Raw genomic sequence first — 66,813 nt, forward strand, 5'->3', positions numbered from 1 at the left:
ATGTATGATAATTCTAGGTTTTTAATAATAAATGGCAGAGTCTTATGAAGGATAGAAATTTGTGCCGGTCATTCAAATCTCTATTATTCCCTCTGTGACCCTTTTTTTTTTTTTTTTTTGCCTGCTGGCGGCTAGGGGGAAGCAGATGATCTTGAGTTCATTCAAAAAAAAAGAAAAGAAAAAAAAAAGGAAATGGGACTTAATAGGCAGCTCCTCTGCAAACACTGGGAGTCATTATGAATGGGAGGCAATCACACAGATCAAATATACAGCAGGGAATTCAGAGGTAAAAAAGGAGGGGAAACAAATTGAGAGAGGCTGGTAAATATAATAATGTGTGCCTCATGTAATCATCCCTTTAAATGCAGATACCGAAGAGGGGTGTTGAGGGACGGGGACAGAGGAGACGTGAGGAGCCACGAGGAGCTGGACGGGAAGTGGTCTAAAGTTACTGCTCCTCTTCCACGGAGCTTTTAGGAGTCGCCACCGTTTCTATTCTGATTTAGTTTCGACGAAGATGCGTGTCTGAGCAGCACCAATGTTCTGGCAATGTGACTGATTGATCCAGTAGATGAACAGTAAAGATTAAGAGGATGACAAATAAGCATGCTGCTTACACAGCGCTTGGGGCTAATCCTGCCCCTCCACCCCCCTGGGCTCCCTTTTGAGGACCTGCTGCCGAGGAGAACCCACAGACAGTGACAGACTCTGACAACCGGAGGGAGGACACACAACCTGTTGACGTGCAACAAGTGTCAGCTCGAGAGCCCATGGCAGGACCCCAGCCCATCTGCATCCCCACAGCAGAAGCTGGAACACAGTAGAAGCCCGATCAGCCATCTGTCAGACCACCGGAGGCCCCGCGGCTACACCACTCAACTTTATAGTGCAACAAACACATAAGGAACTTTTTTTGAGTGTTCAAGGGGACGAACACCCGGCTACGAAGTTTCGTCAGTCAATCAAGGAGGCGTTTTCAGTGAAAAATGATGGAGGATCACCTGACGAAGATGCCCATGCTGCCGTCCTCTTCCCCCACCGAATCATCCGGCAGCGTTGGGACAGACGACAGCAGAGGAGGTAAGATCTCTTCTAGCCAAGTCCAAGTCCGCCAACTGCAGCAGGAGGCCAGGAGACCTAAAAGATCTGTCACAGATATGACATTCATTTGAGATGGAACAAGATAAAATGTAATAGAGGAATTAGGTTTAAGACATTTTCTAATATTTAACCTGTTTAAGAATTAGAGCCTGGCCTCTCAACACACAAGTGTGAAGTATAACCAACTTAAAATACATTTTTATTCATGCAAAAGAATAATAATAATAATAAAAAAAACACAGCTTCAAGCTCGCAAAGTTGCATTTCTTAAACACAATCAGAGAAAGTCACGATAAACATTTATAATTTAACTGTAGGGAATTCCTTTCATAATCACTGGGTTTATTCGGATTAATTTCAGCATCCTTGCATCATTTGTTTTAATTGTTAATCTGCCTCCAGCCATTTTTCTTTTTTGTTCTAATTTCATAATCGTAAAATACGATAAAATGAGATTTTCGGACCTAAACGGCTGTTACAATATTGACTGTTGAGCTAAACGCAGGCCGAGCTGACGGTGCAGATGGCAGGCACACGTATGAAACAATACCAGGCACTAACAGACCTGCCCCGTGTGTGTGTGTGACTTGTCTACTCTATTTGACTCGCAGCCAAGAGTCCGGCCCCGGGTAAAGCGCTGAGCCCAGCTCTGGTCTGCAAAGTGTGCGGAGACACCAGCAGCGGGAAACACTACGGCATCTACGCCTGCAACGGCTGCAGCGGCTTCTTCAAACGCAGCGTGAGGAGGAGGCTCATTTACAGGCAAGTGGGAGCTCACTTGCCCCCGTCTCACCGAACCCAGTTAGTAAAAGAGGTGCATTCTGGGAAAGGAAAGGCAAATTCAAGAGCATTTTAGCCACGTTTTAGTCTAGAAAACGAATTCATGATCCAAAAGTCGACAAAAGTGTAGTGCCATGACCAAAATTTAAAAGCTCTCAAATTGTCTAACAAATCTAAGCATACACAGACATACATTTTTCTGTTTCTAATAAGATTTTAGCATTATTATAAGCATAATTTAACCTATTTTTTTTCTTTACATATCCAAATTCTAAAAAGATATAAAAATCTTCAAAAAATTCTAGTTGGCTCTTAATTTTTTTTTCCAATTTAATGATGTAAGATGTAAATATTAGGTTATTCAGTTAATTATAAGTGAAACTAGACTCGTTTCTCTCTAGCATTAACATGAATATTGTTTGAAACAAGTCTTTTAAAGCTACTAGAGTTTAACTGAGGTATATTCATAATGTGCCAAGTTATATTTTGTATTTTAAAGGTTTGACTTGTTGGTTAACAGGTGCCAGGCTGGTACAGGCATGTGTCCGGTCGACAAAGCCCACCGCAACCAGTGCCAGGCATGTCGGCTGAAGAAGTGCCTGCAGGCGGGCATGAATAAAGATGGTTAGTGCATTTCCAAATAATCAGACAGTTCATGCACGCGTCAGAGATTCAAATGTGAAACTGTGTGTGAGGTTAAAATCTAAAACAAGTCTTTTGTCTTCTCGTCACTGCAGCCGTGCAGAACGAGCGGCAGCCCCGCAGCACAGCTCAGGTCCGTCTGGACTCCATCGACGTGGACCCTGAGAAGGAGCACCTGGCCACCACACGGGAGCCTACCTCCTCCTCCTCCTCTTCCTCCTCCTCATCCTCTTCCGCTTCTTCGGGCGGCTCTGTCATCACGTGGCCCCACATCACCTCCTCCATGTCCATCACCTCCTCTGTCGCCCCCCAGCGCTGCATCAGTCCCCAGAACAACCACCGATTCATGGCCAGCCTCATGACGGCCGAGACCTGCGCCAAGCTGGAGCCTGAGGATGGTGAGGGGAAAGAAGTTAAAATTAACAAGCAGCTTAGTCTTGTGTCTTTCTCCTCTGATTTATTATCCAAACAGAACCACCGTCCTCCTACGTAATTTGAAACAACTGTGGCTTGTTGTGATTCTAACCTCAAACCTTTTCTGTTTCAGTTGATGAAAACATCGACGTGACCAGCAATGAGCCTGAGAGAGCGTCCTCGGAGTACCACATGGCTCTGTACCCGTCCAGTTCAGAAAACGTGTACGAGACCTCGGCTCGGCTGCTCTTCATGTCGGTGAAGTGGGCAAAGAACCTGCCGGTGTTTTCCAACCTGCCCTTCAGAGACCAGGTGAGAACTAGCAGCCTTGTCAGCGGTGGTAGAGATTTATTACACTGTGACTGTGGTAGAATAGAATGTCTTTCCCATCGTACATGCACGACAAAATAGAAAATGCAGACCTTGACGGTTTAAAACTACAAATATTAAAATCAGATGAAGAGGACTCTAAAATGAAAGTTTAAAACCAAGAGTTCTTAAGAGTTCAAGGTCTGTCTGTTTCGTTTCTACCCGGTGGCAGCAGTTCAAACTAAGATTTATTAAAATTTAATAATTGCACCTTTGGCAGAAAAGGTGCAACATTACAGCAGAACCTTCTTTAAGTGAATCACAAGGTTGTAAAATAATTGTGTTGTTGTCATTTGTGGAGCTGATACTCCATGGATGGAAATAACTTCAAAGTTATAAGTAAAGCAAAAATAGTTTCATTATATAGACTTATACTATATTCAGAAAAGTATGGATTTAAAGGTGAAGTCTTGATGTTTCCGAATTATGACTAAATTTACATATTTTTTGTCTAGATTCCATCCTTCTTATTGACCCCATTTAATAATTTGCCCCTGGAATAAGCAGATAATAATATATTAGAATTTAAATAAATTGTCCAGGTAAACAGTGACATTAAAATAAAAGAATGAATATAAATAATTCTAACATAATAATTCTTCTTGTCAGGTGATCCTGCTGGAGGAGGCGTGGAGCGAGCTCTTCCTGCTCTGTGCCATCCAGTGGTCTCTGCCTCTGGACAGCTGCCCCCTGCTCTCCCTGCCGGACCTCTGTCCCGGCATGCAGGGCAAAACCAGCTACACCAGCCTGGACCTGCGCCTCCTGCAGGAGGTGTTCAGCCGCTTCAAGGCGCTCGCTGTGGATCCCACGGAGTTCGCCTGCCTCAAAGCCATCGTGCTCTTCAAACCAGGTGAAGAAACAACACTCGATTAACTTGAACTCCATCCATGATTTTCCCCTAGATCCACCTTTGAAACATAATGTAAACTTAATTAATAATGTTTTAATTTAAAATTTGACTTGAACAAAGGTGCTCTTAAAATTATTATTTTTCTGCACATTACTGTGTGAAGAAATGAAAACTAGCAATCCATGTTTTATGAATGATGTGATAAATTCATTATACTAAAACCAAGTGAAACATTTATTTAAAACACGCCAATGTGGTTTTATTTGTGTGACTCACACAGCAGTTCTCCATCTTCTCCACAGAGACACGCGGTTTGAAAGACCCGGAGCAAGTGGAGAACCTTCAGGATCAGTCTCAAGTCATGCTGGGACAACACATCCGCTCACACTACCCCAGTCAACCGGCCAGGTGAGAAACAAAGACCACGCCTTAATTAATGCACAGGGAGCTTATTTGTAGATATGACATGAGGGAAACAGATGAAAGGATGAAAGGATTAGAAGGGTGAGAGGTAGCGCGATGGACACTCTAGGTGCCCTGAAGAAAAGAAAGGAGAGGGTTAAGACACACCTTCATACGTAAGTGTAGGAAACAGTGTGACAAGGGTTGTGGTTCTCTTCCCAAAAAAACAGCTGTTAATGAGCTCAGATTGTTCAATCTAATAAACGGTGTGTTCTCCTTGTCCTCACAGTTAATTTGTGATTGAAAATGAACTCAGCAATGCTTAAAGAAGAGCCACGTTTTTATTAAATTTCAAGTGTCTTAGCTGCTAAAGGCCAGCAGAGGGCACCAGCAACATATTTAACAGTGAACCAAGTATTTGGTCTCAGCTTTAAATGCTCATTTAGTGCTTGTTTATTACAATGATTTCCCTTCTATTGTAGCTGATTTTTATTTATTTATTTTTGGAGATGTGTGATTTTTTGGAGATGTGTGATTTAATTTTAATTAATAATAAAATTCTAATTTAATAATTGTATTTCAGGTTTGGAAAGCTGCTTCTTCTCCTCCCCTCCCTGCGTTTCGTGAATTCGGAGCGGATAGAGCTGCTGTTCTTCCACAGGACCATCGGAAACACACCCATGGAGAAACTCCTGTGCGACATGTTCAAAAACTAAAACCGTGTACTCGCCGGCCATTGCATTTATATTCCTGTATACATATCAAGAGATTCTGCGTGCTGTTATTTTTTAAGGCCACTTTATTTTCTGTTTGTTGTTTCCACATCAGGTCATTCTGTAAAAAAACAAAACAAAACAAAAAAAAAATGAAAATGCAGTTCATGTTATCATGCTTGCTCTCTGTATCATATCATCATAGATTTGTTTCAGAAGTGACTCGCACTTTGTCCTCTAGTATGTTTATGTGTTTGTGATAGATGGACTGTTCGTCCCTGCCGTCATTAATGTGACTCTTGTATTCATACTGTCATGCCTTGATGAAGTAAAAATGAGAGTACCAACCATGTGTCACACTGCATTTGTCATATAGATTTAAAAGGATGTCACGAAAACCTGAACACACAAAAGCCTGCACACACGAACATTTGCGGACATCTTTGTGAGGACATTCATTGACATGAAACCCAAAGCCCTTTACATCTAAACATCCATAGCTCTAACCCAAACTGTAACCCTAAAATAAAGTTTTAACCCTCGTACAGCCTATAAAGAACTCCAAAATGTCTTCGATGGTATAAAAGTTTGGACAAAAACCCCTTTGTCCTAAAGCTATCGGAAATAACAACAACCTAATACTAACCTTTTCCCTAAATTCAAGTCTTAGCACGTTTCAAACGCACAAAAAGGTGTACGGCCTGGACAAATGACAAAAATGTTAGTATTCTGTGACAGTTTGGGACCCACAACAAGGAAAAAACACACACAGACATGTCTCCATGACTTAATCAACTTGCTACTTGACTATTTGCTATTTGCCTAAATCCTAACCCTAAAACCTGTCTTCACTGTCCCACTGCGTTTTTTGTCCCCATCATGTGACTGTTTGGTCAGATTTAGGTCCCCACAACATAACAAAAACTAATACACACAGAGATACACACATGCACACAAACCTCTCAAAACAAAGTCTTGACTGCAAAACGTAGATGGTCCCTTTAATGTCAGTCTGGATAAGACTGAAGCTTATTTATATAATTGTTCCAATTACTGTTTGAAACGGACATTTCAAGTTAAGAGGCTGTAAAAGACATTTCTTGGCCACAATAAATGTGGTCATAGACGGACTGTTTGCATCTTGTTAATAGATGGATATGTACAGTGGAGGCTTTAAATAAGAAACAGTCCTGATGTTGTGGTTTGTTCCTCATTATGAAACTCATTACTGTATCCTTGTCCTCATTGGTTTACATGTACGTGAACCACATAGCCCACCGTTGGTGCCTAATTTTAATTAAAACCTACTTACTGAAGAGACACGTGAGATTTCCTTTCTGTGCACTCGTTCTTTAAGATGATCAGCCAGTCAGAGTGAGTGCCAATGGTGCAGGATAGACCACTAAAAAACTGGAGCCACAGCCATTCACCAACATTGGCAAATGGCCAGCCATGGTGGTGTCTTGGGGTGTCACAACCTTTAATCAAAATGGATTAAAATAAATAAATAAATAAATTTACCAACAATGCTTATTGTAATTGGGAAAAAATGAAAGTTTAACAATTCTTAGTTTCTGATTTTCCCTGATCTACATTAGCTTTAAATTAGCTTACTTTTTAGCACCTAATCACATAGATGTACATTTCGGAAAAAAACATTTAGCAGAGGACCACATGCAGATCCAAGCTGTAGATGGCATGAGTAAATAAATAATGTAGACAATGGCATGTAGAGTTTATACATCATTAAAAACTGAATGCGAATGAAATCAACTCCTCTGATTCTTAATTTTCTCGTAAGTCTTATTTAACTTAGGTGAAATAGTGTAACTTGGGTCCGTCAAAAACTGTTCTTCTAACTCTTCATAGTCTTTTTTTTTTTTATCATACATGTTCCAGAAATTACGTTTGACAAGATTCACACCTCAGTACCTCATTCTTCAAGTGTCCAGTGCAACTTTTACGCTCCTACTCCTCTTTACAAGGACACCTATACAGTGATGTTATTGTTGCGTTATTCAAATAAAGTGTTTTTCAACTATGAAGTAAGACGCAAAACCTAATTTTTGAAGTGTGTTGATGTATTTCAACCAAATGTCAGCTTGATAAGGGACATCACTCAGCATTACTTTACCTTTTGATTCAAACACACCGAAGTCATCAAACGGACACAACAGAGGAGCAAAACTGCAGACTTGTTTCATTTAACTGAGGCATCAAAAGCTGCTTCAGTAAAAGATGATTTTAATAAAGCAAACACGTAAAACTGAGCATTTTAATTGTGAAGATGAAATTAGCAGGCATTGTGTGAGCGTTGTGGGTCCCGTGCCAGGTTCACAAACGCTCAGTCAGAAATTCCAGGGATCAGACCTCTACAGACTCATATCATATGAGTGAGCTCACCGATCCAGATTACGAAACGTTGAAGGAGATTCATCAGAAGATGTATTGCCTTTAATTCAGTCTTATTTTATTCACTAATCACAAAATTAAACTGGAGATAAATTTTAAACTCTGGTTTGGTAATGCTGAAAGGCGGCAGTCTGTGTTTATCCTCAGATCAATAACTTTACACCTAATTCTCTTGATTCCCCAAAACACAGTTTTGTCCTGTCTTATTTTTATTTTATGAAAAGTGATCCTTAACCCAAAGTGTTATTACCTCACGTGTCAACATTCTCTTTTTTGACCATTCCTCAGTTGCTTCACACAAAGCTTGCCTCTGTTCAAACGATTTTCATCTTATTATGAGATTAGTCGCTTAAGCAACAGGCGGAGGGAGGCCACGTTGCAGCGCCGAAATCACGTTACCTAATCTCAACGAGAAATCACACAGAGTGGTGCACTGATTCACCTAAAATGACATTGGTGCATTAGACGTTGTTACTGTGATGGTACGACGAAAAGCTAGGACATAAGGCAGTGTGGGAGTAAATATTAACAGATGATCTGTGTCTAAATTCGAGTTGAATAATTGCCGACTTGTCTTGCATCAGAATACCCATCAGTCCTGTAGCTGAACCATTGTCAAAGTCAAGTCTCACCACACTGGAGCAGGTTTTCTTCAGGGACCTATTGTTCATTATACATGCAACTCTATTTAGTCTCTATGTCTTTGCTGTGATGAAAAGAACTTCCATAGTATGATGCTGCCTCCACCATGCATCTCAGTGTGAACATTGCCTTGTCTTTGCAAATGTAATCCTTTTGACTTCTGCTCAAACTGTTCTGTTTTGGAGTCATAAGATTAAAGTTTTAAATGCTATTTGCATAAATAAATTAACGGCTGAACCTTCAACAGTAACTTCAGGCTTTATGGGTCTTAGTGCCCCCAAAAATAACAAGATGTTATTCTTATACATATATGAAGGCATATGAAGAATCTTTTTAATACGTATAAAGGTTTCAGACAATTCTATATCCACTTATTTTGTGTATTTTTGGCCCTCTCTGTTTCCTCTCCCTCCCCTCTGTGCAGCTGTTAATCTCCTGCATTGAGCTCTGAGTTGGACTGGAATGTGTTTGGTCCAAAGCCGTCGTTGGACACGGTGCAGCACCAGTAGATTTCTCAGCGAGGTTACCTGACCAGAGGAGGACCTGAAGGAGCCCTCTGGATCTTAATTTGACCTTCTTCACCTGTTTGACTGGACTGAACAGCTGCCATGAATAACAGCAAGGTTGAATATGAGCCATTTGAATATTCTTACTATGATTATTCAGACTGGTACTCGAACAATGCAGAGCCCACCCAACCACCCAAAGAGTGAGTACTAAATAAAAGTGTCAAATTGTGCTTTTAAAGCATTAATTCTCTTACACAGTTACTTGAGAAAATTGCATTTGTTATGTATAATTGTAATTTAGTGTTTGTGGATTAGATTTTTTTTTTCATCAGACAGAGTTGTTCTGAACGTGAATATCAAATGTAATTTCTTTTTGTCAGAGTTATTTTACCATGTGACCCGACAGCAGACGACAAGCTGTTCCACATATGCATACTGTCAATATCTGTAAGTATACTCAAGCAAGTTGAAAGAAAAAAAATCATTCAGCTGTTGAATAAGAAAACTGAAGTAAATCAGGAAATGCCCCAAAAATTATATATTCATATCTAAAGTGACAAAGCCTTGAGTCATCTAATAGGCCCCGGTGACGAAGGGAACAAAAGTGTAAACCACGACAATAAAACATCACCTCAGTCTAAATATTGTAAAACCATTGCAACTGCACTGTAAATCCCCTTCAGAACTAAATATACTTTTTAAATTTTCTGCTTGCATTTGCTCCACCAGTAGTAACACAGAAAGTTAAAGTTATAGAGAGTATGCACGTGACGGCACAACTAGTGACGTCTCCGTGGTTACAGCCACTGAGTGACAGTTGAGCCTGGAGATTAGCAGCATTAGTTTGAATCACAGACTTTAATAGCATCTAAATTGAAAAATTAATTAAAAAAGAAAACAAGAAAAAAAACTGTACCAACAGATTTGAAAATCAATCAGAGATATATTTTTACAGATATCTCCGACTGACAATGAAATTTAATGTCAGGTAATATTAATTTATGTTGTATTTTTTGATGAAGTCGTACCTTAAGTTACTGCTTAAGTTACGTTCTGGAGGGCTGTCAGATAAGTTTGTCGATGTTGTTGTTTTGACGTAGTTACGGCCGACAGTAACTATTTTAATTATAACAATAAATAACAATAAAATAATAAACTTAATATGTGTGATCACTTCTCATCATCCTTTTAACGTCCGGTAGCATGCTATAGTATTGAATGGCTAACGTTACTTCTCTGTAAAGCTCTTAGCATTAGCATCTTTTATTTAGCTACATTTATCATAACTGCAATTAACCAAAACTAACTGAAACTGAGGCTAATCCACTTTTCCAAATCCATAGTAGTTTGTATGGATCATTGTAAAGTCCTATCGTCCTTAATTTGATCTGATAATCCACATTTTTTCCGGTCTTTACTGATACATTTCACTGTGTTTTTGCCACTCAGGGGGGCGCTGCCCCATGTGGCAGTGACGTCAATGAATACTCTTTATCGAACAAAAGCACCTTATGCCATTCTGCTGGTCATGTGTCAAATAAGATGGACAAACTTTTTGGCTCAAAGGCCACTCTGGATTTTAAAATTTGACAAATGGGCAGGACCACTAGCCGACTGGCAGGGGTGTGTGTGAAATAATATAAGTAGAGATGATAGACTCGGATGTTGGTGTTCAAAGTTTGGCATTTAGTGGAATCAACTCAGACAAATGTTACTGCAGGAACGAGGTGAAATTTCTGCAGCCTTTAGGACAATTTTATAAAAGCTCAATGGCCCATATGTGGCTGTTCTACATAGCACAGAGAAAGGCTCTGAGACTATTCATGTCAAATCATACCCAGATTCACTGCGTCTGAGATGTGAGTCATGGTTTTATTTCTGGTCTGAACTCCCACCTGTTTCACAATAAAAAAAAAAAAAAGTGAAGATGAATTTGTGTAGTGACCCCTCAGATTTAGGTTGCAGCTGCTTGGGGACACACAAACCATATGTTGGAAACCCTTTTATTAACCTACAAACAAGACACTGCAGAAACTGCAAGAAACATTAGTGAATGAATCAACCAGTGTGAATCAACAGACAGTACACTTTTTCATAAAATAAATGTTATATTTCTGACATTTTGCTAAAGTACAATAGTGCTTTGTACATGTTTCCATTGAAAGGTGTTTTGCGAATAAGCTGTAACTCTCGTAAAATCTCGTCTCGCGATTTCCCATAATTCTCTTAAATTCTCATCACCCAAGATTTTACTATGAGGAAGATGGACTTGAAATGAACTGGTCACATGACCCCCTGCGTTATCTCTGGTGACGCTGGTGGCCAGGAAATGTAATAAAAAGTGTTTCCATTGCACTTTTGCGATACACCTGAAAAACCACCTCATGAGAGCGTAAAAATGTTTTAGCGATATCTGAGACATTTTTCGAAAATGTAGGCGTTTCCATTTTTAATGCGATATTTATTGCGAAACAATGTGTTTAAATGAAGATAGGTAAGGCCCAAATAAAGAATAAATGCACAAAAAGGACTAAATCAAATGTCAAAAGTTAACTAAGTCACTAAGAAAACTAATCATCAACCCCAAGAACAAAGAGACACAAGGAAAACTAAGGAACCGTCAGGAAAAGTGAACTAAGTGAACTGATGAACTGGCAAGAGAAAAGATAGCACTATGTATACACCCCACAGGCTAATGAGAAGCAAGTGAAACTAATTAGGGATGAGCAAGCAAACTACAGACGAGGAAGGAAAGTTGACAAGACACAGGTGAGGATAATGAGTGTGGAGCCAAACTTGAAAACCATGGGAGAAGTAAAAGCAACAGAAAGACGTGAATCTTTTCAAAGTAAAACAGGACAAACATCCCCCTGGCATAATAACCAAAAAGTTCAAGCTGAAAAGACAAACAAAGGAAGAGCAAAAAAAATCAGTATCACGACAGTATGGTATCAGTACAGTATCTTGCCTCGTATATACTAGCAATGCAGCCAGAGACTGGAGTTGCTTTAAATGGAACAAATCTGTTCTAATCCCCAATTTTAGGCAGTTGTCATCATTATGACTTCATCCAATTACAAGTGAAGGTTGCTTTAACTCAGTAAAATCTTGATACTGTACACAGAGTGGACGTGGCCCAGTTTCCTTATTCACTGCAGCCGGTCAGATATAATGAGATACTGCAGTCTGCAGTAAAAGCCTCTTTATACTGTATGACTCACAGTTCACTTTGAGTTTTATCGTCTGTATTTGCAAAGTTTTGATGAACATCCTTACCAGCAAAACACTATGAATGTCATAACTTGATAAATTAAATTGACAAGAACGTTTCAGTCATGTTCTGTGGCAAACAACAATGCAGACGAATTAAGACAAATGTTGTAAATGGGGCAAAAAAAAAGAGTTTTACTTTGAGAAAAACAACATTTAATTTACTTGCCTACTTATTCTACATATTCTTATTGCCTACATTGCTCTTTGTTCTGAACACTGGTACACTTGGAGAAGAAGCTACTGTAATGAAAAGTAATTTCCCCTTGGGATTAGTATATAAAATATATTAGGTCATTCTGATGAACTTCTCATCTTTCCCTGAAGCTGGCCGTCATGTTGATCCTGGCAGTTCTCAGCAGGAAAAACAAACTATGCCAAGGGTTCACAAGAGGATCCTCCAGCATCTTTAGGTGAGTGGACGTTATAATTTTGAGGACTTGTTAAATAATCGGGATATTTATTTTGCTAAATTTAACCTCAGATTATCTAATTATGTCTGATTTCTGATGCCGCAGTCCAGCCAACTTCCTGGACCAGACTCAGAAAAAAGGCCTGGTCATGGCTGTTTTTGGGCTGGTGTTCAGCAAGCTGGCGATGCTGGTGATCACCCCAGACCCTCTGCCTTTCTCCAAAGACACTCCACAAGAAATTAAAGGTGGACATTTGTGTGTTTATTTATCCTCTGTGTGATGGCAGATAGAGCTGCTCCTACAGCTCACAAAGAAATATATGCCTTGAAATCTTTTGACTGATCTCACAGAGATCTTTCTTTATCTTCTGCTTCCAGAGTACATGAAGATAATTGCCATTTTCTACTATCCAGTCCTGTTTTATCCTCTGTTGGTCTGTGGCACTCTGCAGCACAAAGCTGGCTATGTGTTCGGGACGCTCCTCTCCTTCAGTCACTTTGGAGTCCTGGTGTGGCAGAAGTTTGACTGTCCAAAGACTCCAGAGGTGAGACCCCAGTCACACATTAATGCAGCATACTATACTAAAACATGTGGAATGAATTTTTGACAGTTCTGAGGAGATTAGCTTGCGTTTTGTAAAGTAGAAAATTATGAGCAATGCAAATACTGAATAAGTGGCACTCTATATGTTTTTAGCTAACACCTTGAATTTACATACCTGAAAAAATATGAGCTTTATTAAAAGAAAAAAGAAAAAAAAAAAACTTGTTCAAAATCCAGCAGTTCCTGTATCTGATATGCACCATCATCCACAATGGCCTAAAACCCATCTCTATTAAATCTGTAAATTAAAGCTGTACTTACAGGTTTCCTGTCCACTAGGGAGCAGCACAGCAAGCAAGACACAACACTAACATAATCATGAATTTGCCACAACCGTCCTAGATGCTTATAAAGTTGCTGTAATGTAAATTTGTTAGGTGTCATTCTGTTGTGTACATTTGAAGCAGTTTTTTTCTTAACAAAAAAATAAAATCTTACAAACCAAAGCATGACAGTTACTACAGGGTCTAGGGATGATTCTCTGTGGTTTTACCTTTTTTCCAGTAAAACCTTTTACTTACGGCTGATAATTTAACCACTTGATTTGTTTGATCTCTGTCAAAATATGATAAAATCTATTGATTATCAGGATATCATCTGTTGAGCTCATGCTGCTGTTGAGTTTTTTGTTGCAATAACTGTGCAGTGATGTTTCAGTGCATATCTCAGCAAACATATTTCCCATGTATTGATTAAAATATTACATTTCCCCCATTCTCACAGATTTATAAGTTCTATGCTCTACTTGGGAGCCTGCCTCAGCTGGCCTGTCTGGCTTATCTGTGTGTTCAGTTTCCTGTGCTGTTTGTCAAAGGACCGAAGACTGACGAGGTGAGAATAGTCAGAATACACACGTTAACATGTTAAAAAAAATCAGTGTCTCTGGTGGAGATGAAGTAAGAAATATGAATTCCAACTATGTGAAACAGAACTGTGATTACAGTAAGCAGCTTGTGCAGAACAGAATGGGTTTAATTTAGCCACCTTGAGCTGATTATGACGAGAGAGCTGGTAATTCTTTGCCCCTTTTGAATATATCAACGTAACAGAGACTTTGTTTCAACAGCGGGTTTATTCAGAAAACAGTTTTTCTTCCTGTGGTCAGAATAAATAAGGAAACTAATCCGAGGTGCAGTTTTATTTTCCTGTTCTTTTTGGTATATCAAAGAGACATTTTTACTTTTTCAGTCACATCTTCCAATGTTTTTGCTCACAGGACCTTGACAGCAGCTACTACACCAACTATGTGAAGTTACTTCTCAAGAAAAGGTCCTCAGCTGTGAGGTGGGTGAGCAAAAACACTGCTTGCATGACCAATGGGGACTCAAATGGAACCCATGGTTACCGCAGGGGAAGACATGTACACACCTGACAATATACTACGCAACTCTTTTTAATTTTTATTTAACAGTAACAAAAAACTGGTACAGTTAGGTCTGTCAGGAAAGCCATTTAGCACCCACTGAGGCTAACAGTTAGCATTTTAGCATAATGTAGGAAATGTAACAGCATAATAAAGGAATAAAAAAAAACAGACAAAAAAAAGATTTTATGGAGTTAATTAAAAAAAAGCATATGGAAACTAGATGTGATGAAGAAATTAGAGGTTTGTAGCTCACTGTGGTATCTCCTGCTGTCGCCATTTTGTAACTCCTGACTAATTCAAAAATGGTTAAAAAGGTAGAGCATTTCTAGGGCATCAGAAGTGGACGTGTGACACCAAGACAGGAACCTAGAAACTTGTAAGGATGTGTGGTACATTCTCCTTTCACTCAAAGCAGCCCTTAATTATGCATAGCATTACGGCTGGCTATAATTTAAACAACAACAACAACAAAAAAAAAATTCCCAGTACAGTTGAATGGATAACTTAGCTAGAGACCAGAACCAAGAACTGCTTACCTGGAGGCAAAGATGTTTTTTTTCTGCTGTAAATGACATTTTCACATGATGGTTTTGAGGGATTGACTTGTTCTTTGGAATCAGCCTCAAGTGGTCATTAGAGGAACTGCAGTTTTTGTCTCTTTTGCATTGGCTTCAATTCTTTCGTTTAAATGATGATTCACTATCATGTAGGCGAGTTCAATCATGTCTGTGAATTTAGGAGGATGAAAAGATGAAAAGGAACTTACAAATCACTGAAATTCACTGAAATTACATTGTTTTAAGACAGAAAACGGTGGATACTTAACTAAGAAGGCTTTAATACTCTTCACCTCAGAAGTTACAGAAAATACAACAAAAGAGTTAAGTCGGGTTTCTTTTCCTAGCCATTTCTTCAATTCTCAGGTGATTCCAGTTATTTTTGGGGGATACTTTTAAACTCATGTAAATCGCACTAATTCAAATATCCACATATCCTGAAATGTGATCCTTCAGTTTGAAATTATAAGAAGAGCATTCACTGTGTTTGTGGCTCACACTAAACGTTGTCGGTTTATGTGTTAAAGCTCTTCAGACACAGACAAGCCAACGCTGGCAAAGAGAATACTGGAGGTGCCTAAGAGTTACATTTACATACCTGAAAAAGGTGAGTTTATCAAGGTTTAAAGTGACGCTGTAATGGTAAATTATTTTGTAAGAGACTATTATTGATTTTGTCTCTTCCAGTGTTCCGTTATCCATTAAAGCTGGCTGTGTCAGCCTTTGTCTCCTGTGTGGCGATGTATCACGTAAGACCTCTTAAATCAGTTACAGTTGTTTGTCTTTTAGGCATATGAATTTATATATAGATAAAGTATTTTTTATTTTGTTCAGACTGCTCTGCTGTTGGTCACCCTGGTGGTGCCCACTCTCCACATTGTTCGCGCTGGTATTGATGAGAACATTGCCTTCCTGTTGCTCGGGTTTGGCATCATCCTCTCAGACGACAGGATGGAGGTCGTCCAAATTGTGACTTTCTACACTTGGTTGCTGGAAGGTGGGTGAAGTCACCTCCTTAGGTAATACCACAAAGCCTGATAAGACAAGATGATCATTTTGTTTGTTCCTTTTTCCATTAGTGTGCTATCTCTGTGCGATGACGCTGTCTTGTTTGGTCAGCATTGCAATGCTCATGAAGTCCATGGTTCTCCACAGGTATGTGTAGAAAATACACCTGGTGAACAACTTTTCAGTTTTTGATAGTTTTGTGTGTATTTATTTAAGCCTCATTGTTTTTTTTGTTTTTTTTTTTTGTATTATCATACATATAATGTTGCAGATTTTTACCATCAATGTTAGGGCCAAATAATTCTCCAATCACTTTGGAAAATGAACATTAAATGCTACTGTTAACTACCTCTGACTGTGTTTACAACTTCGATCAGAGAATCCAACTTGAATAAAATGATCTTATCAGATATATACAGTATGTTTGCACATATATCAATCACACAACACGTAAAATGACAGACTACCTTTGGTACAATGTCAAATATTATACTCAACAACGTGGTTCTGCCTACTATGGAGCATCACATGTAAAGGAAGCAAAACAGAAGTGGAAGATTTCCCCCCCCCCATTTTATTGACAGCACTGTATTAATTCAGTAGAAGAAGATGAACAAGACATTTCCATGTCTTCAACATTGCTGTCCACGTTGTTTAGATCAAGTGTTTCCATGGTTATTAGGAGATGATAGTTTCCTATTGAACAGATTATCAAAGGATATTTACAAGATTCCCTCTCCATCTTATTGAAAACTAATGATCCAGTCAGTTTATTCTGACTGAGGCATTTTTATTCTGATTATTAGTGGAATACCACTGTTCATGTAAATGTAGCAATTGCTAGATTTCCAGGCCTTTCTGTCTGAACTTGTTTAATTCTGTTGCAGGTCAAACTTGAAAGGACTATATAAGGGAGACATTTACAGCCTTTATAACAGCCAGAAGACCATCCGTCCATCTAAACCTGGTGTTGTCTGTTGGATGGGTTTAACGGGATACCAGGCCGCAATCATCTGTCTCGGTAAAACTGAAATAAACTACAAAACATGGCAAACAAAGGTGACCAAGAGTGCTCTGGTCATCTTCTTCTTTGTTGTTCTTTTTAATGTATCTCTCCTACACCATATATTATATTATATTATATTATTGACAACCACACATGGATTTTACTTCTATTTTTTTTAATAGATATTATATTTGGAGTGAAAAGTGAAATCGCAGGACTAATTATTCAGACTGATTAATCTCTGCTGGAAAATAGGTTTAAATTTAACTAACTCAGTTTCTGTTCTGCCCTTGCAGGCATGGCCATCCAGACCGTCGTGTTTTTCATTTGCTTCTTGTTCCTGGTGTTTTTGATCATCATCCCTGTTTTTTATGGCCGTAACATTATTATGTTTGAAATTGCAGGAATGGCATGGTGAGTCACTGACGGCCCATGCAGCTCTTTTAATGAATTTATCAAATTAGGGGTAATATATATTTATTTTTATTCCTGTGATGTCTCAGGCCGGTCTGGCTCACGCTGGTTCTGGTGACGCTGCTTCAACATGTGACTGCTAAGTTTGTTTTCATTAAGAAGGAAGCTGGTACGAGAGACTTGAAAAACAGGTACGTTGTGAATTTATTTTAAATAAAGTTGTATACAAATCAATAGAATATGCAAGCGGGACATAAACAGAGAAACCACAGTCTTAGTGTGATTTTATATTTAATGCAACAGACTGTGGACGAGCCCGTTTGAAGCTCAATGTTGGTGACAATGGTAGTTGCCATTTTGATTTAGCATCTAACTAATTAACCACTGATTCCGAAATGATTCAAACTTTAAGAATTTATTTAAACAGGTGAGTTGTTATGAATGTAGAAATGAGACCAAAATAGTTTTTTGTTCCAGGATGTAAACATGTTTCTTTCTACTGTTGGACAAACTTCGACAGTCTATGTCAGGGATTGGCAACCTTCAACATTCAAAGAGGCATGTGGACAGAAAAGAAAACACTGGGAGCCACAAAATCCCTTTGACATCTAAAATAAAGATAACACTGCATATATCGTTTTTTACCTCTATGCTATGTATAAAAAAACTATAGTGTGTTGCATTTATGAAATGATAGAACTACTACAGAGGAAACAAAACTGTATTTAGGCATACATAACAGGGATTAAACCATGTTTTGGCTTACCTGCGCTCGAAATGTTCAAGAAATAGCGGGCTGGACCTGACGACGGGTGTCGCACATCGGCAGTTGTGACGTATATTTTGAGCGACCAAAAAATAAACACGTTTTATTTTAATCTTACAAGATCACCACAAATACAAATTTAGAATTATGTTTGTTTGTTTTTTAAAAATAAAATAAAATAAAATAAAAATAACGAAGTGAAACAAAATGCATTTGAATTAAATACTCGATAACAAGGAGTAGACTATATGTGCTGCAATGCACTGTGGGAGTTGAGTGCTTTTGTTGGATGTTATGTGTTAAACCATGAGTGTGAGTAGTGTGGTATTCAATATGATTCAGTTGTTGCATCGCTGTTGTTTCTTTTATACTATTCACTGGATAGATATCGCTTTAGAGGCAGCGAAAAACGACTTTAATCAGCGCGCTTGCCCCGCACGCCACTGAGAGCCGCAGCAGGGGAGCGAAAGAGCCGCATGCGGCCGACCCCTGTCTATGTGAATGGACTCACTTTTGGGGTTAGTCCCTATTGGAGTTTAGAGGAACTGCAGTTTGTTTTCGTTGTGATGTGTCAACTTAATTTTTCAGCCCAGAGGTTACATTTAATTTTTTGATACTGATTATATTTAAACAAACAGATAATATAGAAAACAACCTAAAATTTCCCTTGCGGAAATTGCGAAGTCTGTCTAAGTCTAAATTTCTGTCCACATTTTTTCTCCCCTAAGAATCAGGAGTCACTCCATTGGGAACTGATTATGCCCTGTCGAAGATCTTTATGTGGTGGTAGACAGTTAATTTCTTATTTCTTCTTCTTTCTTTACAATAAAATGGCTCAGATCGGTTAGAGGACTATTCAACTGCACGCAGAAGTTTTTTTTTTTTCTTTATCATTTGAAACACGGCAGATAATGAAATACCAATGACGATATTTTGCCCACTGACAGTTTGGATGATTCATTAACAACTGACCTTCCTGGGGAATAAGATGTAGAGAATTTCTTATCAAGAATTTCTTTTTCTTTTATTAAAAAGCAAGATCACAGTTCCTTGAAGCTTTGGTACTGAGATCAGACCAATTAAATTTCATATTTTCCAAGAAGAATAATCTTATCGGCTGTGTCTATTATTATTTAGAGAGAGCCTGTTCCTCCTGACGTACCTTCTGTTCCTGGTCAACATTGTGGTGGGATTTATTGTTGCGATATGGAGGATGGTGATAACAGCTTTGTACAACATCCTCCATCTCGGTCGTATGGACATCAGTCTGCTTCACCGCACCGCCGAGTCCAACGATCCAGGTAAAAATGATTTTAGTTTTCAGGCGACCGTGTATTGCTATGACACCAACACCACACTACAGTACATCAAATAGGTGAGTGGAGATGTTATAGCTACGGTCCTAGACTGACATCTCTGTGACCTCCCAGCCTACCGATACTACACCCACTTCCTGAAGGTGGAGGTGAGTCAGTCACACCCGGTGCTGAAGGCTTTCTGCGGGCTGCTGCTGGACATGATGGTCGAGGGCGGCCGCGTTGGACAGAAAATAAAAGACGCAGAGGAAGGTAGAGAACTTCTTAAAATGAATGCCATCCATCATTTAACAGAGAAAAATAGTGCATGCAATTATACGAACAAAAACGATGAGGGCTTACTGTTCCTCCAGAGTAATGAGCCCCTCAGTTTGCTGTCTCGTTCCACCCTCAGCCTGCTCCTCCTCCATGCTTTCAGGGAGCCAGGACAACAAACCCAGCAAGGCGAGCATCAGCCGGAGGGTTCGCGCTCGCTGGCAGCTGCTGTACACACTGGTCAACAACCCCTCTCTGCTGGGCTCCAGGAAGCACTTCCAGACGCTGCAGACCGCGGACAACATCCTGAACGGCACGCCCAGCCGCACCTCCAAGAAAGACAGCATGAAGGAGGCCGCAACGCCGGCCGTGACGCCGGCCGCAGAGCCGGTCCAGTCCACCGAGACGCCAGCAAGCCAGGAAAAAACTGACTGAAAGCCCTATGCTGGCGATATACTCCAAACTAAACTAAAGTATTGCACTGTTAGGGGAAGATTACATCAAATAATGAAAGAATAATTAGAGGTTAGGCAACTAAAACGTCCGGTGAAAGTTCCAAGACCCCCAGTCCTACACTCAGTGAGCCACTCAGTCTGTGAGCTTCAAAAATACCAATTTGTTTGTGATATTGTTTGGAGTATACTTCCAGATTTTTACACGGCCCTAGAGTAAACTAAAACATCAGCCAGAGTTCATCAAACAGTTCATGGTGACCAATTACAGAAGCTTGGTTACGAAGTTTTGGATGGGATTTATTTAACTTCAGTGAATTAAACAGACGGATTTGTATAGTCCACAAACTGGTCAATCCTTATGGGGTTTAATATTGTGCCTATAATCAGAAAATGCAGGAAAATCTTTTGGAAGGTTGAAGTCCGAAGCCTGAAACTAAGTTTTGAAAGCAATTGTCTGTAAATACTAGTTTATATTCGAATTTCGTTTTTAATTGCTTCAGAGCTCTTTTTACAGGGTTTGTCATAGAGTTTCTTGTAACATCAGACCAAACATACACATGTGTCTTTCAGCCTTTTCAAAATAAAGCTTCCATTCAAAACTCATGTTTCAAGGTTTTAGAACAGCAGTGTTTAGATTAATAAGGTTTCAAACCTGGGAAATAATTCACCAGAGGACCTGTGACCTGTGTGAAATATGTTCTTGATTTGAAACAAAACCTTTTAACAAAATTACATTTCAACCTTTCAAAATGTTTTATGTAATTTCAGGATATGGCATGATATTAATCTCATACTTCAGAGTTAGTCTGCACATCATTTATCTCACTGATGACTTGTCCTCTACTTTCTTCAACCCCCATCTGAATAACAAAGACATTTACCGAAGCATAAATAAATATAAATAAATAAAAAAAATCACAGAGGCTCCTACAGAAATATGTGCAACTATCGGCTATTGTCAGTGCACAACCTTCATTCTGATGATACCTCACAATGAGCTGAGCGACAGCTCTGATCAATGTCACCAGCACAACTGGAGCGCGGTGTCAATAAGAGGTCTATTTTTGCCCAGGGTTAATGCAGCCATGTCAGCACATTCTGATGCGCATGCGTTTCTTTGTGCTTTGACGCTTGAGAGATTTTTTTTTTTTTAAGTTCATGGATGGTAGAATTTATATATAGCATTAATATATAAAAATGTATTTTATCACTCCAGTCTGAACTTGCCGTGCTACAAATTGTCATGCAATATCTTTTAAAAAAATGCTTGTATTCATGTTTGCAGTAATCACAGGTGAATTATAGGAATAAATACAGGTTACTATCACATATGTAGGTAAAAAAAAAAGGTTCTGCCACGTGATGGATTTTAATTGAAAAATAAAAGTTTGTATAAATGAAGCTATAACATTCATAACTTGCGAGTTATGCATACAGTGATTATACATATTAATTTAGCAATTACTGCGCAAAGATCGGGGTCTGATTTCATTCATTAACAGGTTTTATTTCTTCCTGTCTTTACAGCACAGATTTTACCATTTCAGTTTTCAAGGCATCATTTCATCCTTTTATTTAGTGCTATTTATGAATTTACATTATTATTATAATTTTGCTTTCATTTTTACGTTATTCAAATAATACACAGGTTCAATTTTTTTTTTTATTATTTCAAATATGTGCAACAGTAGTATTCAAATATATTGTCTTCTGCCTCTATTTTACTAAAAGATGTTGGATTCATGTTAATGTGTATTTAAAGAAATTTAAATATGTAGGGGAAAAATTAACCACATATATATATAAATGTCTAATGAACCAAAGATTTTGTGACACCCCTGCAGTACCTCTGCGGACCCCCTAGAGGTCACGGACCCCCGGTTGAAGACCTATGCTTTAACAGCCATAAGATATAATGGCACTGTTGTGTAACTGTTCTCTAAAACAACATCAACAAATTCCACATAAGAGGCAAAATAATTTAAAAAATTTTAAGAAAAAAGTAAGGTACTGGAAGTATACGTGGCAAGATGGTGTCTGGTTATAGGTTACATGTTGTATGTGTAGTATAATTGTATAGATTCATATTATATTTGGTATAGGTTAACATCAGTTTGGCTCAACACCAAACTTAAGATTTTGCTAGAGAAGAAAACTGGACGTGAAAAGATCAACAATTACATGTTTTTCTCAAGTTCAAACTTTATTGAGGCACATAGGATTAGAATACCTAAACACATTAGTAAAAACATACTATTTCTTTCATCACAGGGGTATAAAACTGAAAAACAAAAAGACAACAGGAAACACGGACTCGAAGTTATTAGTTGAGCCAGGAGGTTTTCAACAAACTGTGACGCACAACAACACGCAGCATGCAGGTCTTCTAACACAACACACTCGTAGGTGCTTTTACTGTAGGAGTAGACTTGGTTGATAATATTGAAGCACAACAGTTTCCATTTAACACACCACAGTTATCTTCACATGTTCACGGCGTATCTGCACGAAGAGCTCATGGCAGCAGGAAACAAAGGTTTTATCTTTTATCTGAAACACAACGCAGGTTTTCTTGACATCTTGAGTTTCTGTGTTTTTAAGCTGCTGCACTCTGCAGACTTAGTGTAGAAGCATCTTTAACTCACTTCCCCCCTACATCTACTTTTTCTTAATCACATTTCAGATGTGACACAAGCGTCGCTGCTTTTTGTTGTCCATCCTCGAATCCTCGCCTGTAGCTGCTCACTTATCGATACCTGTTACCTGGCATTCACTTTGATTTATTTCATCTTCTCAAATGGAAATGAAGGAATCACTTAAAGCACTTAAAGACAAAGTCTCTCTACAAGACGATGAACATTTACAGATTATGTGGTCTTAAAAAAAAAGCAAAAAATGCATCATTTCCATCATCTCTTGCCAGAGAGTATGAAAGATCAAAGCTAAAACAAAGGCAACTGGACTTTAGTTGAAGACACTTAAAAGAATGGATCAGATTTGTACAGGCCTGGCCCGGTGAAGGACCAGTCAGAAGATCTGAGTCTGGTGGCAGTTTGGATTTCATTCAACGGATACAGAGAACAAAAAAAAAATACCTCTGCGCGATGTTAGAGATGTTCTGTTTGTAAGCACATTCAACTCGACGGAGCTCAGATGACATGTATGACTATGCTGTTGCCCCTCTTCTGTCCTTTACTGGACAGACCCCACCCACAAGATCTTACTGACCCAGGATAACCAGCTTCCAACAGGGCAATCAAGATACAGATAAATTTTAACAGGATGTCAAATTTTAGTATTCTTATCATCTATTGCACTTAAATAAATATAATACTTAATACATGCATATAATGATTGTCTAACACTGTGCGTTCTGTTGCAGATCTGCATCCAGATTTGCATGTAAAAATGGCTTTTTTAAAGAACAGAACTGTGCAGATGTGATGAAGGTGCACGGTTTAGTTTTAGCCAGCTAGCTATTTACCTCTTCTTCCATTCTTCATGTTTATCAGACACGTTAGATCCACACTCTTGTTTAACTCTCTCCAAGACAGAAAATAAGCACACTTAACAGCTTTCATGTTGAGCCCCCTTTTTGGAGGTTGTCTCATTTGCTTTCTGGTGGCGTTCATGGTTAAACTCGACGAGTCGTTGAAAGAGGAAATCAAGTCGTCCTCTTTCTGGTGTTGGTCGATGATGTCCTGTCCAGTCACTTAAAAACATGTAAATGTATTTTGAGTGATGTCATATGACTTTGGAGAAAAAAATAAATAAAAAAGTGGAGAAGAGAAACTAAACCTATTTTACGTCACACACACTTAGTGATTTGGATGTTTGTAGCTGCCTGTGAGATTCACAGCTTCAGCTCCCAAAGGCAACCTGTCACTATACTCTGATCCTACTTCACAGTCGTCTAAATTTCCCCTGCACTGGGACAAAGTAAACGACTCGGTCACCATGCTCTCTTCCGTGTCCGCCTCTTTCTCCCCGTCTCCGCTCTCCAGCTCTGCCTCCTCCTCGTCCAGCTGGCTGCCGTTGATCCTCCTCTGGGACTCGGTGTGAGGCGCGTGGAGGTTGAAGTTGGCCGCGAGGCTCCTCTCCATGTGGTACTGGTCTTTGGCCTTGAGGATCAGCTTGTAGGTCTTGCTGCGGTATTTGTACACGAGGTGGAAGCACGTGGCGCCGAGCAGGGGCACGGTCGACACGGTGAGGAGGCAGATGCTGACCGAGATGATGATGAGGAGGTTGGGCACCCTTCGTCTGGTGGTGAACAGCACCTGAACCTCGCAGTCCTCGCCTCTGTAGGTCAGACACAGCGTGTAGTTGGTGCCAGGCCGTAAATCTCTGAACAGGTATGTGTTGACGCCCTGCTTGATCCTCGACCACTGCACGGCCGAGTGCTTGTGGTCGGCCGTGATGCACAGGTACAAGGCGTTTGAATTAATGCTCTCTGGGAGGCCGCGGTGTTCTCCGCTGTCAATGTGGAGGCTCTCAGATGTTGTGGCGGCGGCCAGTTTGACGCTCTTACCTCTGGGTATGAGCAGAGGATTGAGTCGCACCGTTGCTTCCGTTTCTGACACCCCCAGCGCAATCACGCCAAAGTCGTACGTGTACTGCTTGACGTCCTCCAGGCTCCCGTTAAAGACGTGAGTGGAAATGTATCGTGTATTCGCCGTCAAGGCGCATTTATTAGGAGTTGGTGGATACCCCGATGCCTCCTCGTGAGACTCGAAATTGGCGCCTTCAGTTGGAGGTTCGGTCGGCGCGATGCTCGTGACATATTTTCTCCTTATATCAGGGAGGCGCACAGAATCAAAGACGGATGTTTTGTCTGTTGTTTGGCGTACAGACGGGTTTGTTTTAGCAAAAACGGACGTTGTGGTCTTTCGCTTTTCTGGTGTTGGTTTTGGAGATGCCACCACCTCCACTAACACCGACGCCACCGCTCTACCAAACTCATTTGTGGCAGAACAGCTATAGTTTCCACCATGTTCCTTTCTGAGTTTTGATATGAGAAGAGTGCCGTTATTAAAGACTTTGACCGAATTCTGAGAGGTGAATGTTTCTTCGTTAGATTTGGCAGAGTTGTCCTCAGTGAACGACAAGGCTACCTCTTGTTTCTGGTTGTTGCTTTGAATGTTCCACATGACCAGCGGCTTTGGGTTTCCTCTGAATTCACAAGTCAAAACCAGTTTACTGTCCTCGTAGATGTTTCTGTCATGAACGTTTGGCTCGGTCTGTATTGTGACATTTGGACTCGCGCACTTCGACTCGGGCATTTCAGTGACATTGATTCCTTGAAGTTTCTCTGGAGCTGCGCAAGTGATCAGATTTTTATCAGGAAGCGTGATGGTTGTCGTCAGAATCCAGTCTCTGAGCCAGTTGAGGGAGCAGTTGCACAAGAAAGGATTGCTATGTATCTGCAGATATGACAAAGACAATAAACCGTCGAACGTCCCCTCAGCTATGGTCACAAATCTGTTGTTGTTGAGTCGGAGGGAACTCAGATATTCGAGGTTTGAGAAGGCGTCCCTCGGCAAGTGGACCATCTCGTTGTGGTTCATTTTCAACATCTGCAAGACGGTGAGATTCTGCAGATCCTCCCAAGGAAAGTCTATGAGTTTATTGTGGCTGATGTCAAAGTTGCGCAGATGAACCAAAGGCGTGAGAGTCCCTTGTTCGATGGAGACAATCACATTGTGGGTCATCCACAGAGAAATCACCCGGGTGACATTATCGAAGCTGCCCAATGGTATGAAACTGATCAGGTTAGCCGAGAGACTTATGGTTGTAGCATTGGGAGGCAAACCGCGTGGGACGTCGGTTAAGTCTTTGTACGAGCATTCGGCAAAATGTCGGCTGTATTTATCTAAGCAGGTGCAGGGCTCAGGGCAGCAGAGCCCAGTGGGGAGGACGGAGGCGATCAAAGTGAAGAGGAGGATGATGTCTGCAGCCGCCATTTTCTGCTCCTGTAAAACAGATTCACATTTCATCCATCAATTACTCCATGAACCCGGATTTATTAAAACATTTAATGCTACATTCTTACACTGGAAGACTTAAAGAGAAGAGTGAAGCTGAGTCATTCATTGTTTTTTAAAGAATGTTCAGATACCTAATGGATCTCACAATGCACTAATGAACATGTAGAGCTGCTCCTCCATCTGTTTATTGTTGATATCCAGCCTGGTATATAAAAGACTTCAGGATTCTTCACAATAGCTCGAATCAATGTTTGCGTTAAAGGATCATTTCACCAGCATTAATGCATGGATTGATGCACCCATGTTACAAAACATCTCAGTTCCAGCCCCATGTAGTCCTGCAGATAGTTTTTGTTTAATTTGCACTAGGATTTAGATTCACTGTTAAGAAATATTTCATGTTTAGGCCTCTGAAGTCGACAGACGCACCAGTGCGTCCAATTTAAGACAGCGCAGCAGCAAGACACAGCGTCACTGAGTCTCTGCTTCAACTTTTGTAGAAAGTACTAACAGTTTTTAAATTGTGTTAATAGGCCAAGTAAAACTACACTTATTATAAATAATTTACGCAACTCTTTTTCCTGAATATTGTCATCATGTTGGTGCGTGTCTGGTGCACGGGAGAAACGGTGAAAAGTAAAACGCTAGCAGAGATCACTAGCCAGCTTCAAATGCTCAGAAACTGAACAAAACAAAAGATACCCCCTTTCCTATTTGTGGGAAAAAATGCATCCCATCAACCAATCAGGGAGTGATGTGTCAATGGTTGCTAAGGATAGTTTTGTAAATGGTTATAAATAGCTGTACAAAACTGTGTGATATATTTCCTACATTTTAATGAAAATAGTTATAAATAGTTCTGTTGTTTGCTAAATTTGTACACAAGCTTTAGAAATTTACACTTGTTTGTGATTTTCACAGAGAGAAATCAAACTTTTTCCTACTTGGATTTATAATTTTAGTGTGGTTTAAGGTCCAATGTATTAATACATTAATTTGTCGAAATGAAAAAATAATTGTGAACATGTGAGTCTGAGCTGAAATGGATGACACCAAACAAGGAAACGGCCAATTATAGTCAGGACTCCAGAGGGTTAATACATAAAAAAACATTTAAAAATAAATAAATAAATAAATAATGTTTCTTGCTGTAACTTCAAGATGCATTTCATTTCTATCACCTTGTAGAACAGCTTCTCACAGGCCGAGTCAAATTAAAATAATAGCGCTCATAAATCACAGCAGACGTTGCCCTTGGGAGTTTCTGTTTATCACCGTCTGTCTCAGCCGTTTATATAATTACTGACAATATTCTTAATGAAGAGACCCAACAGTGAGGTTTGTGTTCTGTTTCTCAAGATCTAGGACAATGTTTTCAGACTATGCAAAAAAAAACTGATTAACCCCTAGTGCACTGAGAAATATATCACATATCACACTACCTGCCAGCACAAAAGTCATTATTGGCATAATTTGACTTTTGCCTGTTTTCTTTACCTAAATGTGTCCCTTTTAAACTAGCAATGTCATTCTTCTGCTGATTTGCATTAGGTGCAAGACAGCTTCTATACTGGGAGTTTTTCTGACAACAACAACAACAACAACAACATGGCCCTGTGATATCTGGAAAACAGGAAATATACATATATATAGAATGAAGCTGCTGCGCATTCAGCCTCTCGGAGCTTTACAGACGCATATTGATTTAGGGGAGATTTTCAAACTGCGCAGCAACCTCCAGCTCTGTCCTTGGTGCTGAAAGGCAACCTCACGCCTCTGTCTCTGTCTGTCTGTCTCTGTCTGTCTGTCTGCAAACCACTGGAATCGTCTCTTCAGTCCACGACCACCAGCATCACAGCAGCTGTAATCTGACACAAACGGACTAAAGTTCATCCCTGCGAAAAGACCTCGACGCACATGAAAAATTGATGCATGGAGGAAAGAGGATCCCTCACCTCAGTGACACATAGCAGCCTGAAACTGCGTGACGAGCTTACCTGCGTTTTCATTTGTTTTGTGGGGTTCTGAAATCCGACTGCGTCAGAAGCGACGAGGATGTGCTGCTGCTGCTCAGAAGTTTGAGGCTGAGACCGAGTCCGTCTGTCTGTCTGTCTGTGTGTCTGTCTGCCTCTACATCATAAAAACACGCGTGTCCGCTCCTGGCTGTTTCCTATCTGAGAAGACACTGTATGTCTTACTGATGTTTCTCTACTCCCCCCTCCATCCTGTTCATCAGCTCTGGACAGAACCGCGTCCCCATTTTTTTTTTTTTTTTTTTTTTTTTTTTTTTCTTTAAAGGAGAACCGGCCTCTGACGCGGTGGCGAGAGATGTGAGAACTGATCAGTGCTCAATACTTAAAGACAGAAATCAGCAAACAACAGGTGACAAGGAAGGAGAACAAATTATTAAATGAATGGTAATAAATAACACCCTAAAATCTGGAATAGAGCAGCAATGGTTAGAGGGTGAATTCTTAATGATCCACAAAATATGATTCAGCATCTCCTGCTTTCAGCATCTTAAATGTGTCAATTTGCTGCTTTTTGTTATCATTTCTGACACCGAGCACTCACCTTTAGTTGTGGGAAATACGTGGATATTTTGGACCATTTTGTGATCTTTTTGTATCTGACTCGGGGGCCTGCAACATAATATGGAGAGAGATATCAGAGTTACAAAAGTAAGGGTTTGTTTCATTCAAAGGAAAACAAAAAAACATCAGTTGAGTTTCTACAGGTGACAAGGAGTCAGCTTATGCATCTTCAATAACATCCTTTATTCACATCTTCTCAGGTTGGTTAAGGTAATTAAGAACGAGCAGGTGGAGGTGCAGAGGGATGCAACAATGGACAGCAAACACACTTATTGCTTTTTCACACGTTTAAAACTCACAACGGGAAATCACGTCTGTGACTTGAGAGACAAGCAGTAGTTTATAAGACACTAGCATGAATGAAGGATCTAAAGAGAGCTTGATCCTTTTAGTTCAGAAGATTTTAAAAACTACAGATATACCTTCTAAAAGCATGTCAAGCTCCCATAATGACTCCATTTGTGTGTTACAACCCAAGAGTGGACAACAAGGCTGTTGTGGCTGGTTGTGGTAAATATGTGAGAGAGGAAAGGGGTAAACTTACAGAATGTAATGTATCACATAGATACTATTACACACCATCTAGATTGTAAAAGATGAAACTCTCGGGTGATGATCTGTGTTGGAAATGCAAAAAGAAAAAAATGTGTGGACACAGGGATTATTTCACTGAAAATTGTAAACAACGAAATCCCAATGTTCTCAAACGAGTACTTGGGAATTTGTTAAATTTGCATGTGATATAAAGCTAGAATAGTTGAAAAGCATAAATAAACAACCGTATTGACCCTTCACTACCAGTACATGTCAGACAAAAGTGTCTCCTTATGAGGACACAGGTCTAAATGAGGTAGAATAAGCTGCAACAAACCTAATACATTATGTCCCCATATGAGGATGCCGGGTCTCAGGAGGTTAATGTTATGCCCTTTAACCCTTTAAAGTCTGAACATATATGTTTGTTGATACATTAAAGCATTGTAAATAAAGTATTTGAATTACCGTAACTCACAGTGGTTTGCTCTATTGACAAATTCAAAGTGTGGCCAAACACCTGAGGAGTTGTGCTTTTGTCTGGAAGAAAATGTTTTTTTTTTACAACAGATCCCTCCAAACAATCCTCTCTTTGTGGGTCTCCCCGGTCTTGTGTCGCTCCACAGCCTCCAGCCGACAGCAGCAGTGCTTCATCATTACCGTAATGGCATCTTTTTTCCCCAGAAAGCGCAACTTCCCAAGGTTCAGCCACACTTTGAATTTTGCCCATCGATGAATTACAGAAATCTAAATACATTTTTTATGCGCTGGTCTTAAAAGGTTAAAGTCATTTTGCTGTCAGTATCTTTTACGACAGACTAGATGGAGAACTCTAAAGAGCTTGGTTCTCAGACAGCAGTCATTTTGTTGTAAACAAATTCAACTCCACTGCACCCAGGTGACATTTATGACTACGCCTTTGACCACATAAAGCCCACCCATTTGACTGGACTGACAGATCTTTGCTGGAGTGTAATCTGTTCCCAATGTGGAGCGACTCCAGTCCAGAAAAGAAATGTGTAGTCGGGAGAAGTTGGTCTGACTTCCAGGCTACAACTAAGTAGCATATTGGGTGGGATGGGAGTAATCTATTGAAAAAGGTGCTAGGTGAGATTTTTGTGTAACAACTTCGATTAGCAATTAATTGGTGAATGGAAACTCATTTTTAAAATAATTTTAAGCTGTCACGGCTTGAAGAGAGGAGCGTGGCTGGTTGATTAAACTGAACAGATATGGTGAGGTTGGTTGGAGCTCTGCATTTAATTTTTTACCACATCAGTGACCAAATAATCTGACCAGATGCAGTAAAACATGTTGATCCTTTTAGTTTAGGTTTTCATACTGGAATCCAGACCGGAGCCTCTCATTTAAAGCACATGATTCTACTTTGGTCTCATCTGTCTACACATCATTTTCTTTGTCCTTGCCACTCCGCCATGCACACTATGGTTGGTCAGTGCTCTCCTGATGCACGCATGCTCCATGAGCAGTAACATTAGTCGATATGAGAGAGTTGCTTTTTTTAGACTTTAATGTCTCTTGCTTTTGGAGTGATCTTTTTTCTGAGCTTCTCAGACAGCTCCTTTGTCCGCACATTCATACATTTCTACAACCATCAGATGTGAAGAGCTGACTGTGAAAAAACCCTGATTTTAACAAACAAAAAGAAACAGGGCACTGAACGACACCAGAGTCCACATGGACTGGAAACACCTCTGATCATGAGCTCTAGTTTAGCCTTGAAACAGACCTGTAATCATTGAGCTGCACTTCCTTTTGAAGATGTGAGGAAGCAGGGATGTAATATTCAATCAATTTCCTGAATAAACAAATATCATATCATAATATTTATGTTTCATTTATCTGACTGGGTTTTCTTTGTCTACTGTCTTGACTTGTTTTGAGTCATTGTTATGCAGAAATTAAGAAAATTATGAAGAATGCAAATGCATCTACTCCATTTATCCATTTATCAGCCTTTTGTGAGGCGGGCAGTCCACAGTCCCTGCTCTTTGGACGGGGTCTCTGCTCAGTAAATGTTAATTCTGCACCATCATCTGCTTTCTCCTTATTCAACCGTTTTCTACACTTCCTGTAAGAGGCATTGCACTGTGGCTCTGCTTCCTATACTGTAGGTGGCAACACATTACCAGCTGACATCAAGTGACACAATAAAGGCCTGTGCTTTAAATGGTGCACATTTTAACTTTTTAACATTTAATGAATGGTGAAAGAGTAAAAAGGGAAAATATTTTTATAATGATCCATCAATTTCTAATTTTCTAAAATAGCATTTTCAATGTGAAAGTCGGTTGTAGTTTTGGCTTAATCTTGTCTTAATTTATTTTTTTTAAGTGACACCAGATCTCAAATAGATGCTCTGTAGTGATTGTGCCATGATAATTTAAAGTGGTTTCTGAGTTTAATTTCCCATTCTGATAAATCTTGTATTTATATCACAAAATGTGCATCCCCCAAATACTCCAAACAAAACAGTAAATTAGTTAAATTAAGAAAAAAAAAAAAAAAAAAAAAAAGTAATTATAAAATAAGTCAAAGACATTAATAAGAAGTTAAATGCACTTTGTTACTCTATGGATAAGGGTCCCATCCACTCTGCATTAACTAGATACTACAGGTACCATTAAACGCCCGAAACAGCCTGGAAACAAAAGAATAAATAAAAAAAAACAAAAAAAATCAACAACTTTATTTTGGTAAAACAGTGTCAACATGAGTGTAAAGCTAAAGCCAATTTCAACCAGTCCCTTGCTAAGTATCTGCTAAGAGCTTTTTAAATTACATTTCACTTGACTCTTCTGTAAAGTGGATGATTTTCCAGCAGGTGGCACCAGAATCCTATTATAAAGAAATGTTTCAGTTCATTTTGACTGAAGTGAGTGAATGTGGTTTCTTTTTACAGCTTTATCTCAGTGTTATCCTCTTACAATCAATCTTCACTGCAGCATAGGGTCTTCTTAGTTTAATAATGTCCAGCTGTTGGATTTTTGTGAGAAAATTGCATGTAAAGTTTCCTTCTCATGCCATCACTAATGTGTCCGTTAAACCTCCACATTTTGGTCTTTTCTTACGTCACATCAAGTCACATCCAAAGGATCTGAGTTTAATTTAAAGTGCCATGATGACTGAATTTGGCGTTATCAGACTTGATTTCAATTTGTACAATTGCACGGAAAAACTGCGTTTGTGCAAAAGTTTAGTCAATTGTAAAGTCAATTTAGGCCTCATTTGCCTCATTAAACTTGTGGACTGTCAGATAATAATACCTTTGGGGTAAATTCTTCCAGTCCCAAAGCACAAACTCGTCTAAACAACTGCCTGAAGCCTTGAACATGAAGCGAACTGATCAATATGAGGCGAGAAAGGCTACGAAAAGAAATTTAAATGAATATCTGTTGCCTCAACTCTCATCAAAAATGCAGATAACTCATTCCACAAGACTTAAAAACACAAACCATCACATCTTTACGTGGTTCTGAAGAAGAAAAATCAAAGTATAAAAACAGCTAAATCTGCAAACGTCATAATATAATATAAAAACGAAATAACATAAAATATTTACTGGTTGCCACTGGCGGCTGGATGGTTGTTTGTCTTTTTGTGTTGTCCCGGTTTGTACCCCGGCCCTCTCGCCCAGTGACAGCTGCTCCTCTGTTCAAAAAATATGGCAGATATAGGGCCAAGAGTCTTTAGTCCCCAGTGCTTCAAGCTAGTTCATGTCAACAATTTCATAGTGACAGTGTTGATCTGTGATGTTAAGAAGATGTAATATTTAAGTTTATGATTATAATTTTGCAGTTTCGTATGTTGACACTAAAACAAAGTGTATTAGAGGGTAATGGAAATTTATGACTGAACTAATTCTGACCACATGATGGCGCTAGTTGAAAATTCTTTGAGGTGGAATTTTACTGCATTTGTCAAGAGTTAGTTCAATTCAGTTCATCATTTTCTTTGTTCCCAAGGGCAATCTGAAAGGGCTAAAAAATAAGGACCTAAAAAACAGACATAATCCCAATCAATAGACACAAAACCAGCGCATTTCAAATATCTCATCTTCCATACCGCTTAATCCTCACTAGGGTTGCGGGGGTTGCTGGAGCTTGTCCCAGCTGGCATAGGTCGAGAGGCGGGGTACATCCTGGACAGGTCTATCACAGAGACAAACAACCAGTCTTTGGAGGTGGGAGGAAACCAGAATACCAAGAGAAAACCCACATGGGGAGAACATGCAAACTCTACACTGTGAGGTATCAGTGCTAACCACCGAGCCGTTTGTGCCGCCTACATTTAAAATATGCATTTATTTAATAGTTAAATAGTTGAGAAAGAAACTTCCATACCAAATTTCAATCATCCATCTCAAAGATTTTTTTCCCCAAAAATATTAACCCTCATTACGTAACGCCAGGAAAACTCCGAAATGAGCGTGATTCAACCTCATGGTGTCACGAATGCCCCTAGAAAATGTTCCTTATCACCCTTTAAATGTCATTTATCAAACACTTTTTGAGACATTTCTCTCCAAACAACAAACTGCAGCCTTGTGGTGGCGCTAGAGTAGAAATACGAATATATAACTCTTTGAATCGTGTCCTCTTGGGACCATGACTGTGGGGTAAATAAATAAATAAAAATTGATGTACATGTGGAGACATTTAATAGGTAATCTCAGGAATTCACCAGCTCTCACATCACGGTTGTACTAGAGGATATTTGGTTTATGGTGAAGGCTGCAAAATAATAATAAATTGCATCCTTAGGTGGACACTTGTCATAGAAGTAGATATATGTTAAAATTATATGAAAGAAATGGTTTTCTAACTAGAATTATAAAACCTTTATTTGTCCTACAATGGAGAAATTGCAGTTTGCAACAGCATACATAGGGGCAGAAAAATAACACGAATAAAGAGCAGACCGTATAAAAGATAAATAATGAGATAAAAATAGAATAGAATAAACAATATACAAGTATTGGCATTTATACAAAAAGTATTAAATTGTAAACAGATAATGACTGTCGTACATTGCAGAGCAGTACACAGTACAGAGTAAGTAGTGAATGGTGAGAGTGATGAACCGTGAGGAGTAATAATATTTCACAAATTACAAGTGTTCACTGTGGAGCCTGTGACAGCAGCAGCACCCTGGTAGTAAAAGATCTGGTGCAAACTTGCCGTAGATGTAGAGGCAGGATATCAGAATCCTCTGAGGAATTTTGTCACGACCCAGGTTAGAGATTTTGACTCGTATCGCTAAAATCCAAAAATAACACTCCCATCCTGCGCCTACATCATCCAAAGTCAGCAGGATTCAACCTCCGGGTGCCACGAATGTCTCTACAAAATGGAATATTTTGTCAAATACTTGAGTCTAGACCAAAGTGGTGCACCAGACCTTTATTACCATCTGCTGAGCAAAGCCATCAGCTAAAAATGATAACATCTCTCCGCACAATGACACTTGCTCTTCACTGAAAGCCTCGAATCAATGCCATAAAACAGTGCCGGCAGCGTTTCTTCCTTTAACACACTTGAACTTGCTCTAGAGGTGCCTGCGCAGTCAGTCAGCGCGCGCCGCTCCGCGTCTGAATCCAGCCGAGGCAGGATTTAATCAAGTCATCTCCCATATTTCACGCCACCTGGAAAATTAAAAAGAGATCACATGTGTCAGTGCAAATTGTAGAGAGGCTGAACCTCGCTCTCCACCTCCGTCGCCCCCCCCTCCCTGCGCGCTCCATCCATTTCCCCGGTAACTTACACCCCTCAGCGGAGGAGAGCAATGTGATTTCACCAGTAATGTGTTTCTATTGCTCCTCCCGTGATGCCCCGCGGTATTGCCAACTATCACGCCGGTGCATGGAGAGCTTGGAGGGTTTTTGGAGGGCCCCATTTAACTCCGTAATCTTTCACAGCCGTTGAGGGGCTCGGGCGGCGTAATGCACTCATGCACACGATACGCGGCCGGACGAGAGAGATGGAATAAGTCTGAACGCACGAAAAGAGTCCTTGTATGCAGCAGTCGAGGGAGAATTAACATAGTGAAGACGCTGCATTATGCAAATGTGTTATGGTTCCTCTCTGACAGCGCTGGTAAATTGGATGATGGTTTATGATGATGTAAGAGTGAGTTAAGGCACAGCGGATCAGTGGGTTTTAAAACCTCCGCGATACGTGTCTTCCTCCTCAAGCGGGCCCCTCCTCGACTCTCCCCGCTCGTAGATGCCGAATTCGGCGGATTTCCTTTCATGGCGCTTCCCACAAGCTGTAATGAATCTTGGCGTTCAGGCTCAGAGAGTCAATAAGACAATAAAAGAGCACTGGATGAGCCCACGGATGAACAGCGCATGACGGCGTCTGTAGAAGCTGCGAGTGTTAAATCTCGCTGCTGGGATAAAAGGGATTGGAAATGCATTTTGGCCGCTGAGTGGCTCCCTAAGCAGCCATTTTATTAAGTTAAATGTAAAAAAAAAGATGTGATTTTAACTTTCTTTGTTTTTTTATTTTTTGTTTGGGAGGGGAGGGGTTGCAGTCTTGAGGAGCAATAGAAGGATAAAGGGATCATCAGCAAGGTCAGACGCTTAGAAATAAACAAGAATTAATCCTGTTACAGTGGCTAAGGTTGAGTGAAACACACAGAAACACACACGCACGCACACAACAGTGCGCGCAGCGCGGCGGCCTTGGCTTTGTTCTAAAGCTCTTAGCCGTTTGTCTAGTGTTACACAGGCTCCATTTACTCCTGATTGCCTGTGACTGGTGACCTCTGAACCCAATCCACACAGGTACTGCAGGAGGAGCCATCAATACTGGCAGCAGGTTGTTTTTGCCTCTGGGCTGGTGGATAAATGATGACCTTGGTGGACACACACATAACCAAAAGAGAAAACACAAACAAAGGTGCATGTTACTTATATGTTAATGCATACTTTTTTCAATGAATCTGTACTTAAACTACTTTATCATGCCGCACCGATAAGATTCAGGAATCTTTAGAGGCAAGACATCCAAAGGTGTCACTTAAAAATCTTACTGATTAACAAATGTGCAGCCACCAACTTACTAACTAACATTTCCTGTCGTTACGTAATGAGGTTAATAATAGGAACAGCTGTGGGTGTTACTCATCAGAAACGCGTGTGACTAGTGTCTGTTAACAACCAGATACTTGCCTCTCATCAGAGGAGACTGTTTGCCCTCTTTCCCCAATAAATGGCACCCTAACAACCCATTATCAGCCAGAGGCTCCACTCTCCAGGTGTGAATACAGGGGAAACTTAACAGATGTTAAGACTGTTTTCTAAGGTCTAAGAAGGCAGATTATACCTCAGTCCGCATCCCCCTCTCCTCACAGGAAGATCCTCCAGTCTGACAAAGATGTCTTCCTTTGCTCCTTTTCCAAGCCATCTGTCTTCTCTGGCTAAAAATGTCGTCGTTGTTGTCCTCAAAGGAGTGTCCTTTGTCCTTGAGGTGTTGGTGGACCGCTGAATCGTTTCCTGACAAGCTGGCTGTCCTGAGTTGAGCCATGCGTTTCTGAATGGATTGGTAATAGAATAATAAAAAAAAAAATCCTGTTTCCTGTCCTCAGTTGTCAAAAACATGTTTTAGGACATAATTTACAATAACGTATATGTTTTAAAAATAATATTAATACACTGTATAGAGTATACTACGCTATCCAAACTGTCTTACGCACACACACACACACACACACACACACACACACACACAGTGAGTGATGAATCACGACCTCGTGGCAGGAGGCCTTGATTTTGGGACATTATCCAATATCAGGCCTTGGGGAAAAAGAAGAGGCGATACACGCTCATATATATTTACCCACATGCACACCCCAAACCCACATCCACCCTCTTCCCCCACTCCTTAGTCAAGGGGACACACACACACACACCATCCCCTCCTTCCCTTCATCCTCCCCCACCCCTCCCGCCCCAGCCTACCATCACACGGCGAGTAAATGTATTCATCTCATCCTCTCCGGCCAGAGAGGTCACAGCCTTATCTCGCCCTCTGCTGTAGTGCTGTCAGCTCACCAGCCACAAACCATAACTTCTAACTGCTAGCAAGACCGCCGTGCGGTCGGAGGCTCGGCGAAGAAGACAAGGGAAGCAGCGAGGGGGGGGGGGGGGGGAGAACAAAGGGGGGGAAGGACGGGAAAGAGGGCGTGAGAAGGAGCGGGATGAGAAAAGGCGTCCAGAGCGGGAGAGTAGCATACATCAAGAATGAAAAACATTTATAAAGACAGAGTCTGCAGTGGATCATAATATATCAGAGGGCTACGTTCTAATGCTGTTGCATAGGGTATTTAGGAAAAGAAAAGAAAATATTGCATATGATGTTCACTATGTTCCTGTTTACAGCTCTGCTCCTTAGTGAAGTGGGAGGAGTTCTATATTTTAATGGGGATTGGTATAGGATAGACCTCCTGTGGCATTCTGTGGTGGCTGAATGTGCTCCAGTAAAACCACTGAGCAGTGGCATGCAGGTGGTGGAATGCATTTCTTTTTTGGAACAGTGAGACGTTTTCTTTTGTTTTCTAATCCCCGACACCTCCACCAAAGACTCTAATGCAATTCCTAGAATGAGAACCAGGTTTGGTGAAGGACCAGAGTCTCCTACAGGCGGCTCTGACTTTTTCTTTTTTTTTTTTTTTTTTATAAATGGTGTCTGTGTTTTCAGCCCAGTTCAGATTTGTAGTTGAACCTTAAATGCAATACTGAGGGTATTCATTCATTTCCCATCTGCAGGTTCCCTAAACGTTGGATCTGGGTATTTCCTGGAAAGCATCAATGTCTTTCAGGCCTCATAACCTTCACCATGGCTCCGGATTCTCCTCACTTCCCATGGGTTAAGATACAGGACGTTATTTGTTAGGTAAAAAAGCTGTCATTTAAGGTAGAAAACTGTGTAAATGAGAAAAAAACAACAGAAGAAGATTAGAGACAAAGTATTGTGGTTTGCTAGAGCAGCCAGTAGATGTTACCAAAGAGCCGTATTAGACTGATCGCACCTGTAAGAAGGCGTACATTTCTAGGAAATTCCTAAAAGAAGAAAAACTGCAGCACCGCTTGGAAGATTTTCTTTTGAATTAAGCCTGCAAATGAGCCTAAATGACTTGTAATGACTGACGAGCGTAGCACCGAATGTTTAAGAGAACTGAGGGTCTTGTGAATGTGGGAAGGGGAGCGAAGGTGGAAGACGACGGGGGGGCTATCACATGCAGCTCTGCTCCCCTCAGCAGGAACTGTTTTACAATGCAGCCGTCAGATGTGGAGGAAGGCACTTCCACCAGAGTCCAGTTAATTAACCACATCAGTTTCTTAATGTGATCAGTTTTAATTAAAACGGAATTTAATCGGGAGTAGTAACAGGAGGGTAGCGGCGCTGACAGTGGGAGGAGGGGGGTGTGAGGAGGTTACGCCACAGTGGGCAGGTTGCTTAAACGTGTGTGTGTGTACATCTGTGTGTGTTTGCGCCCGGAGCTGCTGCAGCCTCGGTTTCCCTCACTTCAGATTTGTGGGCGTCTAATTAATATGGATGGAGCATTAAGCCTTTTGGACTCCGGTGCCTCTCATTTCATGACTATTAATGATTTTAATGAACTGGGCTAATAAGGCCGTTTTTCTCCGCTGAGCTCTGGAAGGGCTGTCCAACACACGCCAGGGTCAGGAGGACGGGCTCCCCCGGCCTCCACATGGGAAATTAAAACGGCACTCACAAACCCATTAACGCTACATTGTCCGTGCACTCATCAGACGCAGAGAGCGGCATGTAAAACTCTCTGTTTATCATAGAGGCAAGACAGCACTGGGCCGGCCGTTAGAAGAGGCAGGTTACATCCTGGCACTGTGTGGAATAAAAATGAAGGGAACCTTTTAAGGCATGGGATACTGTACTTTGCGTGGCTGCTTTAATTTATTGAACTAATGGCTTTTTGTCTTTGCTCATGTAATTGCTTCGTAAGGACCAGACCAGGATGAGGATGTGTAGTTTATGTCACTGAGGAATTTCAAAATTTCTGTATCACCTATTTTATTTAGTATTTCCAGTAAGACAAAAGATATGCAGTCTCCTATGGTTCCTTTTACAAACAACTTCATCGACTTATATGGCTCCCAGACTGACATCGACATTTATAGATTTGAGTAAAATGTCTTGACAATTACCGTCTGGATTTTATTAAAATTTGGCCCTGTCATTATTTATTTTTCCAAGAATTGCACTCACAGGAAGAGACCAGCAGTGATGTGGGAAGAAGACTCTTAGGTACAAACTCAGGACGAAGGAGAGGGGCATTCAGTAACTCGCAACAACAGCATCCTTCATGACGCCCACAAACAGAACAGGACAGTACTTGGGCAGAGGCTGATGACATTTCACAAGTCTACAAGAGCAAGTACAGACAAGAATGTATATTGATTAACACCCCGTGAGTTGTAGCAATGATAGACCACCAACAGGAGCAACTGATGAGATCCCTGAACGTTTTCTCCAATTCTCCATGATGTTGAAACTTAGGTTAAGCGCAGATCGAGCAGTGTTGTCGTCTCTTAGAGAGCGTTGACCGGTTGAATAGCTAGCTAATACCATACATTAGCTAAATTCTGTTACCTGGGCAACGTGAGCCTGGAGCATCCGCTAGTGACCAACTGTGATGACAAGAAGGCCACAAGAAAATCATCTCATGTGTGGATGTGGGTTGGGTTTCGGGTTTATGTGTAATATCTGACTTTTCATCTGGCAGCCTTCAGGTTAAATTTATTTATAATGAAATACCTGCAAATGAAATTCAGATTCAGCTGCACCCAAAGTTTAGAGCTAACTGGCAAACTAGCATAATCTGTGGATTGGGATTTTTGCTGTTGTAAGCTAGTGGGGTTGTGTTGCTGACATTTGCTTGGTAGTTGTGGGATATTAAACAACACATGTGAAGTGTGTGGTCAAAGAGGGAAATGATCAGTCGATACTTTCCTGCAATTTTACAACAAATTATGATAGTGAACATGGTCAGTGTTATGTCTGCTAAACGTTAGCATGTTAGCATACTGACACTAAGTGCTTAGCTAAAATCTAAAATCAACTCATGTCTTATTCCAAAAAACTTAGCAGAGGCCAAGGAACTAGACTTTTTTGGTGGTTAATTAGTAATTACATCGAGTTTTTCTCTGTATTTTTTTGTAATACGTCAGAGGAAACAGCCTCGTCCTTTTATTATGTGTTACCTACTGGTGACCCAGTAGCGGTAACACCACGGCTGATGTTATCACAAAAACACCAAGCATTTTGGATACACGTCTACTTTAGTGTCAGCACCTGGCTAGGTATGTAACGGTACCACAACCTAGTTTTTTCTTCAGATGTCAGAAATGCAACTTGTGGAGAGTTTTGCTGGAACTTCACCTGATCAAGCCCTGTAAGATTTTTAGATCTAAAACGTTCTCCATAAAAGTGACTTGTTAGTAGTAATTGTGATGAATTCAGGTATGGAGATGAATCAGGTGAAGCCCTACTTCAGATTTTCAATAAATGCTGCCAGGACTCTGCACAGAGCCACAATCTGATCTGTTTAATGGATGACAAGTCATTTTACGTTAGCAGGGCAAAACAAGGATTTTCTTTTTTCTTTTTCTTTTTTAATGTTTGAGCTATATTCAGTGATTTTACTCTGTAGAGCTTTTGCCTTGTCCTGCGGGAATGAATGTGTCTCATCTCATTGTAGCTCACTGAATCAACTCGTAAACGGTGAAACACAAAGTGCTGCGGAGGCCTTTGGATGAAATGAGAAACGGTGCATTGTGTGACTGAATAGTGTGTTCTTTTCACACGGAATAACAAGGTGGATTCTTATAGTTTCTCTTCTTCCGTGTATGTAATTATGTCATGAGGCCGTGTTCACTTTCAACACAAACTCCAAGGTCTGGGTTTCAAGGAAGGCCACTGTGGCTTATTTCTCATGCATGAAAGCTCAAGACCTTTGCCACGGCCATTTCACTCTCAACATCCATCCATGACCGCTGCTCTTTACAACACTCTCCCCTCTGTAGGTCTCAAAACACTCTCCTTCACGCTGATAGAGCCGCATCGATTATGGCCACGCTGCAGCAACAAACGAAGCTGTTGAACTTGAGCACGCCAATCAGAGCTCGGCCTAAACTGGGCAAGGAGCACACTCATCCTTGACTTCATCCTCCTCCTCCCCTCTCCCCATTCTCCTCGCAGGCTGGGGTCGCATCATGGCAGAGTTGCCGGCCTTGCGTGTGGAAATTTACAGCCCGGTGTAACCATCTGTTATGTAGCAAATGCATGATGTTCGGGCTCCTTCACCTTCTTGAGAGGCCTGCTTTGTATTGTAAATGCGCTATTAGCATTCATGAAGGTATTTACATGCATTTCCGAGCTACGCTGACGGTATTTATATCGCACTTTGCACACAGCAGAAGTTATGGCATTTTCCCAAGTTATGGAGACCATCCTTAAAGGCACAATTCACCAAATAACTAAAATCAAATATAGTATAAAAGTAGCCACAGAGTCACAGTGCCAATAAACAGAACAGGCGCAGTGTTAATAATGCAGCAGAATTTAACTCTTGTGAAAGTCACATTGAGGCATACGCATTGACCTAATCATAATAAAGTGAATCTGAATAAAAAATCACTAAGCTAAACCTTTTAGAGCTTTTAGAAATGGAAATGCAACAGAAGAAAAAATCAATTTTTTGAGCCAGCTTTATTTACAACATAGAACTGAATCTGCTTATGAAGATGACCAAGATAGAGCAACATTTTCAGAGTTGCTGTACGGACTCATTCCAGCTTCATTTGTATTTTCGAACACTTTTCGGAACAACAACATGTTCACGTCTGTTTACCCCTCATCATGCACACAAATAGATTTGTTTTAAATTTATAAGGAAAAATTAAAAAATATATAAAAACTGTCAAAATCAAGTAAAGATTTTGCGACCCCCCTGCAGTACCTCCACGGACTCTCTAGGGGTTGCGGACCCCCTGTTGAAGACCTATGGTTTAGAGCAGGGATCTTCAACGTTTTTCAGACGAAGGACCCACAGACTGATGGAGAGATTAAGTAGGGACCCCCTACCTACTATACAGTATGTGTTCTATATTAAACTCGGCCTAGTGCTATTTATAGACAAACATTATTATCATTTTGCATTCAGTGTTGAGCTCTTCTAATAATACACAGATTCAAATATTCCTTTTTTAATTTCAAATGTGTGCAACAGTAGGGTGGCTGTTTAGGAAGTCCACTCTGAAACTGAAGCAGTTTCAATTTAATACTTGCTTACACCTGTGCTTCTCTTACTGTGTGTGGAAAACATTTATTTATATATTTATTTTGTCCTTTATATATTTATTTTGTACTCAATGTACTTTTCCTGCATTTCGCCATCAGTTCCACACCCACCTCAACACCTGCTCCCAGTTCACTGATCAGTTGCCTTATGTGTGTATACCTGCACCTAAACCAAACGATCTGCTGTCTCAGCTGTGGTGCTCCAGTCTTCTAATCTTGTTATTCCGTTTAGTCTCTGGCTTTACTTTGGTTTGTGGACGTTGACGTGTAGGTTGATTTGGTTTGGGACAGATTTATCCACGATTTAAATCCTAAATAAAGCAACATCCTATGGACTAATTTCTGCAAACAAACTGAGCAGCACACGGACACAACTGAGACATAAGTGTTGAGAAATGGAAAGACAGCGTGAAGAATTGGACGTTGTTGAACACGCAGCAAAATGTTAAGCTTCCAAGAGTGGAGACATGTCTTTTACCCACACCTTCGCCTTTAAAACTGTAGCTTATTACGATAGTTAAGCCCATTCACTATCCAAAGACACTACAACCCTGAAGTCCTGGACTTGCGTTTATGACATGGGAGGTCATGAACACAAAATGCCCGAGCACTAACATCAGCCATAACTTTTTGGTTGGCACCTGTTACAGTCTAGAAGCCACCAAGGCTAACGGTTGAGTGAGCTAACGACTGGGAAAAGATGATGTCGTTGGGAATATCAGCATTTTCTTAAAGCATTAAAACTCTGTACGACTAAATCACAGCATATTAACTCACCATCCACCTCCGCAGATTTGCGCACACAGACCGTAACGAGAATTTCCACTTTCTCCCACGAGGTTGTGATTACCACAAGGGGGCGCCATTTATATTTTCTTGAGAACTCGGTAAAGAGGATCCCATTTGAAGGCAGCATTTAGGGAACATTTATATATTTGTTATCTGGGAATTTAATATGATTCTCCAGTTTCAGATGGGCACAGACTGAAATATGAATGTAGATGGCTGTTATTAATAATGTGAGTCTCTTTCACTGGGTTTTAAATGAGCTTTTTCCTCAGATTCAGGTGAACAGGGTCAAATGTTTGAAGATTAGCATCGAAAACTCAGCAGTTGACAGTATTAGAGCCACCTGACACCACTGAACTCTCCGCTCTGTACATCACAGCGAACGAATGAGCATAATAACAGGCACAAAACATTATGGGGAGATAAATGGCTGGCCCGCTGGCATTTAGCTGGATGCTCCTCTGTATGCTGGAGACGTGCCTCTTTTCCTCAAGGCCTTTAGCGGCTGATATTCGGCTGGGCTCTTGATGGCTGAGGGAGCGCAGCTAATACAGCCACGGTGGCTTTTACAGCCACATCTATTACAGCCGCTAACTGTCTCATTTGTCCTCCTGACCAAACAACAAAGGGAGCTGGTTGAGGTTTTTTGGGGGGAGCGGGGCTCCGTTTGAAGAGGACGGCGCTCAAATGTATGGAGTGTTTGCACTAATCCCTTCAATGCATACGTACTTCATTTGGTCATTATTGGGGTCCCTCACTGACACAGTCATTATTTTTAGTCACCATTAAAGGCTTATTGCCTCTTTTTTAATTAAGCAAGTTTCTTTAATTAGATGTGCAGCATTAAGGCCTACAAACGGGCTGTCGAGGTAATGAAGTAAAGGCCCAGGTTTATGGAGGGAGAGTGGATAAAGAGTGTGTATATGTGTGCGTGTGTGCGGGAGGACAAGGGTTTCTTCTGCAGAGAGTGATGGTGTTTGTTCGCTTATTGTGTTGCTCAGTGATGAATGTGTTTGCAAGGCGAATAGAGTGGTGGTGAGGGGTGGGGGTAGGGGGGCTTCGCCACGAGGCAAATAGTTTCTTCATATTAGTCACCATTGACATCCTATTTTAGTGCAGCTTGATCTAGTTAGCGCTACTGCAGTCAGATGCTTCGGCTGCCAAACATTAGCCTCATCTCTGCGAGACATCACACGGCGGCGCACGACGAGGACGTGCCCTGAACGGCAACAGCTCCGCCGTCACAAATGGAAGGACAGAACCTATTCGTTTCTACTGGATGTTTTGTGCGCTTGCATCTTTTAGCAGGGTAATTCACGGCGGGCGTGTCAATACATCATAGGCTTCTCTAAATTGAGCTTTGAAACACAAAGGGAAGGGCAAACAAGATGGACACAGAAATCAATCTCCCGCCTGATAACACAGAGTGAACGCGTATGCTGCCGCTCGGAGAACTGACAAGGAGTCAGAGCGCGGCAGTGTCTGTCTATCTGCCTGTGATGTCCTCCGAAAACAATCGCCTCTGACACGCCGGTACACAACGCACGAGGCGGGCTCAGATAAGGCTATTTAGTCCTGACCAAGCTTGAAGAATACGAAAAATAGAATATGAAAGAGAGAAAAGACAATCAGCGCGGACATTTGGGGGAGATGTGTCGCGCCGAACACCGCTAGAGCAAATAAACTGCACCTATTTCACATGCACTCTGACTATTATAGCTTTAACCCTCTTTAAATTCAAATTAAACGGCAAAGTCTGAAGCTAACCCCACCCTCGTTTGTCTCCGTTGCAGAGAGAGAGCAAAGAGGCCATGTTCCTGTTGCTGTTGTGCAGACTTCATTTCAGCGGTTGCCTCTGAGCTACTATTGATCTGAAGCACATTAGTTCTGCACTGGGGGACTAAACAAGGCCTACAGAGCTGTGCCACAATCACGCAGCAGGCTAAAGACAGGCTTTTTACTGGAGACCTCAGCAAAAAAAATAAAAACAAAAAACACATGCAGGTCTGCTTGGATTTTATCAAACCTCAGGTCAGATTTAGATATTTTTTAAACAAAAATCCAGATGATTCTAATAAAGTGTTACTCAAGATTTCAAACTTTGTTAAAACTTTTTTTCAACTCAACTGCAAATTATCTAAACCGCATACTTTAGCTGACAGACGGGCTGGGCTTTCAGCTAATAATTACTGTCATTATCAATTAATGTGTCAGTGTGATCGTTTTAAAAGTTCAGTGTGGTGTCTTGGAGTTTCTCATTTATTCCAACTCACAAAACTAAAGATGAAATGTTGACAATAGTTTTTTTTAATTTTTTTGTGACATTATATCAGTCAGCTACTCTTTTTATCAAGCAGAGTAAAGCCAGACTGTTTGCACAAGACCGACAAGACATGAACAAGACATAAACACTTGTTAAATCCAATTATACAGAGAAGAAAAGGCTTAAACATTAATCATTTATACAATAAGAACTGTTTAGACAAAAATACGATGTGCCACGTATGTCCAATGTGGCGTTTGAACATTAGATTCATTTCATGCAGGTGACCCGAGACTGATCTCTCTGATTGGCTGTTCACCTTATAAAACCAGAGTGCGAGAAGAGAAAATAATAAAGTAAATAAAACCATGCACACCATTCAGGACAGTCCTGCACAACATTTTATAGTATTCGTGTTTACCTTTCTGAATGATAAAGAGCCTCTGACATGGTGTCAACAACTTCAAGTTGAAGCAGCAAACAGAAACCGACGAGGATGGGATTCGAACCCACGCGTGCAGAGCACAATGGATTAGCAGTCCATCGCCTTAACCACTCGGCCACCTCGTCATAGTTTTTGACAAAGTTAGCTCCAAAAAAAAAAAAAAAAAAGGTAACATTAGGGACTGTTTATCTTGTCTGGAAAAGACAACGCTTAAATTGCTGTGTTCTGAAAAATCAGCCATATTGCTTGGATGCACAATAATAATGCATTATCCAAGGATTGCGTCAGTTGTGTTGATAGTTGGAGATTTTAACATGGAGGATTTGGATTTGGACTCATTCTCTGGACTCAGCCTCAAGTGGACTTACATACAGAGGGGACTTTTCATATATCATTCAAAGCGTGATTTATATCACATTTTACTCCTAAAGACATGGCAAAATTAGATTTTTCTTTTTGGACTGTTTTTTTTTTTTATATTATTTTGTGATTTATGGAGTGGTAAAGAGAGAGAAACAAAATTTCCACTGAAAATACCTGGAAACATCTACGTCATGCTAACAAAATGAAACAAGAATTGTGAACCTCACTTTTGGCATTATTCAGATTTCTGTTCTGGAAATGTATGCATATTTAAGTAGATAACTCCTTATGCGCATATTTAAATATAAATTCACAGAAAAATATTGATGCATTTATGTAAGTAATCAACCAGAGAAGTTTAATTGTATCCATCTATTAGTTAAAATTTTTACCCTATTCACCTGTAGTGTCTCGCCTTAAACTATAATCTTTTATGACTGAATACAAGGAAACCTTAACTCTGTCAGATCAGAAACTTTATTACAGTAACAGACTGCTTGTTCTTGTTGGCTGAAATGTTGGATCTGTGTATTTTTTAGGAGCATCTTAATTTCTCTATACAGACAAACTCTCCATTTCCAGTGTATGCGTGCGGGTTTCTTTTGCTGGGCTCCTGTTCCCAGTTGATGCACACTGTCTTCATCCCTCATATGAAAAGAAACACACATTTTCACTTTAGCCACACACTGCCTTGTGTCAATTCATGTCGCTGTGCCTTGTTTACATGCCACCCTCTCTGCACTGGGGGAAGTCTGAATGTCAAAGTTTATGTTGTGATGCACAGACTTTCCATGGTTGGATGCTTGAACTTAGCCTCAGATTCTGAGAGTATGGATGCCTTCCAGAGCCAGATTCCCCGAGTGTCCCTGGAGAGAGACCTGACAGAGAAAAGCCATAAGACAGGCTTCAAAGGACACACAGAGATTGCCTGCCTCTCCCCCTCCACCGCATCACTCCCACCCGCTCCTGCTTCATTCATACATCAGATGGTCGAGATGGAGGCATGCGGGTAGGAAGGAGGGAATGGGTACATTTGCAAGCCATTCCCTTGAGGGGCTGTAAAATTGCCTGTATTTGGATGGACCGTCAGTGGCCAGGGGGCTCTTCTCCCTAGACGGCCCCAGCCCCGTGCCTGCATCCCTCTGATTTTCCTCACCAGCTCCTGCCTGGGGCCTCCAGCCTCGCTGTGTGCCATCTGTGCCCGGCAGAAACCCAGGCTCGAGTGCTCTCTCTGTCTGGGTAATCTCCCCACTGGAGCCCCTTTGATCAGAGTCGATACACCAGGCGTGGCCACGGGGAGGCAAGCTGCACCGAGCAACCACCCTGAAGATCCAACGAGTGGGTGGAGCAGCACACACTGATTTTAAGTCGAGCTACTTTTACATCCCATAAATTTATAAAAAAAATACATATATTAGAATAATTATAAAATACCTAATATGTGTTCCTCACATGTTCAGTCAGGTAATGTTCTCTTCCAGCTATCAGGAGCTTCTTCCTTTAGCCTCTGACCCGACACACGTTTTCTAGCTACTTTATGAGTTTTCTGACACCGTTTTGTTGAAGAGTCAAAGGAAGGATGATATGAGGAGGAGATATCCCTCCCAACTGACCGCCTTTAGTTACTGTTGTTACAAGATTTCTGCTCCTGCACTGTGTAAATGCCAGGGGCAAAAGAAGAGTCAGAGTGAAAATATCACATGATGACAACTTACATTCATTTGTGCATCTTCTATAACCGCTTGTCCTCTGGAGGGTCTTTCCCAGCTGTCCTTACATGAGAGGACAGGTCGCCAGTCTATTGCAGGGCTAACACAGAGAGACAGACAACCATTCACACACACACCGAGGGCCAATTTAGAATCACCAATGAACCTGGACGGTGGGAGGAAGCTCGAGTACCTGGAGCGAACCCAGAGATACAGGGAGAACATACAAACTCTACACAGAAAGGCCCAGGTCGACTGATAAATTCAAACCCAGAACTGCAACCCACTGTCCTGCCCAACAACTTAACATCAGATCAGGTATATATATATATATAACTTGAATCTAATTGGCTCTCCAGTGTCCTATGATGGCTGCCTGAAGTGTGTGACGAGGTGACCGAGTGGTTAAGGTGATGGACTGCTAATCCATTGTGCTCTGCACGCGTGGGTTCGAATCCCATCCTCGTCGAGTTCAGATTGTTGCTTCAACTTGTATTGGTTGGCAACCATGTCAGAGGTTATAGCCCCTTTCGCATGGAGCGGAAAACCTGCATTGACCTGGGCTTTTCATCCGATGTGAAAGGAAACTGACCGAGGATTTTGTTTGCTCTGCTTCGATGTGAACAGGAATGCCGCATCGACCTGCTAATTTGCACGATGATGCTGATGTACCTACCTGCTACATTCTGATTTTGTCACTGGACAGCCGGTCACTGTGTCATTGTAGAAGCTCCAGGGCTGTGAGCAGCTCAAAAACAGGGCACTGTGCGGGACACAGTGATTTATTCAAATATCAGCAGCCTTTTGAAAGAGTGGGGGCTTGACCGGTCATCAACAAACTGAAAGCATTAAAAAACCTCGCAGTGTACTGCGTGTAAATCTGTAAGGATGATGTTGTCGACACGATGACGTATGAGAGGGAGTAAAAAACAGAACAAAGCTCTGGCAGTACCAGGTCAGACCTGGTACTGCCAGCGTTGTGAAAGCGCACCAAAGGCAGGTCTTCACAGGATTCTCGATGTGAAAGGGCATATGTTTCTTCATTTCTCTGTGGCATTATGTGTTTATCATTCAGATAGGGAAACACAAAGACTGGGCTGTCCTCTCCTGAATTGGGTGTATTATTTTATTTGCTTTTATCACTTTCCTCTAAGCTGAACAGCAATCAGCAATCAACTCATTGTGCCACGGATTCAACACGCTGAACTCAGTGAAAAGCTAAGGCCACAAACAGGGGTTAAAGCCCTATTGTAATAGAGAAACTCATATGAAAACAAATTAAACTAATTTGAAAACGTTGCTTGGCCTTAGGCACACTTTTAAATACATTATCACTTTTTCAAGGATTCGATGATAAGCGTTAACAAAATAATGCAAATTTTGGCCTGCATCACTGGAGTGTAATCTTCTCTGAACTATATAAAGAGAATGAGTGAGTCGCTAATGTTACCCTGAACCTTTTATGTTTTTCTTCCAAGAAATAAACTTGTGGGCTTGCTTCAAAAGCGAGTCAATCCCCATACAGCTCCAGGTTAAAACTATTGTTGCAGTAAAATAAACAGCCTCATAGAAATGAAATAGTAAAGTTTTATAGAACTCATCCATTGAAAATATTTCAGGACCACTCACTATACTTTTGAATTAGCTGAGAGCAAGAGAGTATGCGTTAAAATTTCTACAAATAAATGTAAAATGAAGCCAAATGAGGTTTGATGCAGAGACTTTTGACTCCAGATTACTAAAGGCCACCCAGTGAGATAAACCCCACTCTGATGGCTTTGTCGATTTTAACTCTGTTTTATAGTTCTTTGTCCCAGTTCCATTGTTTCGAAGCAGTAAAAACCTCAGTTTGGGTCGTGGTGAAGCTCCTACTGCGTCTCTCACGTCAGCTTCTCTGCAGTTCGTTTGTGCCATGCTGTTGGAGATGATCAGGGGACTGGAGAGGATTTGGTGAGAGGCGAGGAGGCAGTGCAGATGCCAAAATACTGTATGCGCTCCGCTGTCTCGTAGCCTTTTTTTAATGCATCTCACATTCTCCCTCCAAGGAAACACACAAAGGGGAAAAGAGATCCAGGCTTGTGTTTGTTTTACACTCCTCCACTCAAAGGGAAATATTCATTAGGTCTTCCTCAGAAATGGGGAGACTCTGAGGGAGGAGGAGTGGTGTGAGAGACGGGTGGAAACGGAGGCAGACAGGAGGAGAGGAAATGCAGTTCGTGTGTAAGTGTTTATTTGCCTGCGCATTCCTCTGATACCAAACATGATGAAAGAACATCAGCATGCTGGCAAATAATGGACATATTATGGAGCAGCAGGCAGCATTAGGGCATGGTGATAGTGTATCTGGGCTTGGGTGGGTACATTAATTTGTAAGTAATGCACGCCCTGAGCACTGGCAATTTCTGCAGTGATGTAATATGAGAACCAAATGAGAGTTATAATCAGCGAGCGGACAGAGGGAGGGGAAATGCATCACCATCACTGATGGATGCCTCCGATTTACGATCACTCATTCCTCACAAATGGAGAACAATTTATAAGTCACCTTGTTGTTGTTTGTCCACGTGGCTCGTTTCGCCTCAGAATGGATGGACCAGATCTGGATTATTTTAAATCTCACCATTATGGCTGCTCAAGAGACGCCTCGGTAATTCAGTGGATAAAAAAGGTCAGGTTTGATTCCCCCTCCTCAGCGCGCCCTCTCCGTCTGCAGAATGATGCTCGATGTTCATGTCAAAGTGTCCTTGAATAAAGACTCTGAACCATAACTTACTCCTAATGGTCAGATCTGCATCTTTCACGGCAGCGTACTGCATGACCATGTGTGTGCCTGAATAGGTGAATGATTCTGAATTATTATTCAGAGTTGGTTGATAAACAGTGGGCATGGAAAGTCTGTACATAAAACAGAGATTTTGTTCATGTGCATATCTATATATATATATATATAAAATTAATTACTAAACATATAATAATCTAATTGCAGAGATGTACCAATGCTTAGTTGAAACTTCCTTTAATTTCATTACACACTTGGTCTGTTTGGATGGGAGTCCGTTGGGTTTGCACATCTTGACTTGGGAATATTTCCCCACTCTTCTTTGCAGATAATGCTCCAGATATGTCAAATTTTGAGGGCATCTCCTTTGCGCAGCCCTCTTCAGTTTTCCCCACAGATTCATTTATTTATTTTATTTTATTTAAATTTTTTGAGATTTATTTTGGTCTGTTTTCTCTCAAATGTGTTGCTTTGATTTTCATTGTGATTGCATGGTTAAAAAAAATAGGAATGAACTGTGCAACAAAGGCTAATGTGCAGATAAAGATAAACTTCTAGAGTTTATTTTACAGGAGTCCTCGGGTGCAAGTAAATGAAATCTAACATATATTAAACAAACATTAAACATTAAATAAAAGGGAAAGCCACATGGAAAAGCTGTAGTACATGGTCACTCGTCTTGTGCACATAACCATCAACACAATTTTCATGGCGCGCGCAATGAAGCACAGTGCTGCAAAATTATCGGCATCTTAGGGGCATCATTTGAATAAAAACTGCTGGCTTGTCACAACTGCTTCTCCAAAGTCGATTGTTTTAAAACCTGACATGACACTGTCCCTTGATCTTAATGTATAAACTACCAAGCTACCAAGGAGTATGGAGGAGGAAAATAAGCTGTAGAAAGGGTCGAAACACCAACGAAAGAACTTATAATAGATCGTCACGTTTCGTCTCGTGGCCTTCATCAGGGTCATCAAGGAGCACACCGCAAAGTATAATTTAAATAATGTATGAAGTGAAAATGTGTCAACGAGGGCGTCTGCAAGGTGGGCTCAGTCATGTGGAATCAGGCCAACCAACCACCACACTGGGTGTTCCCGGTCCCTATATATATATTGGTCATTGGTCCTTGGTAGCAGGAGTCACAATGAATGACACCTTTGGGCAATTAATGTAGGTTGAGTATATTATCATTCATTCATTCATTTTCTGTAACTGCTTGTCCTCTCGTGGGTCGGGGGATGGGGGTAGGGGGGGCATCCCTGCTGTCACTGGGCGAGAGGCGGGGTAGGTCTCTAGTGTATCACAGGGCTAACACAGAGAGGCACACAACCATTCACACTCAAACCTATGGCTAATTTAGAATCAGCAACGAACCTAACGAACATGTCAAACAAGCTTTTTAAAGAGAGAATCCAAAATGTTTCTCTCATGTTTTATTCTCCCGGCAAAATTGACATTGCAACCTCTTTGGTTGAGCTTAAGCTATAATCTGTAAAACACAAATAAGAGATGTCGTGTTGTTTTGCTTTTAAGTGTCTCAGTTCTTTTAAGGTTCTTTAAGATGTTTCGCCTATATATATTTTATCACATGGGCAGCCCTAAAAGTCACTGGTCCTTCCACTGGTGGGATGGTTAACATATTTAATGTTATTAATGTGTACCGGCAGCTCACACATGCTCCATTTAAAACTGCCTTGAGTCAATTTGGTAGCAGTCGGGACTGCCTTAACAACTCTGTCCCTTAAGTTTTGTCCTCTTTGAATGTAATCACAGGTGGATCTCTGGAGGTTTCTTACAACCTGAAACCTGGCGTAATGTTAGCTTCACACCTTTCACTTTACAAGAACAAAACAGCTTTATCTCAAGAAAACAAAGTGTCCTGTGTCACGCTGTGTTTATCTGAATCTGGAGAAAAAGTCATATATAGTATAGTGCAACCAATTTTAAGCCAAGCAGTTTAATACAGCTAGAGGACATTGCATAAAAAGTACACAATTTTAATATTTCAACAAATCTGATGAAAGGGACAAAGGTGGAGAGAACGGCTGGACTTTATGTTCAAATACATTTAGGTTTCTGCTTGAATGCATTCTTTGTGGTGGAGACGTATATAAAGAATGAAAACACTTATCTCATCATCATGTGAATTCAGCATCAGTTGCTGTGTTTACACAGACACTAGCATTCAGCTAATAATCCGGATAATAGACCCATTCATGTTCTACGTCACTGTGACGTCACAATATCAGCTGGAGGCAAAACAGAGGGAAGCTTGAGGCGAACACTGTCACTTTCAACCATGAAAATGTCGTCTTGCTGTAGGTTTTGGTGCCAAAACACAAAAATCAAAAAGTTTTATCACATACCAGCCATATTTTGCTTCTCACATGCATTGAGTTTTCACTTACTATTTTCCAGGATATTGCAAAGAACGCTGCCTTTCCTGAACCCACGGCATCCTCCAAGACCCCACCCGTCACCTACCGTGGACATCACAGGTTCCTGTCTGCCATTCTGTAACAGACGCCTGAACTTAAAATAAGCCCCAGATGCAGATATCTGCAAATAAAAACTTTATTTGATTATATTATTTTCCATAATTTTCCCTGTTTTGATTTGTTTTTTGTTTTGTTTTTTCTGTGTACTAGTGCTGTTGTGTGTCAGTGTAACAAATGTAATTCTAATGTGAACTTCTGGTGTATCGCTCCAATGATGATAAAACAAATGTCTTGTAAATGTTCTTATCTGAAAACTAAACATAAAAAAACATTAGTTCTGATCAACCGGTTCTAACAAGTGCTTGAGAAGAATCAGTGTGGGCAACAATAATGAAAACACAACTCCATCTGGGTCATCATCTTCTATTGAATCAATTCAGAATGGTCAATAAAGTTGGTCAGATCACTGGGACCTGTGATCTGCATGATTCCTGTAGCTTTGAAGAAATAATGCACATGCAAATGTTGGCACTGCTAGAGTTCTGGTTTTGGAAAACACAACATTTTGGATCCTAGAAAACTTAAAGGAGAAGTTTTCACATGCTGAACTTTGCCTGAAGCGAACGGACATTAAATCGTGTTGGTGCCTGTTTTCATTTAAAACAGGGGTCTTCAACATTTTTCAGGCCAAGGACCCCCAAACTGATGGAGAGATTAAGTAGGGACCCCCCTACCTACTATATGTGTTGTATATTAAACTCAACCTAGTGCTGTTTATAAATATACAGTATTATTATCATCATTTTACATACAATATTAAGCCTTATCCCTTCACTAAAATATGTTGGATTCATGTTAATGTGCATTTAAAGAAACTTAAATTTGTGGTTGAAAAATACAAAAAAATTAAAAAATGTCTAATCAACCAAAGATTTTGCGACCCACCTATGATTTAAAATTAAAACTGAAGGACAGGGTCTTAGTACTGAGTTTTGAATATTTTCTCTGACCCCATTTTGTGTCACGGTGTTTCCAGTTTTTACTCTGTAAGCTTCCTCATCGGTGTCCTGCTTCACTTCCTGTCTGTGTTTCCCTCTGATTATTTGATTGGTTTCTCCTTGCGTGTTCCTCCCTCATTAGATCCGTCTGTGTCTCGTTTGCCCCTCAGTCCTGTGTGTGTCTTTCTCATCGTCCCTTGTCAAGATATTTGTGGAGTTACCCTCTTTGATGGTTCCTGGTGTTTGGGTTCTGCTTCCCTGTGTTCCTGAGTTTGTGTCTTGCTTTTGGTTTTTAGATTTCACCTGTTTTTGGATAGCCTGCCAACACTGCACTACTTTTTGTTCTCAATTTTTGCAAATTTGATTAAAGTTCTTTCGTCTCCTGCTACTAGATTTGACCGATGACGGCGTGTAGCCTTGAAGACGGATTGGTCTTGCCTGTATTTAGTCCTGTGACCTTCTAACCGGGAGTAAAAAAAAAAAAAAAGAACTAACTAACTTTTGTGAGAAGGAATCTCTTTCATGTCCTTGTAAGGAAAGTGAATCAGTGATGCGGAGGAGACCACAATAGTCAAGGACGGTGGACTGATGTACTTATTTTCTTTGTGGAAAACTTTTACCTTGAAAAAAGAAGTCACTGACAAAGTGATTGTCCTCGTCTTTCTTGTGAGGAGGATGGAGGGTAACAATTAGTTTTCTGATCTGAGGTGAGAAAAAACAGACAGGTTTCAATAACTGTGAGTGCCCCCCGCTTAAAGTCGGGAAGCTGTTGTGACCCTCCGAGTGTCTCTGGAGACGAACCGGTCACCTCTGGGAGCTGCTCTCTTGTCCCAGCGTCTCCATCTATGATTTTTTTTTTTTTTTTTTTAAGATGGCCATCACCGTCAGAGCCTGGAGCTACTCCGCAATCTCTCTCTTAAACGCCATCTCCTCCCCAGCCCCCAAATCCCCTCCACATCATCCTTCAATCTTCATCCTCCTGCTCCCCCGGCTTATCGATTTTCTATTTTCTCTCCTCTTCTCTCTCCGCTCCGTCTCTCCTGTCCTCCAGCTTTCCCCATCTTCTCAAACACTTCCCACAGTCCAGCCTGTCTCTCTGCGTTTTTTTCTATATTTTCTCCCGTCTCCCTCGTTCACTGCATCTGATCAGAGTTTCTCCTCTTTGACAAGGTCGAAGCCCCAGCCGTGCTCGGAGCTGCTTAAGGTTCGTAAATGGAGATGTAATGTAATAGAGCGGTGGGGTAATAGAATCTGTAAGGGCTGGGTCTGATCTTGTTAGAGAGGGCTGGGCTGGAAGGGCTCCATCGCGAGCCGTTGGCTCTGGACGGAGGATTCGTCCAAGAGTCTCACTTTCCCATGAGTCCAGAAATATTTTTTAGGAGTCAGTAAAGTCCTTTAATTATACAGGACTAATGTGATTTTAGTCTTTGTGGCATGGCTGATTTTTACCAGCATTTATTAAGACAACAAAGCATCCAGTGAGATAATCTCTTGTGAACCAAAACATTCTGTTTTCTGAGAGAGGTCAGATTTAACAGAGCAACAACCTTGAAGACGATAACGCCAGAAGACCACTTGAGGTACTGTCCTCTGATGCTGAAGATGGAAAAACTCACCCTGGTCTGATGGACTGAAATTTTGCAGAGGTTGCAGATGGTAGGACAGAATCGGCAGCATGAACCCGTAGTTGACGACCAGCAGTCCAGCATCTTCAATGGTCTTTCCACACCAAAGCGACATTTAATTTATTTTGACCTCACCTCACGTCTCCTGTGTCATCAATAGCTGGTCTCTACTGTATCCTGTATTAATTCTAAAGGATCAAGCCCCCTTTGAACCTGTTCCCTTTGAACTTTGTTGATTTGTACAAGTCGATGATGGAGATCTCTCTGATTGGCCAATCAGTGTATAGAACCAGAGCTCGAGAAGAGGAAGTGATGAAAGTAAATGAAACAACACTCACGATTCAGGAAAGGACAACACTGCACAACAGTTTGCAGGTCTTTGCGGCTGCCTTTTTGAATGGTAAAGACAGGTTAATGCCACAGAGAAATGAAGAAACATAGCCTCTGACATGGTCCCAACAAGTACAAGTTGAAGCAACAAACTTAAATCGACGAGGATGGGATTCGAACCCACGCGTGCAGAGCACAATGGATTAGCAGTCCATCACCTTAACCACTCGGCCACCTCGTCTCACTGTCCACAAATCACAGTCCGACACCTGCGAGCCAGGAGGAAGTACTCCAGGTTGCTCCCACTGTCCAAATACAAATAAATGGTTAGGTTCACTGGTGATTCTAAATTGGCCGTAGGTGAGAGTGTGGATGCTTGTCTGTGTCTCTGTGTTAGCCCCAAGATAGACCAGAACCACAGCAACATGGTTGGACAGTTTTGAGGCAGGAAAATCTACAGTTTTCTTGGGAGGAGCAGGGATGCATGCACAAAAGAAACGTTTGCATTTCTCCCGGGAAGGTGAAACTCTCCTGAACATTACAAGAGTAGGATTATTAATGGTATTTCTCTGTGGAAGTTCTCAGAAGCTGGACAGATATCCTTGTTTAAAAAAGAAAAAAAAAAAGTCAAAATGGCAGATTATTATTTAAGTACTATATACCTCAGGTTAATTGTTTTTTTCCTTGATTTTAAGCTGAATTTTGCAGTGGAGACTATTTATATGACCGAACAAGACCACCACCAGTGGAAAACTTTAAAACAATCCTGGTGGATGTAAGCAGAAATATTTGGAAGATTCATTCAACTGCTTAATGCAGACTTCAAGTCTCCCATGAATCCTACATATTGAATCTTAGGGGACATTATTTTATTTAATCTTTTTGCCAGTCCTAACCTTTTGATTTCCTCTGACCAATCACTCTGAGCTCTAAACATTCATTTTTGTACCTTTATTCTTACCTCTGCTCTCTTACGCTATATTCATTTAGGACCCAGCATAGTTCAGTTGGTTAATTCACTGGATTTAGAAATACATTTACCTCATTCATTTATTTCAAGATGGATTTTATAGCTTGTTTAAAAAGCATTTTTAGCAGTCCCAGTGACTGATGATTTTTACAATCTAATTTATAAAAGAAGTATTTTTTGTGCCTCAAAATAATTCCTCAGATGTTAGGGAAGAAGTTCAAGGCTGTTTTGTTTTGTTTTTTTAATCAAACCAAGTTGTTCAGATGCCAACAGAAGGTTCAGCATTTGTCTGTCTTGCACTAAAGAAAGCTTTTGTCTGGTAGCCTTGTTAAGCCCCCTGTCCCATCCCAGGATGGATCGTTACTAGTTCCTCCATCCCATCATTGGCGACCTTCAGCGGGACTCTGATGCAGTGGGATATCACCCAGCTTGGCAGCTCCAGACGGGCCACGGCTAAGGCAAGGACGCAACCGCAGTAGATCTATCACGCAAACAAACGGCTGCTTCCTCGTGGAGCGAAGCAAGAATACATCAAACTCCAGCACAACAGCAGGTCACTGCTGCAGGTGTTCTTCCCGCTGACTCTTTCCTCACACTGGAAAAAAAAAAAAAAACTCTCGCCAATCTGTATTTCATTCATTAAATAGGAAAGGATTAAGTGGAGGAGATGTGACTATGCAGCAATGAGATAAAGAGAGTTGGGGTTAGAGTGGGGGGGGATTGGAACAAACATTAATCTTCTTAAACAAAAGAACAACCTAAACTTGAACGCCATAGAAATCCTAAAAGTGAAATCCTGAGCAGGTTTCTACATGACAAAAACTCTATTTATCAATACGCTTTTTAGGAGGTAGGGGACAGAAGAGCGTATGTTGCAGCTTGTCTGTCGCTGTTTCATGTGACTTCAACGGCCATTGGCCATAAAATAACCATTGACGTTTACTGCTACCAGCCACCACTGAGTTTGCACGTAATTCTCCACATTAAAAATTAGAAAAGCTTTCTTCCTCTTTGTACGAAGTTCTAGTTGAGGCGTTGGTCTGCCGTCAGATTTTATCTTAAGCTGTTGCCGTTGAGGTAGTTTTGTAAAATTGTCCACCAATTCTCCACCCTCCGTGACTGCACTTGCTAATTTTGCGAACAAAACTTGCTAATTTTGTGAATGATGATGACGACGATACTACATTTTGATTGGTGTGAGGCCGAAGAGTGGCTGGCTTCCCTTGACACAGTCCTGGCCAATCACAAGTGAGCAGTGTCATAACAGCATACTCACCAGATTAGTTCATCATCCTTGTTTTTTCCACCAAGGGACGCTAACTCCGCTTGGCCTCCTTGTGTAAAACAGCGCGCAACGTTGTATTTCGCCGTTCTTTCACTACGTAACGTTTAGAGGGGCGCTGTTTTAATTGTTAGAGGAAATAAGGAAGAAATGACAGTAACACCACAGAGAAGAGTTTCGGAAACTGTTAAAAAGAGTGTTTTCATTTAATGACAGCTACAGATGATAAAAGTGGTATTGTCTCGTGGAGGCCAAGGGCCACGCTTCCTCCCTTTTACACCTGCCACCATGCTAAGTGGTCAACCAGCTGCATTTAAAGCTGCTTTAATGGTGCTTTTGGCCACTTGGGGGCGGTAAAACATGTAACTATGTCTATCATTACACTAGTATGATTACCAATAATCTGAATAAAAACACCTCACGTGACCACCTCAGCCAGAACAGACTGACCTGATCAGAGTGAACATTGAGAAGGGCTGTTGGCTCGTAGTATTTAGCGTCCGTCGAAACAGATAATTTAGAGTCTTCTATCTTTTTAAAGATATTCATGTGAAGAACCTTGTTATGTACAGGAACTGTTTTGTTTGGTTTTGCGGAAAACGGCTTTAAATGAGATTTCATGATATAAAGAAGCTAAATCTAGATGCTAGAATTAATGAAGACATAATGAAAGAACATATAATTAAGAGGCTCCAGGAAAAGGGAGAGCTGATTGTCGGTGAAGGAGTATTTTGGATTTTAGCTCATCAGTTAGTGGTGAAGCAGCTCCCGAACCAAGGCCATTCTCCATTTGGTGTTCAAGAAATCTTTGTGCCTGTAAGGCAGTTACCTAAGGATGTCGTCTGATAACCTTGGCTGAAAATAGCTAAAAATATCTTTTTTTTGTAGTTTATTTCCTCCGTTAACTATTTCCCTCATTGAATTTTCCATCTGTAAGTACCATCACCATGGTTCTGCACTTTCTGGTACCACAATGAAAATACATCCGCGGCACACTTGAAATTTAAGGGATGTTAGCATGGATGCTGACGTTTTGTTTTGTTTTGTTTTGTTTTTTAAGTGTACTTAATTTTGTCATTTTGCATTTCAATGCCTCTGTTACATGCTCAAAAGCACATTCGGCAAAACGTGTTGTTAAGGAGATGTGGCTCACACAAATGCGGCAGTAGACTACTAGGGCGACCAGATTTGCATGTCACACACAAATGGATCCTGACCGAGACAAAAACATGGAAATCTCTTTTTTAATTCGTCCGTGAACTTACACTGTAATTTGTTAAAAAAAAAAAGAAGTTTGTAGTGAGGTGCAGACCAATTAAATGGTTAAAGGGAAGGCTAGCGACCAATGACGGTAACCAGGGCTTTCAAATTTTGAATTTATCAATTATTGTAATAATACTAATAATGTTAATAATAATAATAATAATAAATTAAGCGATTAAGTGATTACCAGATCACGGACTTCCACTTCCAGTTCTTCTTTGACGAGTACACGGTTTTGTGGAAGGCGTGGTTAGGGCGCTCCTAATTCACCTGGCAACGACAAATACTATTTTCTGATAGGCTCATTCGTCGCTGATATTTTCTGATTGGCTGATTGGTCACTGATTGAAGCAGAGCAGCCTGCCTCGCCTCATCTGTTCATAGATTACTAATCTCTTTTAAAGTTTATGTGCGGCGATTTATTTTTTTATTTTTTTTATTTTTCATTTTTCGCGTGAGAAAAGTTATGTGTGGGGTGAGAGCGTTTGAACTTACCGAAATGAGACTTGAGAGCCCTAACGGTAACTCTACAGTCAGGCCGAGCAGTCTGAAACTTGGGATCTACTTAACTTCACCGCTCCCCACTGAGTAGAACTCAAAGCAAAGCAAATAGAACTGAGTAAGGGGAGGCCGTGACTAGTTTGTGAATTCGGTGTAAACATATCCGAGGCTCTAGTTAGTAGAACAAAATTCCGGACGAGTTTGAAATTCTGCATTCTACTGTAGACAGGCCAGGATCCCTGACATTTCCTGAAAGGCAGCCCTTGTGTTCTCTCGGTTAGCCTCGCAGCCTCTCAGTCCAGCGTTTGATAAACTTCCCATGACGCCCCGTATGATTAATGGCGGTTAACGGAAATGAATTAAGGTTAAGAAAGACATGGTTGCGGTAGGAGGGGCGGTCAGAGGGGAGGGAGCGGGCAGAGCTGGGTTGAAGGTAGCAAGTGCGGTAAATAACTTCTTTAGAGGAAATATACGGCGGCCCCTCCTGCGCGCCCTCACCGCCATGCCAAGTAATTACTCGCCCCGGCCTCCTGTAATAATTCCTATTACAAGCAGAACGGAAGAGTCGGTAACTCAGCGCGCAGGACAAGGTGAAGGCAAGGCCACGGAGCAGCGGATCAATATTTCATTTACTCACCCCGCTTCGGCATCCCGGCCCTGGATCAAATTCACCAACAGAGGCGGACGGAGGGAGAGAGAGGGAGAGAACGGGAGGAAGAGGGGAAGGAGGAGGAAGAAAAGAAAAGAAACAAGGTCCACGGAAAACAACGACACAAGGCTTCTAATTTCCTCTGGGTTTTGGGAGGAGGGGGGAGGGAAGCGAGCTCTGGAGACGCTGTCTGTGGAGGTCAGGTGTGTGCGTATGTGTGTGTGCGCAAATGTATAGAGATGCTCCGACCAGCTTGTCTATCACGCACAATTATCAGAGAAAAGAGAAAACACTGTTGTCCTTGAGTCTCCTTCTCTGTTTAATATTTCAAACATCGAAAGCCTCTACATCTCATTTTATGTTATTAAAGAGGATAGTACCATTTCCTCCTCACTTCCTGCTCTGATCTCTGAATCAGGCTGTGGATCAGTAGCGTTTGATGCTCCCAGAACAGGCGTTTGCTCCGATTATACTCAGCGGGGGTCAGTGTGGTGGCGAGCAGCGCCTCAGCAGTTTCTTCTGTCAGATTAACCTTCTTTTAACACGTTTTCCACCTTTAACGAGCTGCAGCCTGGAGGAAAATCTCAGATCTTGCAGGGCCAACCAAACGGGTTTAAACGCGACCACTTTATTTACAAAAAAAAGTCACTTTGAGACAAAGAGGGTGACATATTTAGGGAAGATCCTGTTGCATTAGGTTTGCTTTATTGTCTTTCAGGCACTGATTTGGACTGACTGTCTATGTAGTTGGTGGAGGCCACAGCAGAGCATAAGAGAGAGTAAATATTGGACTAAAATTCACATGTTGGTCAGAAATATGCCTCCATTATCGGATTACATATCGTTGTTGTGCTAACATTCTCTTGGACCGATTGTTATACATTTATCAAAAAATTGCAATTCCTCAAATGGCCACTAGAGGCTTCTAAAGGCAAGTCAGTCCCCATAGACGTCCACGTGTTTGGTCTCTATAATTTTTATGTAAATCGCCGGTTTAAATTGTATCAAGGCTTAAAACTACGCATAATAAACGCCGGTCCTGCTTTGAGTGACAGATCTGTGTCGTCACATGTTTCTAGTTATCTGCGTTGGCCTCACTATCCTCATTCCTGCTCCACCTCTTTGACAAAAACTGGAGTTTATCCAGTAGTTAGACGGAATCAGACATTTCCAAGACGTGTATATTTAACGGTTTACAACACTGTCAGCTTAATGAGTGCAGTGCTGACTGAAAGACAACGTCTTCTACCTGCATTTATCTCTTTACTAAAATATGTTGGATTCGTGTTAATGTGTAATTAAAGAAATTTAAATCTGTGGGGGAAAATTAAAAAGATACATATAAAAATCAACCAGACATTTTGCCATCCCCCTTCAGTACCTCCATGGTCCTTCTAGGGGATTTAATGCTGGTTTAATTCTTTGAATTAAATGTATTTTATTTAATATCCTCGACCCGATTTAAACACTTCCAAACAGAAACTGAAAACGTAATTTAATTTCCATTTTCAGTAATTTCAGCCTCACGTATTTGATATCGCTGGAAAACTTTATATATTATATTTTATATTAAAATATTTCTGCGTTTGAGCTGGATTTGTAATTATGAAAATGGCAGTTTAAAAGGGTAAAGGTCTAGGAGGGAAACCCCACAGTATCAGTGAAGACGATCTTGGCCAAGGAAAAATGGCATGACATTTAAAGAGACTGCCAAGATCCTGTACCTTTCTAGCGCAGCTAAATGAATGATATATCTAAACATTCATCAGAAATGCAGCTGAAAAATGAACTCCAAAACCAGAAAATATGACACGACCACATCAAATATACCAGCTATTTGAAAAGAAAGGGACATTTTATTAAAATAGTACCATTACACGTTCATCTAGTTTCCATTTATATGCATTAATACAGCAGGAAATCCACTGAATCTCTTGTTTGTTCATGAATGTGCATGAAAAATAAATCAGAATTACACTTTATGCCCTTAAGTGTGACCATAGCTGCATAAAAATATTCCAGACTGGCCCGCTTCCTCCAAAATCAAAGCGTCTTCTGGTGCACAGCTGATGGTGGCTCGGATCAATAAGTGAGAACGCTCCCCCTGACTTCCCCGATCTTCTCTGGCTATCTTCTCAGCCCTGTCCGAACCACAAAGGTCAGATTACCTGAAGAGAGGACATGAGAGAGGACCAGCTCATGCATTAAAGACTGGAGCGAGTTATGGGGTTTCGGGGCGAAGGAGGTGGAGGAGTGAATTTAATAAATAACAAATTCCCCTCAGCTCCACGGAGCCATGCTTTGTGTTTAATTGCACTGTATTGATTTTTCTCTCTCTTTTCTTTTCGTTCCTGGGTCGGGCATTTCTCTCATTTTGGAACAATCAGGTGGCCAAGGTGGACCTTGGAGTCGAATGTCATTTATTCTCCTCCTCCACCTCCTCTCTCAACCTCTCCCTCTCTTCTTCTTCTTCTCCTTTCCTTTTACTCCAAGCAGCTCTTGATTCCTTTGTGTTTCAGTGGCTTCTCAAATGTTTCTTTGAGAAACATCGGGTTGTTTGTGAGGTTTTTTGTTTGCATAAAGGGGCATAAAAGGTTGTATACTCACAGTTTTTATTCCTCATTCTTGTGAAGATGGAGGCAAGAAAATATAATTTTCACCGAAGTTGTGCGCAGTGGAAACCAAGTAGCCCTCTGTTCTCTGCAAACTAAAAACAACTTGAACCTTTGTATCAGACGTGAGTCACTCAAAAAGCGACAGTGTTTAATTACATCTTTTACAGTACTTGCGCTCAGGTCCTTCAAGTGTTTATTATCATAATTTCTTTGTCCTTTCCCTCCTTCGGCATCATTGCTCATGCTAATCAAAGTGTCAGAAAGTTTGGGAAATACTTCAAAGGTGACGGAAAGCTCGGCGGGAGCACAGAACACAAGATAACATCATGATAATCCATCGTGAAAAATAACAAAAAAAACCCCGCTGATCTAACTGTGTGTCAGCGGCGCTCACCTTTAAATAGGAGCGTGTGGCAAATTATGTGTTTTGAGCCGACAGGGGTTCAAGTTAAATGCCATGAATAAAGCTACAGTATCTCGACCTCTGGTCTGATGAATCAGGAAGAAAATCATACGAGTCAACACTGCCATCACACTGCTCGGAGCCTCGGCCGCGGACAGAGGCGTGTATTTTCACCTAAAAGGAAAGCAATTTCCAAGGATCCTCCCCTTTAAAAGCTGACTTGACATTTCCTGCCATTATGAACACAATGTACTCTATTATGAAATGAATGGCAATTAAGCGCATGGGAAAATGTCAAATGAATTACAGCTCGCTGAGGTGAACTCGGTGACATGAGGTCGCCATCACCCACTTCGATCCTCCCCTTCACATCTACTTCACATTACCCTCTCGTCTCTTTCTCCTCAAACTCCCCGGTCAGCCGAGGTTTTAATGTCCAGGAGAAACTTTTTGAAATCAATGGAGAAAGTACAGAAAACAAGGAAGATAATACAGATCTATTATCATTAAATCTATATGTTGGCACATACACATGGTGCGCTGACGTGAGGTGCAAAAAAAACTGTCAAACCAGGCGTAACTTTTGCCAAAACTTAATACAGCATCATGAAAGTTGGCATGTTGACACATTTAATCTGTAACTCTGTGGAGCTAGAGGCTATTAGTTTAGCTTTTTTTTTGCAGCTTTTGTTGTTTCCTGGCTCATTGACGCCAATCATATTAACATGGACGACTTTTATTCAAATCCATGTGAAGACTCACATGGAGGCAGAAGACTTTCAGTGATACAGGAGCTGTCTCAACAGTGCACCGTTTCCCACAGAGGGCAACACTAGCTGAGACCTGTCAATCACACAATAGGCCCCACCCCTATCGCTGCTGAGCCAATCACGAGGCACGCTGCAAAATTAGCAGAACAGATGCTAAGAGTGCAGCTTGTTCCCATCAACATCCATTCATCCAAGGTATGCGTGCCATCAGATGGCTTGGTGATTCACTGTCCCTACAACATTTAGCTATGTTTAAAGTTAAAATTTTATTCACTGTTAATATATATATGTATGTATATGTATGTATATATGTATAGCACTAGGCTAAGTTTAATATAGAACACATATAGTAGGTAGGGGGTCGCTATTTAATCTCTCCGTCAGTTTGGGGTAGTTGGCCTGAGAAACGCTGACGACCCCTGGTTTCATGAATATTGAATAAAGTTTGTATTCTCTGTTAGGTGTGTTGCATGTCCACCACTACCAGACTTTACTGACAAAGTGGTCCTGCTGCTGTGGAGTATCAAATCTGAAGTAAATATAGATAACAGCAAAAGAGGTTTTTGTTTTGACCCAACTTTGAATTGATTCAATAGAAGAAAACAGCCCTCCATGCTGCCCACATTGACTCTGGATTCATTTATGCTTTCACCCCTTTGCTTGTAAAGCTGGTTGTTCTGCTACCTCCATGTTTCTGTCCCTCCTGGAAACTCACCACATCTCTTGTTTTTTTACTGGAAGAAGAATGTATTTATTCCAGCCAGAGTGAAGCAATCAGATCAAGTTCTCCTGTTCTCCCGTCAAAGGTTTACACCATCTCTCTTAAATCTGATGGAAAATTCCTTCAGTCAAAAGACTGGTCTGAATATTAGTGGAATACCAGCGTCCATGTTATACATGGGCGCTCATCCTAGCACTAATATTTACCCTTCCATCTTCACAGCCGCACACTCTGAATCTACAGAGATGTGAGGGGAGACATCGCATGGACGCGGCCATCCCTCTGGAGGATCTGGAGGATAAAGTTTTCCAGCCCTAGCAACAGTAACCAAGTGGAGGAGAAAAGTGTGGAATGCCACTTCGTTCTGCCGGAGAGACTCGCTGCCTTTCATCTGTTCAGATCAGCCCTCTGGTCTCTGTTTGCTGCAGCTTCCTTTGTTCATTGGACACATTCGCATGTGCACAATTATGCGTATGCAGTCTTTTAGGGTGAAAGTCTGATCACTGGCAATCAGTCCAGTAGTTGTTGAGATGTATCAGTCCAGGCTGGTTTCAGTTAAATCGCATTTCACATCCAGGCTGAGATCAACACTCACTCACACACACACACACACACGCACGCATTCATACAACATTCCTAAAAATAGATGATGATTTCATACGTGACCTCATGCTAACATACTAATCATCAACGACAGATTTCCAATGCAATCTCCCCCAGGTCACGTCTCTTTAATTATCCAAACAGGTCAGAGGTCACAGGCACTTATCATGTGGCGAGGGGTCAGAGGGCAGCCGGCGAGGTCACAAAGGTCAAGGCAGTAGCAGGGCACAGGGAGAATCTGGCAGCAGATCCTGCTGCTTACTAACCAGATGTGATTAGTGTCGGCCATTAGGGAGTTGATCACTGGCTGGGGCCGGCGCTGCAAGGCTGCAAGGCCTGATGGATTATTCAAGGCAGACAGACTTTTGATGGGTGTGGGGAATAAGTATGAAAGAAAGGGATTCTGTTTTATCTTCTCAGCTATCCTGCCAGAGAACATTTGAACTTCTGTGTTGTTTTAAATGATGAAGAGCTTGTTCAGTTATGTCAATGTTAATCCAAGCTGCAAAATAATTAAGAAAGTTTAAAACATACAAAAATTAAAATTAAATT

The 66,813-nt window shown here is 40.9% G+C and overlaps 3 protein-coding genes and 3 non-coding genes across 8 annotated transcripts; 3 read left to right on the forward strand and 3 right to left on the reverse strand.

The window, feature by feature from the left end:
• The first annotated feature begins 453 nt into the window (after positions 1-453).
• Positions 454-5,618, forward strand: LOC125005448 (photoreceptor-specific nuclear receptor-like). Its single transcript, XM_047580800.1, has 8 exons — positions 454-1,080; positions 1,713-1,863; positions 2,402-2,505; positions 2,619-2,921; positions 3,071-3,249; positions 3,916-4,156; positions 4,459-4,564; positions 5,142-5,618. The coding sequence occupies exons 1-8, from the start codon at positions 987-989 to the stop codon at positions 5,272-5,274; spliced, it is 1,311 nt and encodes a 436-aa protein (XP_047436756.1). The 5' UTR covers positions 454-986; the 3' UTR covers positions 5,275-5,618.
• A 3,198-nt stretch (positions 5,619-8,816) lies between these two features.
• Positions 8,817-21,680, forward strand: LOC125005861 (receptor for retinol uptake stra6-like). 2 transcript variants are annotated; one of them, XM_047581498.1, is made up of 17 exons: positions 8,817-9,034; positions 9,215-9,281; positions 12,432-12,517; positions 12,623-12,762; positions 12,895-13,061; positions 13,844-13,951; positions 14,337-14,404; positions 15,571-15,650; positions 15,731-15,792; positions 15,878-16,040; positions 16,123-16,198; positions 16,939-17,072; positions 17,354-17,471; positions 17,561-17,662; positions 19,375-19,538; positions 19,668-19,805; positions 19,948-21,680. In XM_047581498.1, exons 1-17 carry the CDS (start codon positions 8,934-8,936, stop codon positions 20,241-20,243), a joined length of 2,070 nt encoding a protein of 689 aa, XP_047437454.1. In that variant the 5' UTR covers positions 8,817-8,933; the 3' UTR covers positions 20,244-21,680. The 2 variants fall into 2 exon arrangements, with proteins under 2 accessions (XP_047437454.1, XP_047437455.1); XM_047581499.1 differs by having other exon boundaries at positions 19,972-21,680.
• Positions 21,681-22,453: 773 nt separating this feature from the next.
• On the reverse strand, positions 22,454-28,502 carry LOC125005860 (immunoglobulin superfamily containing leucine-rich repeat protein 2-like). 2 transcript variants are annotated; one of them, XM_047581497.1, is made up of 3 exons: positions 28,245-28,502; positions 27,983-28,115; positions 22,454-26,232 (listed from the first exon to the last, which is right to left on the reverse strand). In XM_047581497.1, exon 3 carries the CDS (start codon positions 26,221-26,223, stop codon positions 24,082-24,084), a length of 2,142 nt encoding a protein of 713 aa, XP_047437453.1. In that variant the 5' UTR covers positions 26,224-26,232; positions 27,983-28,115; positions 28,245-28,502; the 3' UTR covers positions 22,454-24,081. The 2 variants fall into 2 exon arrangements, with proteins under 2 accessions (XP_047437453.1, XP_047437452.1); XM_047581496.1 differs by lacking the exon at positions 27,983-28,115.
• A 17,777-nt stretch (positions 28,503-46,279) lies between these two features.
• On the reverse strand, positions 46,280-46,361 carry trnas-gcu. Its single transcript has one exon. It is a non-coding gene; the product is annotated as a tRNA-Ser (tRNA).
• A 2,334-nt stretch (positions 46,362-48,695) lies between these two features.
• trnas-gcu lies at positions 48,696-48,777 on the forward strand. Its single transcript has one exon. It is a non-coding gene; the product is annotated as a tRNA-Ser (tRNA).
• A 7,866-nt stretch (positions 48,778-56,643) lies between these two features.
• On the reverse strand, positions 56,644-56,725 carry trnas-gcu. Its single transcript has one exon. It is a non-coding gene; the product is annotated as a tRNA-Ser (tRNA).
• Between the last annotated feature and the right edge of the window lie 10,088 nt (positions 56,726-66,813).

Source organism: Mugil cephalus, chromosome 3 (genome assembly GCF_022458985.1).
Source record: "Mugil cephalus isolate CIBA_MC_2020 chromosome 3, CIBA_Mcephalus_1.1, whole genome shotgun sequence".
NCBI lineage: Eukaryota > Metazoa > Chordata > Actinopteri > Mugiliformes > Mugilidae > Mugil > Mugil cephalus.

Coding starts and splice junctions, on each gene's coding strand:
- LOC125005861 (XM_047581498.1), top strand. CDS start 8,934: ATGAATAACAGCAAGGTTGAATATGAGCCATTTGAATATTCTTACTAT. Junction 12,518..12,622: donor GGATCCTCCAGCATCTTTAG/GTGAGTGGACGT, acceptor CTGATGCCGCAG/TCCAGCCAACTTCCTGGACC. Junction 15,793..15,877: donor CCTGTGTGGCGATGTATCAC/GTAAGACCTCTT, acceptor TATTTTGTTCAG/ACTGCTCTGCTGTTGGTCAC.
- LOC125005448 (XM_047580800.1), top strand. CDS start 987: ATGATGGAGGATCACCTGACGAAGATGCCCATGCTGCCGTCCTCTTCC. Junction 2,506..2,618: donor GGCGGGCATGAATAAAGATG/GTTAGTGCATTT, acceptor TCGTCACTGCAG/CCGTGCAGAACGAGCGGCAG. Junction 4,157..4,458: donor CATCGTGCTCTTCAAACCAG/GTGAAGAAACAA, acceptor TCTTCTCCACAG/AGACACGCGGTTTGAAAGAC.